This window comes from Castanea sativa, chromosome 8 (assembly GCF_040712315.1).
Source record: "Castanea sativa cultivar Marrone di Chiusa Pesio chromosome 8, ASM4071231v1".
Lineage (NCBI taxonomy): Eukaryota > Viridiplantae > Streptophyta > Magnoliopsida > Fagales > Fagaceae > Castanea > Castanea sativa.
Window position 1 is genome coordinate 56,119,138 of NC_134020.1, and position 70,118 is coordinate 56,189,255.

At 36.4% G+C, this 70,118-nt stretch overlaps 6 protein-coding genes and 2 pseudogenes across 7 annotated transcripts; 5 read left to right on the plus strand and 3 right to left on the minus strand.

The window, feature by feature from the left end:
- Window positions 1-2,740: 2,740 nt before the first annotated feature.
- On the minus strand, window positions 2,741-6,447 carry LOC142606585 (uncharacterized; annotated as a pseudogene).
- A 1,370-nt stretch (window positions 6,448-7,817) lies between these two features.
- On the minus strand, window positions 7,818-15,923 carry LOC142606782 (phytochrome-associated serine/threonine-protein phosphatase). The gene is made up of 10 exons (XM_075778122.1): window positions 15,568-15,923; window positions 14,235-14,381; window positions 14,062-14,129; window positions 13,006-13,063; window positions 11,403-11,513; window positions 11,186-11,236; window positions 10,390-10,533; window positions 10,216-10,311; window positions 10,032-10,103; window positions 7,818-8,373 (listed from the first exon to the last, which is right to left on the minus strand). Exons 1-10 carry the CDS (start codon window positions 15,646-15,648, stop codon window positions 8,290-8,292), a joined length of 912 nt encoding a protein of 303 aa, XP_075634237.1. The 5' UTR covers window positions 15,649-15,923; the 3' UTR covers window positions 7,818-8,289.
- A 1,643-nt stretch (window positions 15,924-17,566) lies between these two features.
- Window positions 17,567-21,363, plus strand: LOC142607159 (G-patch domain-containing protein C1486.03). Its single transcript, XM_075778585.1, has 4 exons — window positions 17,567-17,870; window positions 17,960-18,013; window positions 19,485-19,607; window positions 20,956-21,363. Exons 1-4 carry the CDS (start codon window positions 17,790-17,792, stop codon window positions 21,085-21,087), a joined length of 390 nt encoding a protein of 129 aa, XP_075634700.1. The 5' UTR covers window positions 17,567-17,789; the 3' UTR covers window positions 21,088-21,363.
- An 867-nt stretch (window positions 21,364-22,230) lies between these two features.
- On the plus strand, window positions 22,231-25,399 carry LOC142606783 (mitochondrial intermembrane space import and assembly protein 40 homolog). Its single transcript, XM_075778123.1, has 4 exons — window positions 22,231-22,571; window positions 23,890-23,921; window positions 23,999-24,124; window positions 24,853-25,399. Exons 1-4 carry the CDS (start codon window positions 22,421-22,423, stop codon window positions 25,021-25,023), a joined length of 480 nt encoding a protein of 159 aa, XP_075634238.1. The 5' UTR covers window positions 22,231-22,420; the 3' UTR covers window positions 25,024-25,399.
- Window positions 25,400-29,868: 4,469 nt separating this feature from the next.
- On the plus strand, window positions 29,869-33,335 carry LOC142605714 (uncharacterized). The gene is made up of 4 exons (XM_075777149.1): window positions 29,869-30,689; window positions 31,647-31,744; window positions 32,612-32,673; window positions 32,844-33,335. Exons 1-4 carry the CDS (start codon window positions 29,960-29,962, stop codon window positions 32,965-32,967), a joined length of 1,014 nt encoding a protein of 337 aa, XP_075633264.1. The 5' UTR covers window positions 29,869-29,959; the 3' UTR covers window positions 32,968-33,335.
- Window positions 33,336-37,619: 4,284 nt separating this feature from the next.
- On the minus strand, window positions 37,620-43,803 carry LOC142606586 (uncharacterized; annotated as a pseudogene).
- A 4,170-nt stretch (window positions 43,804-47,973) lies between these two features.
- Window positions 47,974-58,630, plus strand: LOC142607921 (WD repeat-containing protein 26 homolog). Of its 2 annotated transcripts, none has more exons than XM_075779588.1 (5): window positions 47,974-48,161; window positions 49,145-49,970; window positions 51,335-51,436; window positions 56,281-56,910; window positions 57,973-58,630. In XM_075779588.1, the coding sequence occupies exons 2-5, from the start codon at window positions 49,173-49,175 to the stop codon at window positions 58,189-58,191; spliced, it is 1,749 nt and encodes a 582-aa protein (XP_075635703.1). In that variant the 5' UTR covers window positions 47,974-48,161; window positions 49,145-49,172; the 3' UTR covers window positions 58,192-58,630. The 2 variants fall into 2 exon arrangements, with proteins under 2 accessions (XP_075635703.1, XP_075635704.1); XM_075779589.1 differs by having other exon boundaries at window positions 49,186-49,970; window positions 57,973-58,511.
- A 3,274-nt stretch (window positions 58,631-61,904) lies between these two features.
- On the plus strand, window positions 61,905-65,730 carry LOC142606828 (pyruvate kinase, cytosolic isozyme). The gene is made up of 4 exons (XM_075778180.1): window positions 61,905-62,145; window positions 62,254-62,533; window positions 63,616-64,077; window positions 64,639-65,730. Exons 2-4 carry the CDS (start codon window positions 62,276-62,278, stop codon window positions 65,449-65,451), a joined length of 1,533 nt encoding a protein of 510 aa, XP_075634295.1. The 5' UTR covers window positions 61,905-62,145; window positions 62,254-62,275; the 3' UTR covers window positions 65,452-65,730.
- The last annotated feature ends 4,388 nt before the right edge of the window (window positions 65,731-70,118 follow it).

Here is a 70,118-nt window from a genome sequence, read left to right on the forward strand (position 1 = left end):
CTCTCCCCTGTTTGGTAATGTCAGGATGTCAGTCCTTTTTATTATATATTTTAGCTAGAGCGATTGATGTCATTGAATGGATTTTTGTTTCCTGTATGTGCATGACTATTTGAGTACAATGTGTGCGACGATGCATTATAACTTTCAAGATTTTGGATATTAATGCATTTATTTTAAAAAATACTTCCACTTTTTTGGTGTATCGGTTTAAGGCCAATGTATGTGATCTTCTATAGTTTTTATGATGCATGCATTAGTTTAATGTTGATTTTTTCTTTTTCTTTTTTGTCTATACCTAATTTGTAGAATGATTTGGATGGTGAAATTGTTACCAACAAGGGTCGTTTTGATCATTTAACAATTATAAGGACCGAGTCTTTCTATGAATTGATAAAGGCAAGTACAACACTTGAAAAAAACACCGAATGTATTGATGAGACTAATCATAGTGAAGCTCAAGCCGAAGTTAGAAAAGTTTCTAAGAAGTTGAAGGCTTTAAACAATGTGCGTGACGGTGTGTTATTACTTTCAAGAGTTTAGAGGTTAATGCATTGATTTAAAATTATTTCGACTTTTTTGGTGTATCAGTTTAAGGCCTATATATGTATGTGATCTTCTATGATTTTTATGATGCATGCATTAGTTAATGTTGATTTTTTCTTTTTCTTTTTCCTTTTTGTCTATACCTAATTTGTAGAATGATTTGGATAGTGAAATTGTTACCAACAAGGGTCGTTTTGATCATTTAACAATTACAAGGACCGAGTCTTTCTATGAATCGATAAAGGCGAGTACAACCCTTGAAAAAAACACCGAATGTATTGATGAGGCTAATTGTAGGGAAGCTCAAGCCGAAGTTAGAAAAGTTTCTAAGAAGTTGAAGGCTTTAAACAATGTGTGTGACTGTGCGTTATTACTTTCAAGAGTTTAGAGATTAATGCATTGATTTAAAATTATTTCAACTTTTTCGGTGTATCAGTTTAAGGCCTATATATGCATGTGATCTTCTATGATTTTTATGATGCATGCATTAGTTAATGTTGATTTTTTTTCTTCTTTGTCAATACCTAATTTACAGAATGATTCAAATGGTGAAACTGTTACAAACAAGGGTTGTTTTGATCATTTAACAAGAACAAAGACCAACTCTCACTATGATTTGATGGAGCCAATTCTAAGATTTGAAAAAAACACTAAATGTATTGATGAGACTAATCATAGTGAAGCTCAAGCCGAAGTTAGAAAGGTTTCTAAGAAGTTGAAAGCTTTAAACTTTCGAGCATCATTACTCAAAATTGGCACATGGGAGGTAATATTCATAATCTGAATAGCAATAATAAATATTATGATGATGAAGAAAAACAAATCATAATTAATTTTGATTAAAAATGTGCAGGAAGTTGCTGAACAGGTAGAAGGGTTGATTGTAAGGTGTTACTTTGCAAAGGAACAACTGGTTTGGGGAATTTCTTGAAAGCAATCTTTGAAGAAAAAAATTGAAATAAAGTGGTCTGATATTTTAGCAATTAGAGCTAAAATTATGGAAGATGGGACTGGAGTTCTAGAAATTGAGGTTAGTTTCTCATTCTTGATTTCATAATTTTTAATGAAATATAGGGTTAGTGAATTGTGATATTTTCCTGAGTCTCAATTGTTTGAAACTGATGAATTTTTTTCTGCTTAATAGGCCCCCTTCATTCTATGAAGAGAATACTCCGATTCCAAGAAAGCATACTATATGGAATATTAATTCAGACTTCACTGGTGGTCAAGCACTTAATTATAGGTTTGTATTTTTTTTTTTTTTTGAAACTTCTCTATTGACATTAGATATCTCATGTAGTGCAGTTCACTTTTCACAATTTTAATGGTTTTAAATATTTCATCATGAGTAATGAATTTTGTTGTTCATGTACTATATATTCTCAGGAGGCACTATCTTGAGTTTCCTCCAAGAGTCCTTGAAAAATACCACAAAAAGCTCCTAGAAAGCAACGAGTTGTTAAAGCTGAGCCAAAACCCTTTCCCAAGTCTAAGTTCTCCCTACTTCAACTGCAATTTTTCGGGTGCAACTATGCCACAAGTTCATGAAGCATATCAACCAGCAAAAAGGAAACGTGCAAGTAGCAGTAGTGCAAACCACATGTACAATGGAGAACAGGGGATGGATATGGATAATCATGATTACTTTAGTTCAAGTTCCATGCATTCGCAGTCTAGGAGTTGGCAACCTCCTCACCAAGTTTCTCATGGGAATTTGACGATGCATCGACCCTAGGAAGGCGGGAATAACTCATTGTAGAAAGCTTGACACACAGTCTACTCATGGCCTATAGCTTGTGTTAACTAGTGCTAGGTCAATAGTTTACATTTGAGATTACCATAGGCATTATCAAATTTAATTATAAACCTATTCATGGGAATTATTTCTCTCCCTCAATGACTCTTGCCTTTATTCTTTTTTTTTTTAAATAAAAATTTGATATGTTATATTTTATTTTGTTTCATATGTTTCCATTACTAGAAGTTCTATCAATTTTCTTTTGGGAACAAAGTATTTGATTATGAGGATCTTTCTATTATTGCACGGTTTCTTATTTAAAATTATCAATTTTTTTGGCGAGTCATATTATAGTTATGAGAATTTAATCAGTCACTGCTCTGCGATTTCATTAAGAAAAGAATATATGATTGTTTAGATTTCATTAAGAAAAGAATATATGATTGTTTAGATCGCAAATCAATCAACACCATGATTTTTAGCACTTTTAGATTCAAAGCCATGCCACTGAGCTATAGCTGAGGCGGCAAATGGGGGATGAAGAATTTCTAGCAGCTGTAAGCCATTAGAAATTGGACCGAATGGACCATATAAGAATGAATGGATCGAAGTGAACAGAATAGAACCAATGTGGACTGAATGGAGCCAATGTGGACTGAATGGACCGAATTGGTTTCTTAAGAGATTTTTTTTGAGTGATCCCACATCATAGGCACTAGTGACTCAAATTCTGTTTCAGATTTTATTGATTCACTGTGTCTTTGTACCCAATGTTGGTATTTTGTATCTTTTAGGAGTATTTAATGTGCACTCCCAGCGTGCATAAAAATTTCCATTCTTCTCAATTAAAATTTATTACTTACCAAAAAAAAAAAAAAACAGCCCAAACCATTTGATCCAACTACTTCTTTTTTTTATTATTACTTGAACTCTGCAAACTTGTGATACAAGCTATTTTCCTAAACAACGGAAAATAAAATCAAACCCTCTTAAATTTCAGTCTAGATCAATCTAAACTTCAAATGTATAAACAAAAACAACTTGGGGGCAGGGGGTGGGGGTGGGGGTGGGGAAGTGTGGGTGGGAATATACAGAGACTTCAACGCTCTCAAATCAGAATTGTGTGTGCACTTGTCGAAAAATATATATTGTGTATGTCCCAGTCTTCAAGATTCTTCAATCCCATAAAGTCAGAAAATTCATGTGATTGTTCTAGCTAGTTTTGAACAGGAAGTATATTTTGACATTTTTGGAAATTACAGAGCAGGATTTGTTATTAAAAGAGATAGGAAATTGAAATGTATTGATTAATATTGTATTTGTAACTGGCATTGTGAGCTTGGCTTCCTTGGTTAACTCCACATTTTCTTGATCTCTTTCCACAAATATTGAAACACTACTTTAAAAAACCCATCAGCAAAGTCTGTGTATCCTCATTTAATAAGCTTTTTCAAGTATAATTTCACTGATTTAATATATGTTTGTTCTGCCATCCCGTGCATTTGAGGATTCTTGGATTAATAAAATGAGCAAGCATGTACATCATGAAGTCAAATCACACACACACACACACACAGAAGTATTCAAATTTGCAATTCAATGTTAGCATGTTCCAACTTAATTTATAATTGCAACACAGGAAAATGAACGCCCGCACGCACATGCACACACACGCACACATATATCCATAGACAAATCATACTCATAGAAAAGATCAGAAAAAACAAATATGACAACTATTTTGAGCATGCAAATCAGAAGTCAATGCAGAACACTAATTTGGTTATATAACTAACTGTTTTGATCTTCTTCAAGACAGAAATGCCTGTCTACATATCATAATCATACCCTGAGTGAGGAGTCTTCATTGAGCTATAGTCAAGTTGTAAAATGCTGGAAGTGAACTGCGACCCTGATGGTTCAACTGTATGACGACCTTGAAGGCTCTTAAGCGGTTCTTCAGCATCTGGAAGGCCATAAATAGTTACTTTTGGTAGGCCCTTCTCGCGCTCATATACAACGATATGATCGTTAAAGAGTTGTATATCCTGAATTTTTACACTGGACGAAATTCAAATTTAATAAGCTTTTATTTAGACCATGGAACCTCATGCCCTCCAAGAGTGTTGAGGGAACAGTAGCTACAAACGATATATTACATTCCATGCAAAATTTTCTAAAATGGATACAGTGATACACAACAAATAAGTTCACAAAATGATAAATTTGCACAAACATCTGTGCAAGCTGTTGCATCATGGTGTGTTACGATTGGATTATTACCTTTCCCTGTGTGGAAGAAGAAGTGTAGTTTCAGATGTATTATCCAGAGTACAAGCTATAACTTCAGAATTAAAAAACTCATGAGTCCTCTTCTTGATAAAAAAATGATTACCACGATGGCTGACTGAGGTGTCAATGCCATCTACACGAGGTGTGAGAACTTGAAGTCCATCTTCAGGCTTTGAAACATCAAGATAAAAGTTGAAGCTTGTATTTTTACTTTCAGAAGCAACAGAAAAACTTCTTGCTCTCGGAAGCTTGAAGATCAAGAGAAAAGGTATCATCTTTTTGGTGATAAAGACAGGTATCACTTGATTGCTCCTCTCCCAATTTATGTAACTATGCCTGTGAGCAATAGAAACAGACCAATACCCATAACAAAGGAACAAAGACCAAGAATGAGTGTGTGATTTCCAAATTCTGAGCTATAGTTATCTAATTCAAGACATATTGTTAATTTGGGGGGGGGTTTTTTTTTTGAATAATTGGTAAGTCACGCACAACACCTCCAGTGGGTACTTATCATAGTCTTATATACTTGTAATAGAAGAAATTAAGAAGTAGAAGTAGAACCTTGTGAGGGCGGAGAGTTTGATCCATGGTGATGTAAACAAAGGCCCCATCACCAATAGTAGCCCAATCAAGAGAGGCAGTGACGCCAACAAGAGGTTTATCCACAAGAGCTCCAGTGTGAGCATCAATGACATAAATAGTATAAATCTCATCTCCTTTAGTATCCTCAGCATAAGCCACCAACTTGTGATTGGGACTAAGCTTAAACGCAGCAATGCTATAAAAAAGGTGAGATTAATAAGCCTTAACATTCTCGTCCAAGATTAATATGTTCGTTGTGAGGAGCATCGGGCATGGTGTCGTGCACAGAAGGTGGGGCGTCCGGATTGGGTACAGCACGCTTACAGTATTGAACATACTGCTTGCCCTCAAGAGTCTTATGGTAGTAATAGTAAGCCCCTCTGCGTACAGGCGCAGACACATCGTCCTCTTTGATCCGCCCTCTTATTTCGGCATACAGATCATCTTCAAACTTTTTGGTATCTATAATATATAATATATAATGAGAATGAGTGTAATTTGATATTAGCAGAGAGAGTAATAGTACTAACTAGTAGGAGAGGATGAAGGAAAGTGAAGTAGTACTGTACCGAACATGATGGAATGGGTGTAATGGTTCTCTTGTTTGAGGTTGGAGAGAAGCTCAGGATTGGAGCGAGAGTCATCGCGTTGCCTATAGTAGTTGTCGACCCTCACGTCCCCGAACATTTCCATCAAGTGACTCACTTTCTTCGCCATGGGAGGGTTGCCATTTCCCGTCGTCATCTTCCACCCTGACCTGATGAGATCCAACTCAGATAAGAACAGAACAGAACGTGGCTCTCCTCTCCTTGCACTCAACGCTCAGGAGCTTACAGTTACAGACATCATAGTCATAGACGAAGTACAGTGTCCACGGTTGACAAAGTGAAGGTATTTCCATAATTGTACACCCAACATATCTAAAAATGAATGTGCCGGCTTCTAATTATTATTATTATTATTATTTTCTAATATAAAGTATAAACTATATTGAAAGGAAATTCATTGTTTACTGGCAATAATAAAATGCAACCATCGTAGACTTTCTCATATATTCGAGAGAGAGCACTCGCAATCAAGAGTGAGTGATCAAATAACATAGACTTACTTCACATATAGTTTGGTTGGTATTTCAAGAGCACAAAATCAATTTTGAAGATGCACATCATCAACTGATGAAACAGGGACCTCCATGAGACTGAGATTAAACTAGACTCTAATGTCTTTGTAGCATCACATCTTCAGCTAGTAGCTATTACTTTGATCACAGCAAAATAAGATCTTCAACAAATTGGTTCCCTCCATCGACTAACTCTCTTGTATGTTGGTATATTAGCTTCCAATCTATTTATCTACCAAAAACCTAGCACTGGACCCTTTGTCGATAACCCATTTATGCCCATTCTAATTGCCCCCACCTCGATTGGGGGACAACAGAGAGTAGTAGGGTCCATTGAAATCTTTAGAAATTATAGTTTTTACCCAAATATCCTATCTTTCATCAGTCTCTATTCCAACTTGGCTAACAGCATATTCCAAGTACCATATATGATTTGTGTAGAATATCTAACCAATGCAACCCCAAAAAAAAAAAATAATAATAATAATAAAATAACCTTCGGTATTACATATGATATATCTCATAAATCATCTTTCAACTTTTTCCAAGAATCAAGTTTTATTAATATTCTATGGGCAAGCGGAGAGATTCTAGATTTGGCGAAACCAATGCCTGGATTAATGTACTGCACTGGACCCCTATTATTTATTTTGGAACTAAACTTATACTTCCAGTTCTAGACAATGAGAATAATAATAATAATAAAAAACAAAACATTTCAGTAGTTATAGCTCAATCTAACATTCTCTAGCGGAAGATGCCTTTATGATCACGCCCAAAGGGGTAAGTCACACATGGTCACCCCCCCTTTTTATTCAGCAAAAAAAAATAGTAATAATAAAAAAAAAAAAAACAAAGGACAAGACTTAAGTACAATACTCAAGTATTATTTCTTAAGTTCCTCTCTTAAAATTTTACCACGTGACTTTTTTCTCATTGGATGAAAATATATTATTTAAGTTAAATAGTCGCATGACAAAATCTTTAAAAAAAAACTAAAGAACAACACATAAAATACTGTACATAAATTTTGTCTAAGCAAAAATACGGAAAATGCCTTAAACCGAAAATGACAGGCATGCCCCCCAGGGCGGGGTACACTATAATCTTCTAATCATTGTACTATGTAACGCCTATAAAATTCATGATCGGGTCCTTCCAACAAATTTTACAATTCAGTTAGGTCTTCATGTGAAACACATACCTTCATTGAAATTTCATTACGATAGCCATTTCTTTGAAGTGCAAGAAAGCAGTTTAGCAGGTTTCTCCAATCTTTCCCGATCCTAGGACAGATTTTAAGTTTCAAAAACATTTTAGATCAAATATAGTAAGGGTTACATTATAAAACCAGAGAGAAATTAGATTTTAGATCTTTGGCATCCATCCCAATCATAACTGTGATATAGTTTACACATGGGCCTAGTCTTGAACTAAACATCAGTCTCACCCTTCTCCCAAATATTATAGGGAAGGGAGTCATTTCATTTGAGAGAGAGAGAGAGAGAGAGAGAGAGAGAACCACAACAAAATAACATATGATGACAATTCCCATTTCATAGATGCATCAGGTGTAATAAATTTCTTTACCCCCTTTACTCTTGCATGTTTTTCTCCTGATACTTCCTGCCCCACATTGGAACCAACTTATCTAGGAAACAGGTTATGCACAAAAACCAGTCTGGAAGTCCAAATGCGTGCTAAAATACATGGCATAAAAATAAGATGCTAGTTAAAATTACCTAAGCAACAATAACAGCCTAATACATAGCACAAGCATCCAAGAGCAGGCTGGACCAGAAACTTCCTGGAATGAGGACATTAACTGATAAATAATGGATGGAGTTACAATTAGCAACCTAATACACAGCTCACAAATATTAAAGCAACTTGGCCAGATGCAAACATCAACATATTCAGGGCTTCCTCAGTATGGCACTCTCAAGTCTCAACATCAAATCACAATTCTTCAATTGGTTTACACGTAATGCAGGCAAATAACTCTCTGTGATCATAAGAAATATGGGACTCCTGTCCTTGGCCCTCTCATCTGGTTGTTCTCCTCTGTTTCAGTGAAAAACTTGACTTCTCTCTCCTGTTTCAAATGGCAGAAATGAGCATCCACCAACATGGTTTAACATAATAACGAATCCTCACAATAAGTTCAAATCTAGGAAATTCCTGTTTAGAATGGCACAAGCTGACAAACACTAGATTCAGCTTTTAGTTATTCCCTAAAAATTCCATTCCTTAAAAATAATTTTTTTCTTCCTTTTTTAAGATGCAATGCTTGGAAACAGCTCATGCCAATGTAAGCAGGAGCCCAAGTCATGACCCTAACGATGAGAGTACTTAGTCAAATTGCAATAGATTTTCATGCATGGTCAATATAAAAATGATCATAAAATCTTAAAATGTATTATCAGAATTACTAATCAAGAACAGCAGTGACAAACATCAACCTCCAACCGCTCCACCAACAAAGTATTACAGAATAATATTTGCTAAATAACAAATAATTGTCTTCCGAGAAACATTTTTCCATATTTTTCAGTGAAATAAAATTTGGTCCAAAACAGTGACTTTTTTTTAAAAACTAGTAACAGTAAAAGAATATTGTTGGCAACTACTATTGACTCCCTCCATCCCTATTTCTTGGTCCTCTATTCTATTTTGGGACATCCAAAATATAATCATTTTTGAAAAGTCAATGGATACACTTTTATAAACATTCCTAAAGTGCCCTTAAAAAGGAGAATATAGTAAATGATATCCCTAAAAAGTTAAAATTTTTCTAAACAAGACAAGAAAAAGGAATAGGGTAGTATTTTATTTTATACACATAAAAAAATGTATTTACAGACACATTGTCCAGAATGAATATACTATACATGAGTAAATGAAACCAAAGGAAGACAAATATATGGAACCTAAGATGCAAACTAAGTCGATACATGATCCAATATGATGAACCATCAAAATAATAACCATCATTTTGGCTGGCTATCAAGTCCACAAATATCAAACAAAAAGAGAGAGAAACTGCAAGAGAACAACAAAACTTAAGACGTAAAGAAATCCCCAATTTGACGTTGCCTTCACTCCTACCCCAACCTGAAATCTTCACTTCTACCAACTGTACTGCTGCTATAACCTCATTCTCCCCCCCACCCCCCCCCCCCCTCCCAAAAATATTTTTTGATAAATGAGTTCATAATGCCCCTTCTCAAAATATGACTAATGTTAAGAGGCTTCTCTTTCTCAGAAAACTGCTAAATTCGTTCATGATTATTTTGGACAATCCTGGGGAAGGAGACAGGCAACCATGGATGCCAATGTTAGGAACTGCAGCAACAACGGGCCAAAGATCAATACCAACAATAAGGGCAGTCAATAATATCGCCTATGTATCTTCTCCAATCTTGTAAAAGTCAGTGTCTACGCCACACAAAAAAAATGGTGTCCTCTCTCTCCCGTCCTCCCTCCCCTTAATTCAGCCATGAAAAATGGTCAATCATGGATGCAGTGTCTTTTTCCCCCTCCTCTCTTTGTAATGGTAACATTTGAATCAAACACCTATTGCATCACCACCCCACACCCAGGGCTAAAGAAAATAATAAACTATGCCTAACACAATGACAGAAGGATTCCATATACCATAGTATAAGATATATCATGCAAGTCTGAATCTGAACATTCAACTTTATCATGAACACATAACATAAGGAATAAAGTCAGTTCATAATATCTCACCATATTCTCATTGAAGCTCAATATAGAAGCCACATTCCCACAACGATAACAGTAATTTGGTGCAGACCACACCTGCAAATTTCCAGAAACAATCTACTCAATCAACCTTTTTTTTTTATAGGTAAGACTCAATCAACCTACAAATAATTAAGCAGCAAAACTAAAATAAAAAGTAGAGTCTCACAGTTACTAAGCCTTTATCTTGAAACATGTACTTAAGGCCTTCTTGTACAAGTTGGTGTGCTCGACAAACCAGATCCAGATTGTTTATGTGATTGAACTGCTCAAGAGCAAATATTCTTAAGTTGGAGAACAAACTATCCTGTTAAAGTTGAGTCTTGAGAGCATGTCATATTACCTCTGAAGTGACCCTGGACCCAAAGAGCCAACCTGCTCCACGTGGACTGACTGCCCATGTTTCAATATCTTCGGGATCACTCCACATGAGATCACAAAATGGCCCCTCATGTGGAATTTCACAATTTCGTTCTATTAACCTTATCTGCAAAAGGAAGTAGTTTGAATAATATTCAATCCATACAACTGCACAATTCCTGCATCCTAAGCAATCCAAATATATGAACCACAAAAGTAACAGAATTTTTATCCATCTTCATGCATGCACCAAAGAAGGAGAAAGAAAAACCATCAGGTGCAGAATTTCAGCGATCATACTTATTTCATATGTCTATAGAGAAACAGAGCAACAGGACTTCCTTAAAATGGTTTTTTGTTAATATAGGTAAATAGTGGGGAGGGGGGGAGGAGGGGTTTGAACCACAAACATCAAGCACCACAAAGGGTGCAGTACCACTAGACTATCACTTGAAGCCCTCCACCAAAGGAAAAAGTTAACCTTGAAATTGATTTGAAAGAAAATTCCTCCATCCGACTACATGGTGATTCATAGAACCATCCACGTGACTTGTTTAAATAATAAATAGAAAACACAACTACTTCAACTGATTATTAGTAAAACTATTCAGGAAAATGAGATTGATACCTTTGATTGATTTTCACAGAAATCATTCAGTACATAAAATATGTAATATAGCATATATTAGCCCATGCATTACTTGCGACATAAAATGAATATTAATATTGATATTTTTAAATATAATTCAGATGACCAACAGCTAAAGAGAGGAAAAAACCTGATCAATTGTTCGAATGTCAGGAGAAAGACCACCATGGACACAAAGCACCTGGACAACAAAAGCAAACAAACACGTTAAATTCCAAAAGTGGAGATGCAATTATAAAAGTTGTTAAGTGATTTAACATTGTATATCAATTACATTAGATGTAACCTAAATACAGATAGAGAGACAAACAGAGAAAAAGAAGAGAGAGAGAGAGAGAGAGATTTACAGTTCCATCAATAATTGCTGAGAGCGTTAGATAGTCAAAAACATCTGTACAATACCGCCATGCATTAGCATTTCCATACTTCCTCTGGCACTCATCATAAAAACCATATACCTAGCAAAGTCAGAAATTCAACATCAACATAAATCAGAACCACAATCCTTTCTTCTTTTTTAACAAGCATATCATACCAAAAATCTGACTTGTGGCAAATGCAAGATGCCCTTCTTGTAACAATGAGATCTTCAGAAGGGAATTCAAGAACATTTTAAATATAGCTACTTTTGATAGCTTAAGCTTTACAAAACTCAATCATAACAAAATTTTAAAAACTTTGTTGAATACAAGTACTTTATTTTATTTGATAAGTAGTGAATCCAAGTGTTTTATTAACAAATATCCGCTACTTAATATACTTAGTGAATCCAATTATTTTATTAACAAATACTCACCACTTAATTTTTTTTATTAATTCCAAATAACCGCTAGTGAATTGAATCTCTCAACTACAAGTATTTCACATTTCCTGTTGTGATTGCCACTGATTTTTTTTTAAGTAATTGTCACTATGAATATATTACAAACTACAATATTTAGAACAAAACTAGAAATTTCTATTCAAGATATCAATATTGATTACCAACCAAAAACATTTCCCTGAAAGCCAAACCAATCTTGTTGACAAAACTGAAAAGGTAAAAATTGCATATTGTATTAATCTCTTATGTATCAAATTGGTTCACACCACACATATAACAATAATAAATATAAAGGTTTCATTGTTCAAAGTGTTCACCATCGTGAACATGATGCTCAATTCTTTTCAATAAAAGTCTTATTACTTATCAAAAAAATAAATAAATATAAAGATATCAATGAGATGGTGAGGGATTCTGCATTTAGTTTTATAGTCTTTTGTACACAATGTAAAATTATATCAATATATGAAAGAAATATACAAAGGGTACAAAATCAGTATATCAGCAATATACCCTAAGTATCACCGACAAGTTTTACAATCTTATTATTTTCCCTAAAAGAAATATACAATAAAAGGAAAGAAACCATCAATCTATTTAGTTTGTATGCCATCTGAATTCCAACCAAAACAAGAAATAGATAGCTTTTAATTTATAATCCTATAAAACTCTAATCACCAAAATCTTATACTATGACGGCAAATATAAAAAATTTACTTGCCACAAACCTTAAAACCAATCAAATGCATTCCAAAATCACTTTTGTTTATATAGGTAAATAGGGGGAGGAGACTGGTGGGGTTCAAACTTCAAACCCCAGTGCCCAGGCACCACAAGAGGTGCTAGAATCACTGGGATACTCCTCGAACCCCCAAAATAACATCAAACTGAGGGAGGAAGGAATAAAAATAAATGTAATGATACATGACTAAGTTAGCAAAAATACAATCACCTTATTGTTTTCCTCTATCCCCAATTTAGAGGAGCATCTTTGCCTAATGCAAAAATGCCATTTCAATACAGAACTATGCAGATCACTCTGAAGAGTCTAAAAATAATTGACTTTTGACACACTTCAGCAACTCAAATGACACAACTGACAATTAAAATATGACAGAAGAGCACACCTGGGTTAATTGCCTGCTTTCATGGTTTCCACGCAAAAGGGTAATATTTGCTGGGTATCTATGAGCAAACAGAACCGCACCAAAAAGAACAACGGCAAAATTAGCTTTTTTAGAAATGGATAAACATCTGATAACAAATGAGGTCAAACAGAAAGGTATTAAAAGCAAATGCACACACACCATTCATAATATTACCAGGTTTGAACCTTTAGGGAGCCCAGACATAAATCAATGTGAGATTTCACAACCAAAAAAGGTCACCATTACATAGATATGTGCAACCAACAAAAGAATAACACTCTCAAATTTAGTGCTGATCCTTAAGGCCCAACTATACTACAATCTGTCAGGAGAAGTTTACCACAACACCAAATAAAGTTAAAGATATAAAAAAAATAAACACCTAATGAGTAAAATGTGTATATATATATATATAGAACAACCATCATCCAAATATTCTGCATGAGTACTTACTGTCTTCCTGCCATATTGGCAAAAAAAATCTACAATTTATCAAAAACCAAATTTAGTACTTCCTATCTCTCTTATGCCTGGACAGCACAACAATCAATAGGTGCATTGATCCATTAAACATAAATCATTGTGCTAAACATGTACTTAACAAACTAGATTTCAATAAGGGTGATTATCTGAAAGTTGTAATATTTTATATTTCATTTGAAAAAAGAAGATACACATGTGTGCATACATCCTACTCATAGTAACCTTTTTTGGTTAATTAACTAGACTTCAAACTTCTTTCTTCGAGGGACAGGGGGGGCGGGGGACAAGAACTTCAAAGTCCTTTTCTTCTCACTGGCATATGATTTAGTATTTGGCCAATTTACTACCAGCCAAAACTGAAATCAATTGTACACCATATATTCTAGTTTTGTTGGGAGGGCCAACAGAGAGGGTAACTGCCCTCATGAAGTACAAAAGAACAAGACTAAGGGAAGTGATATGACTAAAGAATATAGTTTACATATAATATAACAGTGTAAAGGGGGGGAAATAAGGTCACTGACAAACTCAAGCATGCCTATAGAAACATACCTAGCTTTAAGAAGCAAAAGAATAGTGAAAACTTCAAGACTATTGTAACCTCGATCAACAAAATCCCCCTGCCAAGAATTCAGAAACATTAAGCACCCCATCATACTAGCAAATGATATCAGATGGTGCAATAACATGTCAGAACATTTTCTAACAAATGGTGTAAATCATACCATAAATATATAATTTGTTTCTGGTACATGACCTCCTGTCTGGAAAAGTTTCATTAGATCATGAAACTGACCATGAATATCACCACAAACAGTGACCGGGCTATTGACGGGCTGCACATTGGACTCCTCAATAAGGATCTCTTTTACCTGTGATAATTACATAATAGCAAATAAGAAAACACCAACTATAAACCACTTTCAAGAAGGAGGAAAAAAAAGGGTAACATCTAAAATAATTTGTGAAAGAATGCATGTCTTCACTAAATAGAATATTTATGGCCAAATAACTTCGTTTTATAAAAAGCATTGACAACTACAATGTCATTAAATAGAATATTTATGGCCAAATAATCATACACAATTGAAAGAATCTTGTTGCTTGACATTCACTAGATAGATTTCAAGTAGAATATCATTCCACAAAAGAAGCAACAACAATTGTGCATTAGTCTCAAATTTTGGGGTCAACTATGAATCATAAACAGAGAAATCAGAGTCAACTACTACATATATTCTTTTCCACCATCCTGTCCTATTCAAATTCATACTATTCTAAAGATCTTGACAATAAAAATCAACATAAACTGTCACTGATGAAGCAAGCTGCTTGCTTACAGGGATGTCTTCTTGCACATTTTAGTAGGGAAAGCAATAGATTTGCTTAATAGGAGGAATTCCTTGCTACCCACCTCGTTTACCATGGAGTGAGTCTATCATTATTTTGGACCAATACGTGTCAACTTGCACAAGACAGCATTCAAGAAATCAACGATGTGGGAATCAACAGTTTCATTATAAAACCAAAAAAACAACACAAAGATTGAGATATATTTCATATTTTTCACATCTATAACATAAGATGCAGCCACATCTTGTACATTAGCAGGAAGGGTGTCAAGCATTCAAGGGTCATAGTTAGAACCTTGGATTCACATTCTAGCTGCTACCTATCATAAAGATAGAGCTCTGGAATGCCAATGAACTCTCACTCAAATCCCTAGAAAGAGGGTGAGGTCGTGGGTTCAAGATGCATTGGATTCCTATGTAATTTACGAATACAAAATTAAGAAAAAGAAGACAGAATAGCGCATGGGTGATATTGCCTACTGTTTACAAAGTACAAATGATTGAGTAGATTCCATAAACAAACGATGTTGGATGCTTCACACAATTTGATTTGCAATATTACATATACTTTAAGGCCAAAGTGAAGTAACATAAACCCTAATAATACGAAAATACAAACAAAATATATATACGTATAAGGAAAGAGAGATCGATACAAATAGTAAAATAAAACCCTAGAATTGGGAAAAATGGAGGAAATACGGACGTATTCGCAGAGGAGTTGAAGCTCATCTTCGAGGAGATGCTGACCCTCTTTCACCTTCGAGATCCACTGGTCCAAATCCATCTCCGATTATCTTCTTCTTCTTCTTCTTCGTCTTCTTCTTCTTCGTCTGTCTCTCTCTATATCTCTCTTGGGATGGGGATGGGGATGGGAGGTGGGTTTAGGTTTGTTGGAGCAGAGCAAAGCGAGACGAGAAGAGGGGCGTGAAGAAGAGCCCAAAGATGAAAGAACCAAAATTCAAAGCCACGCCCACGGCCTACAACTACAACTACAACTACAACTACAAACAGATCTGCCTATATTTTGGGCTTTCCCTTTTTTATTTCTTCCCAAACAAATACTTGCTTTTTCTTCTTCTACTTTTTTTTTTTTTTACAAGTAATTCAAAACAATCAAAAATATGAGTTTCCTACTTTATTATAATATTTATAAAAAAAAAATGGATTTACATATTAGGACATTTGTGTAAAGTTTGCCGTTTGGTAAGGTAAAAAAAATTGCTTTCCCCTTTGCAACCAATTAACCCTTTTTTTTTTACCAAAAGAAAAAAAAAAGATTTTTTAATCTTGTCAAATTAAACCCTAAACTTCATTAACCATTAAAATTTAAACATTTTTGTTAATTAACAACATTAACCGATCAACCTATTGGACAAGAAGGGTAGAAAAAAAATCCAAAGCTTTTTAAACTCTAACCCCATAAATGATAAAACCACTCTTTTGTATTCTTGTCGAATTAAACCCTAAAATTTATCAACCATGATAATCTAAATATTTTTCCCTATGATTGTAAAAAATAAAACACAAAATAATAATAATAATAATAATAATTTGTCCTATTTGGTGTGCATGTTCAATGAAGATTAAATCTTTTCTTTTTTATCTTGCTAAACAAAAGCAATTAACCATTTTTTTCAAACAAACAAAGCAACCGCTAGCATCAAAAATAAAATTACTTTATTAAAGTTACTTTGTAAATGCTATGTCCACTAAGTTTAACTTTATTTAATTCGATCATTCTGTTAATATCTGTCAAAATATTGTAGTTTAGTATCTATAAAACAACGTAGGTTTGATTTTTTTAAATACAAAAATTTAATAAAAAATATTAGAAAGGGAAAATAATAAAATAGAAATCCAAAAACACATGGATTCAACCGATCTTGAATAACAATGTGTAGAAAATCTAAGAACTTTCCTAATAACCAAACATAACAAAAAGGAAACAAAATGACTCATTTCACTACTTTTCTAATAAAGAGGGAAAATGAAAAAGGGTTTTTGAAGAACAATCAAAACCATCAAAAGTTTGGATCTTTGAAACTCTTTCGACATTTTGGACCTATTCACCTCCCTAATACACAACAATCAAAACCTATCCACTCTCCCTCCCTCACTCTCATTAGGCAATGTTGCAACTCCACCAAAAAGCAAGCGTGAACGACATTAACTTGCCACCACTTTCACACACTTGTAAAACCCTTCGATTTAACTAGTCTTGTTCACGAAGGAATCCACCATGGTCAACCCACCCACCTTCACCCCTTTTCAAATTGAGAAAATCATATGAATTTTTATTTATTTTTATGTATTAATTGTGGTTGTTGTTGTAAGAACCCCAACCGTTTTAATGATTTATAACAATGTGGATTAGGTAAGAGGGATTAGAAAGCTAGGAAAGGAAGTCGACATTTCCCTATCACTCACACTCACTCATGGGAATTTAGATCTTATGGCTTTGGTTGGATTTGCGTATTGAAAGTTTGATGATAAGATATATTTTTTTTTATAATAAATTTGTAATTAAAGAAAGTAAATAAAATATGAGGACTAAATTGAATAAAATAAAAAAGGTAGAAAATTAAATTAAATGAAATTGAAGTCACATGATGATGATGATGGAAATTGAATTTGAGAGAAAGTGAATGTACAATTTATAAATAATAAAGCATAAATATGTAGGAGCACATTTTAATTAAATTAGTTGGGTGTCCGTGTCCGTTCCCAAAAAGCCAGAAACAGACATTGTGGGTGTTGGGTCCTCAGAGAAAACGAGAGGAGACGAGAAGACAACGTCGGTGACTTGATTTCCTCCTTCCTATAATATTACAAGGCAAAGGCCAAAGCCTTTTGTTTTGAGAAATCAATCCAACCCTTATACTGATACTGATATCTTGCTGAAAAGAGGAAGGCGTAGCCATAGCCATGGGAGATGAGGTGTCGTCTTCCTCTTCTTCAAATAATTGTTCAGCCGTAGCCATAGACTCCTCAAACATTGGTTTTCAGGTTCGTCTCTCTCCCTCTCTCATTATCGTCCCTTTCCCTGTTAATTACTTCTTTTGATTTTTTTAAAATTTGTTCTTTCTTTCTTTCAGCTTTTGAAAAAGCACGGTTGGAAAGAAGGTACCGGTCTTGGTGCTTCCCAGCAGGTTCCTTTTCTTTTCCTATCAAATTCCCAATCTTTTTATTTATTTGCACATTCATTCATTCCTTCCTTTCTTTCTTTTTATTCTTTAATAATCTAATGACTATTATATATAATTGTTTCTCTTGGCAGTTCTTGAAATCTTTTGCCATAAACTAGGATTTCAATATGTTTATTAATAATATGTTTTTAGATGCTAAATTGCTAATCCAACTTATACCAATTTGGTTTATTGCACTGTATACACATTTAGATTTGTAAACTTTATTCTGGACCATGAAAGAAGATCCTTTCCTACTCCCCCAAACCCAAAACACTCAGCCCTCTTTGTGATTTAAGTAAGACCAAATTGATTTCATTGAATTTTGGCAGATTTTAGGTTGCTAGAAGCAACAGCATTGGCTGCAGTTTAGTTGTAGGGAACTGGGGTTGCGTGTGCTAGGGTTTTGCTGCAGGAGATATCAAGAAAATCAGTTGGTTTAAGGTTTAATTATGGCGTAAATTTAGGGGCTGGTTCGGGGTTCAAAATAAGCAAGAAAAAGGCAAACTTCAAGCTGGTGAGGAATTACGGATAATAGTAAAATTGGAATATCTGGTTTTGTGGACTGGAAAGCTAATATAAGGTAGGTTGTGATATGGTTTTTAAGCAAGGGATCATTGGGTTTTAAAGCTGAGAAGTAAATGTTTGATTGCAGACTCTAAAAGGTTGCTTTGTTGGAGGACTTAGGTTGAATATAAGATACAGCAAACACTGCACTTGTTTTTGGAACTAAAAACCCAGTCTGCAGTAGGTCTAGAGTCAATTAGAAAAGAATTGACTAATTTATAAGGCAGGTCATGGGTTCAATACTTCTGGGTGTGCATGTAACTCACAAATGAAGAAAAAAAATTCACCTGTAGTTTCCCAATTCCAGTCAAGAAATACTTAATACGCTTGTGGGAGTGGGTTATAATGTTTTTTTAGTATTTATTATTTACTACTGGTGTTAAAGGGTTATTTAACGCTGATGACAGTTGCACAAGGTGTTAATGACCGGACATGCTGCAAGCTAGGGATCACCAGGGAGTTCTTTCCATAGGTCATGAAGAGAAACCTTATATTGTATTCTTGTTGACATGTTAGTTGCTCGGCTTAGAGATGTTGAAGGTTCCTTATGATTTTTGGCTGCTATGAAATGATAACAAGTATGACTTTGCTTATATAATAACTACACATTCAGTGCTGGTCTTCTTTCCTATATTTTAAATTGTTGGTGGGGTAAATTACTTCATATATCGGGTTGGTGATCCCAAAGCCATGTGGAACACAGTAATATGTAAACTCTGGAACTGTCATTTTGTTTATTTCTCTTTCAACACCCTTTTGTTTAGCTGGTGTGCACTTTCTTTTTAATGTTTCAGTGCCGAGCCTGCTTACCATAATGGCAAGTTATATGGTCGCAAAATCTAATTATTATGTTTTATCGTATAAACAGGGTAGGTTGGAGCCTGTACAAACATATTTGAAGAATAATAAACGAGGCCTTGGAGCAGATAAAGTAAAGAAGACTACCAAGAAGCCTCATCACACTGCTGCATCTAATGAGAAAAATGATCAGGTGAGTTGCTTTATTTGAATAATCTAAAATTCTATTTCTTTCCTTCTTCTTTTTCATCATCATCTTTTTCTTTTCTTTTTTTGGGAGAAGGGGGAGGGGGGGGGGTGGGGGGTTGTTTTGCAGGACAAGCAAACCCCCATAGAACACTCATATAGATGTAGTAATTAAATGAACGCAATACCTAAATTTTATAAGAAGTTCTAAGAATGGAGGGAAGGGTAGCTGAGGATTTTTGTTGTCCTTGGATTTATTTGTCAACCATGGAAGAATAATGGTAGCAAAATAAACAATAAATTATTGAATTTTTCAGAAAGTGAAAATAAAAAAATAGATTTTTGATTTTTCATGGTATAATTTGTCATGGTGCTGATACAGTTGCTAGTTGAATCAATAATGAAGATTTACATAGAGGAGAGATTTTACAAAGAATGGAAGGCAGAAAACACTACATTTGGTTTTCTCACATTTCTCAATTTTTTAATTTCATTCCTAGAGTTTCAAAATTAGCCATTTGGTCCTTAAATTATGTAAAACGATCCAATTTCTTCCTTAAAATGTGTAATTTTTCACTTTTTGAACTTGAATTTGCTGAAATATTGTCTATATTCCATTTTTGGCTAATGAGAAAATGTGAGGAAATACAGTGATATAAAAAGGAAAAAAAAAAAAAGTTTAATATACTTAAAATATATTTTCTTTGTTTTTAGCTGTTTTTGATAGAGTCAATGCCACATGGCAATAGTGAGCCATCATGGTGGCCACATGGCACTTTAACTTCACTTGAGCTGCTCAGATATAATTTTTAGGCCACCAAGACTTTTATTTTGTATATATTTTTGTAATTGTTTTAAGTTATGGAGTGCTCATCATTGCCAAGAGCTTGGTAGATCCACCAGCATTACCTAGTGTTTCCAACGAAAACATCTAGGATTCAAATCCCCCACCTCCAACTATTGGCATATGAAGTAATCTATTTTAATAATAAATTTTTACTACTTATAAAAAAGACTTTCCATATATTTTATTTATTGTAAATTTGTCCAATCGGATAATAAATAAATGTCTCAATCAGCATATGGATCATTTTGCATTATTTAAGGACCAAACTGTTCCTTATGAAAATATAGGGATGGAATTAGAAAATTTTGTAAATTGTAAGGACCACTTGTGGTGTTTGCCCAAGAATGAATGTTAGGTTATTGTAAGGCCTCTTTGGATTCATCAACTAGTGAACTGTACAGCTTCCAACTTCTTGACCTCACTCAATACATGTTTATTCTGATTGTCTCAAACTATCATATTTTCTAAAATCTTCTGTCTAACAATCCTTTTATCATTGTGAATCCAGGATCATTTGCCTTCCAAGAAATGCAAGACACTATCAAAAAGGATAAGGAAGATGCAGGAGTTGGAAAAACAATTGCAAGAGAAGGAATTTGAGCGGGCTTTTTATAGGGAGTTTTGGCCAGATAACGTTTGACTAAGAATATGTCATTGCTTTTCACTTATGATTTGGAGTTTGTACAGGACAGGAATTTGTATTGTAAGTCAGTCTGTAAGTTATAGTTCATTTGGAAAGAGTAGTGTTGCAAAGAATTAGTATGTTGTTACACATCATGCTTGGTTGCCAATTAATTTTTGGTTAAACTTTGGAAGCCATTTTTTGTTTTATGATGTTGATTCCTTGATTGTGCTTAAGGGGATCTCCACTGCAAATTCCCGCACGTAATGCGATCCCAGATGGGCAGTTAACTTATTCAGTGTGTAGAGTGAATGAAAACCCCCCATTAAGCTCTGCATATGACAATAACAATTGCTTGCTGTTGGAAAATGGTTGTGGATATGAAAAGAGGGAGAATTTTTTTAATTTATTTTTCTTCTTGTTGGGCAATGTATTGGAGTTCCTGATTGAATTCGATTCATGCTGGCTATTAGTATTGACTGTTGTAAACAAAATTCAGGTTAGTTACAGTTGTAAACTTTTCTTCCTTGATTGATTGATTTATTTAACATGCAAAAATTGAGTTGAAGGTGAGGTGAGATAAAGCTTATTGTGTAGCACTGGTAACCTTAAAATCAAGATATAGAGTGGTTAGATTCCTTAGAGCATATATTGTAACTAACACCGTTCATCCAAAAAAAATTGTACCTACACCAATAGGATGAGATAAGTGTAGAGTGTAGTAGTTACCTAAAAATAAAATTATGTTATGTTTGTTTCAATGGAAAACTTTGTATGATGGTAGATTTTTATGTTTTTCAGCATTTCATAACATCAGGAAAAATAAGTCAAAAGAATATTATTTTTGGTTAACTGAAAAAATGTGGCTTATTTTTAGAAATTATTTTCTACTTAATTATTTTGGAAAATAAACTCTATATCTTAAGAAATTGTTTTTTTTTAACTTATTTAAGGTTGTTACTAAATATAAAAAAATGAGATTGTTTTATAGAAAATACATTTTAAAAAATGACTAATTTTCTTGAAAATATTAATATTATCGCAAAAACAATCAACAAGCAAACAGAATTAGGTCGCTTTCACTTCTCCTCCTCCTCCTCCCCAAGAGCTTTATAATAAATAAATAGGAGTAACATTAAAGGGTGGGGTGGGGTGGGGTGGGGTGGGGGAGGGAAAAGAAACAGAAAAGTAATATCTAGTTGGGCTGCTTTTCATGATGGCCCAGTGGCTCTTTCAATTGTTTAATGGTGTGTGTTGAACTTGAAGCTGAAGCAGCCTGCTTGAATAACAACAAAAAATTTCATATTTTTGGTTCTGTGCGATAGAAGGCAGGAATCGGAATAGGAATAGGATGGGTCAAGTGCAGAGCGAGGCGGCGGCGGGAGCGGCAGCAGTAGATAGAGAAGGAGAGCAGTTATCCCCTGCAGTAACGCCACAATCGGATTCTCACGCTGCTGCTGCTGCTGCTACTTCCTCCATAAACTTGGACTCCCTTATTGCTGGTACCTCTTAATCTATTTCCCCAACACCCCTCTGCCTTTTCCTCTTTCTATATCTATATCTATATCTATAGCACATAACTCTGTCTTTGTACGCCTTTTTTCTCATTTCATATTTCACGGGAATCCAATTATGGGTTTCATTTTCATGCCTTTCTTTTAATTGTTTTCGTCTTTTTTTTTTTTAATTTTTTAATTTTTAATTTTAAGGAGTTGCCTGTAGATCTTTTATAGCAGTATTTTAAATGTTGTGGAGGTGAACAAGGGTTGTCATTAGTTGCCTTTTTTTTTTTAATTTATTTATTTATGGTATATAATGTGTGGGTGCTCAGTATTTTCACCTCGGACTAAGGGTTGGCCTTGTAGAAATAACTATAGTACACTACTCCTTCGCTTCAAAGCTTATAAGGCAGAAAGTGGGGAAGTTCTCTTTGATGTGGGACACAAAGGTGTCAAGCCAGCATGACTACAAGTACACAAAGCTTCCTTTTATTGTGGGTACTCAGGATTTTTACCTCGGACCAAGGGCTGGCCTGAGTACCCACACAATGTTACGTGTGTTTTAATTTAGGTATCAGCATACCCCTATAATTAATCAACTGTAAGACTCATTATCATTAATCCAACCCCCCAAAAAGTTAATTAGGATTTTGAGATGCCATTGTTTATTCTATTGTTAGTATTTTCTTCTTTTATTTGTTACCAAAATGAAGTAGCTGCGCCTGTGTAGTGTCAGCGTCTGTATGAAATCATGTCAAGTCGGTGCTTCTCTCTTCTAAACATGTGCAGAAAAGGATCAGCCAACCCAATTTTCTACTGATATATGTATAACACGTACAATCCTACCTTGTCATTTGACATGTAGCATGGAAGACTTAAATTGGGGCTCTTCAGAATTCAGACTAGGAAACAAAAAATGACCAGAGGCATTTATGAAAGTAGAAGAGAACAAGAAAACAGTAAACTAAGAATATTACAAACTTTAATTTATATTTTCAAGACACTTATTTTGTTTCAGAAAGCCAAGGTTTGCATTATGTTACAACTTTTGGTGGTATTTTATTTAAAAGACTAAAGCACACAATTTTTTGGTTATGCTGAGTCCCAGAATACTCCGATATAATTAAGTCACATTAATTTTAATAAACATATATAAACTCTCTCCCCCCCCCCCCCCACAAAAAAAATCCAAAAGAATTTGTACCACATACTACATATGTTATTGAAATGCTGGTGTCTTCATCCTTGTATACCTTGTTGGATAATTATATTTAGAAATTGGTGCAATTTCTGACTATCCTGTCTTGTTTTGCATTTACAGAAGCTGCTGCATATGGCAATGATGAGAATGAGGTTGGTTCATTTTAAAGATTTGAACTTACTCCTCCATTTAAAAAGTGAATAATTAAATTGGAATTTCCATTTTTCAGTCTCTTGAGGCAAAGGCTCAGAAAGCTTTAGAATGCCCTTGCATAGCTGACTTACGAAATGGTCAATGCGGATTTCAATTTTCAGAGGCATTCCTTTGCTTCCTCAAGAGTACGGCTGAGGAAAAGGTAGTTTTGACCTAACACGTGTTTGTCTCTACTTTGTGTTAATGTCGGATCTCTTACATGCAAATAATTATTCTTGTATACCATTTCCATATTTTTACTCCCTATACTTTATGACATAAAATTTAGTATGGCACTTTAAATGTTATAAGGAAAAGTTTGGGGTGGGGGAAGGAAAATAGCACCTGAAAAAATGTATTACATCAAAATTGAATCTGTCAAAATAGAACATACTAGTTCTTTTAGGTAAGAAATACTGCAGTTCTGAAAAGCTGGCAGTAAATCATACATCTTTAGAGCCTGTTTCTTTTTGGTTACTTCAATGATCATATGGCTACTGTGGAGACAGGAGAACACATTAGGATTTAGGAGTGTTTTCTTAATTTTTTTAAATACTAATTAAGATGTTGATTGAATTTTCAAGTCTCTCGTCTTCCCAGCTACCAAATGGCACATTGTTGGATTTGAGGGCTCATATATTTGTAGTTTGTTGGCATTTCTGCTTATTTACATAACTTGATGCTGTCAATCTGCTTTTACAAGGTTGATGGCCAGGAAATTTTTAAACTGGATGCTTGGGAAGTTAAGTACCATCGAGTCTTCCATCACCAGAGCATGGTGTTTGTAGGATCAGACTGAATTTGATAGCATTCTATCAAGATTTTATTATTTGTAAAAGAATCTCTTAACTTTTGAATGCAGCTAACCTGTTATGTTTTTCTTCTTTGAAGGGCTCAGACTGTGTGCACCCATTCGTGGCTTTGCAGAAATGTATTAAAGCTTACCCCGATGCCTTCTCCAAGGACATTCTAGAAGAGGATGAAGTCAAGAAAGAGGAAAAGCCAACGGAAGAGTACAAAATCAGGCCTCCTCTATGGGCCAAGAAGAAGTCCAAAGCCTGAGCTCATACTCTTTGTGAATAAAAGTAACTTTTGTTGTTACAAGCAAAACAATGATTTATACTGACATGGATAAAAAGATGCCCGACATTGTACCGTATATTTGTGATTTCACATCAGAATGCGAATTTTTCTCAATGGAGATCCACTGAAGCATACCCGTAAGGACCAGATGATGAGGAAGATATGGCTGGGGATAAATGCAGTACTATTATGCATTTGTACTGGATTAAATGACAAAAATGATGGTATGATGAGAAATGACCAGGGCATGTGAACTGTAACTCTGATTTGTAATATCAAAATTTAACTATAATTCTTTAGCGTGACATTCCTTAGGTTTAAATTGTTCACAATTTAATAAGTTTTTATTTTTATCGTTCTTTACCCGTAAAAATAAAGTAGAAGATTTGACATATTACTTTCAATTGCAACCTATCCTCTTGTGGTTTGGTTCTAAGATCTATCACAATTTAGTTCCACAAAATTTTTCATTTGCTAAATTTTGATTTGTTACTGCTTATATAAAAAATTAAATTATAAAGGGGTCTTTGGATTGAACCCTGCTAAAATTGAAATGTACTTTTCAAAATGTTAGAACCTTGTGAAAAATAAACAAGAAAAGAAAATCACATTTTTGGGAGGGGGAAGAGAGAAGAAAAGACATTATCGATACTACTATTTAGAGCTTTCTCCATTTAGACTTTAAAGTTTAGATATCCCAAACTAACCTTATACATAAATTCTACTCAAATAAGAATTTAATAGAATTTAAATTCACAAAAAAAAAAAAAAGTCATGGCTGCCATAGCAATATAAAATAAAAACCTTAAAATGCTAAATAAAATCATTGGACTCTAATATAGGGTTGCGTAGCAACTTGGCATTTGAAGGAATTGTCCAACTAGTGCGAGAGTATCAACTACAATAATGATCTTTCACAGAATGTACAAAAATTAAGATTAGCGATGAGATATTTCTTGGCAAGCTTTCATTCCACTCATAATCGTCTACTCCAATCAGATTCCATTCCCCAATTGGGGGGGACATTGAGGGGTACAGAGTGAGTGAGATCCTTGCTAAGAATAGGCATTTTTAGAGAAAAATGGTCAGAAACATCTGGGACATAAATAGGCTTATCATCATCTTCTTCACCTACAATTAATCCAACACACATTAAAGTCAAGAAGCGTTAGTTAGTTAGTGAGATTATATTATATACACAAAAATACAATGGAGAAAACAAATATTCAAAGAGGGGCAACCAAATAATGAGCTAAGTTGGAAGTTAATCTTAGAGGCCATACCAAAACATTGTCTAACCCAATTGAAGGTAAAGCTTTTTCCCTGGGCAGGAAAAAAAAAAAGGGTCAGACTTCATTATTAAATAATGGCGGTGCAATCTTAAAAAGAATTGTGCAAAGCAAATGTATTCAAACATAACATGACAGTAGGGAATAATATCACACAAATGTAATTGAGGACCATTATTATTAAATGGAAACAAAGAAGTCAATAAATTAATGAATGCCTCAAAGTGAATCAAAACCACACAAGAATGTCCAATGCAGGAATCAAGAAGAACCGGGCAATAGGTAAACTGAAGAATACAGTGAGTATCAAGCTTTGGTGGCAGCTTCAGTTGGCCAAATTCATCATCGACCTTTTTTAAGATCAAGACCACTACTTCTAATTATAAGTTTTTTCTTCAGAATGTAACTGGTGATCCAGTCAGGATAAAAGAGATTAAGCTGGCTAATCCGTTAACTGCAGAAAAAATAAAAACGGTTACATATGTGTAGAGTATTTGATCATCTAACTTTGAAACCATAAAAAACCTAATACCAACAAGGATGGATTTACAACAAATCCGATTGAAAATCTGAGTAAAAAGGATATTAAACAAATCAACGCCTAGCAACCGAAAATACACTGATCAAACAAAGCCAACAAATTATGAAACTCTAATCGTACTTTCCCTGAGAGAGAGAGATTACCAGCTGCTAAGGGTTTCTAAACGTAAAAGAGCACTGACATTGAGATAGGAAAACCTGAATATATATTTATTGGCTTTTGTTAACGGGTGCTATATAGCACCCGTTAAGTTTTACTTAGTGAGCATGTTATTATAAAGAGAAGTGCTACGTCCATAATATTTTTATAATAATTTTACAACAAATCATAGGTGGTTAGTTGTTATAGGTTCAAATTTGAATTTAATACTAAGATTACTTTTTTGTCCCAACAGTAACAACCAGTAACAACTTGCCACTTAAGAGGGTATTTAAGTAAAATATTGCAAAATTTTACGTTTTCAATGCTGTCTGACGCACATCATTCAGTCCAACTCAACTTATTACAACAGTCTAACCCATGTGAATTGGGTAGGACAATTTTTTTTAAAATTATTATTGCGTTTGGTTCTCTTAACTTGTGGTAGACCCAAGACTTTCTTTTGTACTTCTTTTTTATTTATCAATATACGTCGATCGCTTTTCTGTCTAAAAAAAAATTAAAAAATGGGTTGCAGCACAATAGACAAGACAAAAAGGAGAGCTAGGGAAATGACAAGTAATTAAATAAATTAGGGTTTTAGGCCCAGTTACAAAAATCAACACATCTTTTGTGTGTGTATGTATTGTATATATATTATCAAAGTCAAAATTTTATTTTCATGTTTTATTATTTATATAAAGCATGTCAATATTTTCATATTTATCATATTAAATATCTGTTAATATTTTTATATAATTTTAATAGTTACATCTTATTACTATATATAATATGTGTGAATGCATAGGCAAATCTTATACATAGGCGAAGGGAAGGGGGGAGAGGACCAAGACTTCCTTGACTTTTTAAAAAAGATAAAATTTGACAATAAACTTGCTTGTAGCTAAAATAACAACTTCACTTAATATCTTTTTATTATATATGAAATTTATAAAATCCATAATTGGATTACATGTTCTTCTTATATTCTCCATTTTTTGCAAATTTTCAAAAAATTAAAGATCAATAGCTATTTCAATTTCATCAATAGAATATTTAAATTTTAAGTTGTTATAGTATGAAATTATGCATAAAAATAAATTTATGGATCAAATAATAAATCACATCTAATTGGCACAAAATTTGATATGTGTGTTACGAACATAAATACCTTGCAATCCAACAATTAGATTTCAAAATATGTATCAATGTTAATTTTTTTAGCGATAGTTATAGTCTTAAGTTATAATCAAGTTTGTAGCCAAATTAACATTCCCATTTCAAAAATATGTTGTTCAAACTTTTGGACAAACCATTCTACTTCTTGTTTATGAGATATTTTGGAAATCCTATGGACTAATAATAGACCAATAGTGTGATGTATGGAAATTAGAACCCATAAGAGCACTCACATCAGTGAGTCTAAAATATTTTTTTTAAAAAAGTGGTCATATATATACATTTTGGCCCAAAAAGCACTCATACCAGTGGGTGTAAAGATGTGTAAATATACCATCTTGTTATATCAATTGTACATATATCCATAGTTACTGTTCATTTGTAAATGATTTTTTAATTCTTTTTTTTTTCTCACTTCGTTATTGACCCATTCTACTCACCTTCTTCCTCAATTTTCTCTTCCCCTTCGTCCTCCTCTTCCCTTTTGTCTTCTTCCTCTCTTTGTACAAAATTGCTGCCCTAACCCAAGAATAAAAGCACCGCCTAGCCCAACCTCAACCACCGGTCAAGGCAATATCACCCAAATACAAAAACTCCAAAACTTTGGTAAGAGATTTCTAGCAATGTTGTTATTGTTTTGTGGAAATATGTGTGAGTGAAAAAGTGTGAAAATACGTATAATGTTGTTTAAACACTGAAAACTGTTATTTAAACAATCATATCAAACACCCCCTAAAATTAACAATAACTCATTATTGAGCCAGGCAAAACCCAGATGAAATAAAACCCAAAATTAATCAAAACCTAGATGAAATCAAATGAGGACCATGGCGGTGTGACATCAAGTGGGAAGGGATTGGAGGTGTCGGTAGTACTTTGCTGCAATGGGGGCTTGCTTGGGTTGTTGGTAGCGTTGTGATGCTGGTGGCGGTACGGTTGTGTCAAGTTTGAGATGCTGTTGTCTTCCTTGTAAACTCGTGTTTGAATTGGTTGGATTTGTGGTTTTGAGTTGGGTATGATTTGTGTTATTTTGCTGGGTAGTTTATAGAAGAAGAAGAGATGATGATGATGATGATGATGTGGATTTGGTTTGGGTGTGATTGGAGTTAGTTTTTTTGTAAAATTTTACCTTTTTGTAAAATGTAGGTAAAATTTCCAAAATGATCAGCCAATTTTTATAAGATTGTAAATTTTACCTATTTGTAAAATGTAAATACTGAAATAAATTAATTGCATTAAATATAAATTGTTTTTATTTTTGAGAAACAAGTATATAAACAGGTTTTTTTTTTTGAGGGAAAAGTATAGAAATAGGTTGGTAAATTAAATCATCATTTGTTCCTGAAATAAAATAATAAATATTAAAGAACGAACCATTTACATTCTTAATCAAGTAATATTAATTTTCAATAATAGATAAAAATTCAATAAAAAAAACTATTAAGCTTAAATACAAAAACTTAATATGTATAATATGCAATTGTATTCCTTCTTAATTGAAATGTGTTGGCGTGCATGGGATTCAGGGATTAGAAGTGAAAAAGTTTTGGAGAAAAAAAAGAAATGCATTAGAAAATCAAGTTGATTATTATTTTCCAAATTTTATCCTAAAATAAAGTAATTGTAGTAGGGAAATAAAAAATAAATAAATAAAGAAAGGAAAAGAAAAAAAAGTCCGCCCAAAAATGGAAGGGGAAGCACATTTTATTTGAGAATCGAATCGAATCGAGTCGAAGAAAGCCCTCTCTTTAGAAATTAGAAATTGATAATGGCTTTGGCTACTGCTGCTGCTACTGCTACTGCTTCTACTTGTAGTTGTTCTTCTCAATTGCTTCCCCGCCCTAAGTTTTCAACGTTGCCTTTTCCAATTCCATTTGCTAATCGAAGTCGTTATCGTCGTTTGTCAATTTCCTTTGCTGCTGCTGCTGCGGCGAAGAAAGATTCCGATGATATCCAGTCCCAAAACAACAACAAGAAGAAGAAACAAGTAGAAGTAGAAGTAGAAGAGGAAGAGGAAGTGGAAGAGGAGCTGCCTTGGCTTCAAGAGAAGGCCCTGGATGTGGTCGAGTTCACTGGGTCCGTGACTCAGGCCATTCCCGGTCCCAGAGTCGGCACCAGCTCTTTGCCTTGGATTCTCGCTCTCCCTTTAGCCTATGCGGGTCTCACCTTCGTCATCGCCTTCGTTAAGACTGTCAAAAAGTTGTCTTCTCCCAGAGAAAAGCGCAGGAAATTGGTCAATAAAAACGCTCTCCTCTGCAAATCCATAGATCAACAACTGCACTCTTTAACGCCTGATGCCCTCAAGGCACTCGAGAAAAAGACAGGTTTTGGGATGGACCAAATATTGCGAAAGTACATTCGCTATGCTTTGAATGAGAAACCCTTCAACCCTGACTTGGTTGCTCATTTGATTCACCTCCGCAAAGCTTCTATGTTGGATGATTCCCAGGTTGCTTCCATTTTAAATGACATTTCTGCGAGGATTGTGCGCGATAAGGGTACCTACATTTTCATTTTCTAGATTCAAGTTCTTGTGATTATTTATTGCTTGCAAAAAGTAATGCTTTTTTATTCTTGAGACATCTGAAACTGCAATTTACTACCATATGAATATGATTGCCATTATAACATCTTTAAAGGGGAAAACCATACCCTTTCTATATAGAGTTTCACACTGCTTTTGCATATAATCTAGCTGCTGCAATACTTGCTTGTTCTCTTATTTGGACCAATTATGTCTTCTTCTGTTTTCAGTTCCTTATTCTAGTTAGTTTCCCTTCTGTATATGTGCTAACTTTTACATGTACACAAATGTGCGTACGCATATTAATCACTAATTTTGTAGGAAACTGCTGTAGTTATTTATGCAAATTATGGTCAATTGATCAATCCTGAACCTCTTCCTTTGGGGCATAAGGATTGTTAAGGTCACACTGTAACATTATTTTTTTATATTAGTAACTTACACATGCACAGAATGAGTCTTGAACCTATGGCCTTACCTTCACATTGGCTCCTTGTAACTTTATTGCTAGTAGGCGGCATCATAGGTAGTAGACCCTGTATTGTGTTTTGATTGGGACTCTTTTTCTCTCGGGGCCCTGAAATCTAGGATTTGTTATTCTAGTTAAAGCTATTCACAACCTAATACAAGACATGCTTTGCAAAACTAGCTACTTGGAAGCAAACCAAGGGGAGCAGACCTTTGTTGTAATGAAAGCTTATGCTCTTTTCTCTTCCATTTTATTCTTGATTTCTTCTTCTCTTTTCTCACCCTTTACTAGTGATGGGATGTCTACATTGCCGACTTTCTCATCCCCTTGTGCACTTGATATAATTGAATTTGCCAACTTAACCTTTTGAAGGAACATTTGAAAAATGAGAATTTAGTTAGAGAAATACCTCACAGTTGATGCTATGCTATTGGATACTTATGGCTTGTCTTTGATTTTCAGGCCCAGTTGTCATGGATATGTCAGGTTATTCTGAAAAGGGTTTCAAAAGAAAACTAGCTGTTCAGGCCCTTTTTGGAAAGGTTTTCTATCTGTCTGAGGTAAGTGGCTTAGCAGTCATTGCATTGACTTTTTAACAACACTACATTGCTTGCTGTTATTAATGCATGTATCTAGCTCTTGTTAGTATAGTACCGTTTTTTACCCTTTTATGTTAATTTTTCAATGTAGTTTACGTCTGTGACTGGTTGAAAAACTGCCTCAAGAAAGGGGAAAACAAAATTTTTTCTTGGAATTCTTTTGGCCCTTGTTCCTCTTTGAAATTTCAAACAAATTTGCAAGAGTTAAACCTGCCTGACCCAAGCATATCAAGTAAAGGTTTATACCTTCAAATGGTTGAGTAGGTCAGTAGATGTTAAGGTTTATGGCTTTAAAAGCATGGATAATCAGCTTTACTGTATTATTGGGTCCCTCAAAACATTCTTGAATAGAAATGGTTTTTGATTTCTGAGTGAGGAAGACATGTATATGTCAGATTTGGCACTGGGCTCCATGATCCTGAATTTTTATTCCTAATGAAGCATAGTACATATCTGACATTCATGTAAGAATTCCCAGTATATTGTTGTTCACTTAACTTGCATATGATTGTGCTGGCTAGTCCATCCTTTGTTGGAAGAACATTAAAATCAGCAACAGATCTTAATATCTTTAATACGAATTTCTAAATTCTGACATTTAGCTTGTGTTCTTTTGGGGGTGAAAGGTGATAGGTCGTTCAAACCAATTTGCATGTAACAATTCCCAGTATATTGTTGTGCACTAAACTTGCATGTGTTCTGGTTAGTTAAAATTTTGGTCAAACAAGTAGTTTCAAATTGACTTGATTACTTTGAACTTAATTTGTGGCTTGCTCTGGATTTAATGCATTGAAATTGATCATACTTTTGTTTGACTTTCTGGGCCAGCTGCCGGAGTTCTGTTCAAGAGATAGCTCCTTGGTTGTCAAGGAAATTTTTGGGGTTACAGAGTATGCCTCGATCCTTAATTTTGGACTTTTTGGTTCCCATACAGAAACAAAGGAGTTAAAATTGCTACAAATTGTCATTTTGACACATTTGTCTCTGCAGTTTTCTTTCTGTGATACTTTAAAATCATTGTTAGCGGTGCTCACTCATTTTTTGTTTTTTCCTCCCTCAGTGATGATGCAGACAAACTTAGGATGCACACTCTCTCTGAAGCTGGGGATATGGATTCGCTTGAGCAGATGGTTGATGGTTCAGATTCAGAAGGTTCTATTGAGGAATCACCTTCTGCTCCTTGATTCACACGTGCAAATTTGAAGATTCTAGTGAGGAATCACCTCCTGCTCCTTGATTTACATGTGCAAATTCACTTACTATTTAGCGCAGCATGCTTTTAAGAAAGGTTATGGGGGGCTTTTTCACTTATTGGGATGGCGTTATTGAAACTTGGTTACAGGTTTGAGCTATGTTTTAAACAAGTTTTGTAAACTTGAAAATTTTGATGAGATGCATTCAGATTCTATCATAGGTCACTTTTAAGGAGTGTGTATGATTTCAATTTTGGTTGGGAATTTTCAATGCCTGAAAATCAGTGAGGATCCATTGACATGCCGAATATTTTGGCTTCAAAAGATAAAGGTGAATTGCAATTTATTATTTTTATTCATTAGGACTGGCTTTTGTTATTGTGAGTCTTGTGCAGATATTCTTTGTTCAAATGACAAGATGCTTGGAGGTATAACGTAAGTGTGATTAAAACCAACAGCTTTTGGCTGGTTTGTGATTTAAAATCCTTTGGTTGGAGTTGGAGGTTAGAGTACTACTTTTTCAGATGGGCTTGCTTCACCTACAAGTCTCATTCACTCATCTCTTTCTTCATTGACTTGGCAAAAGATATTAAAATCCTATGATTGGATCAATTAGAGCTTTGTGGTATTGAATATTGATCGGTTGATCAGCTTGCTTGATGGTGTGTGCAAGTAGTGTATGTATATTCATAATGTGTTGAAATTAGGCATGCCCTTTATTTTATTGGGTTGGGTCCTGGTTAGAATATCTCAATCCAAATCATCATCCCATATAATCATATATGGATGTGAACGAAGTGTGAAGATTCAAGATGCATCATATGGAACTTGATTGAGTCTTGAGGGTGCACAGAAATAAGAAAGAAAGTGAATAGCTTCACTTTATTTTCAAAAATAAAAAATAAAATTTGGATTTTTAGTAAAATTTTAGAGTTTGTTTGGTAACGTTGTTCTAGTAATGTTGTTTTTATTTTTATTTTTTGAAAATACGTGTAGGTAAAAAAATATATGGTAATACGTATAATGTTGTTTAAAAATTAAAAAATATTGTCTAAAATGCCATACCAAACGGTCCTGGAGTTTGAAAATATGAGAAAGAGTCAAAAGTAATATCTAAAAGCAGGTACAGAAAACTCCAGTATATGGTTAAACTAAACACAGACTAAAACAATGTGATTAACTAGCACATTAACTTTTGAATTCACAAAACTTCTGATGATAGCATTGATGCATGTCAGAAGACTAAACATAAAAGGCTTCCAGACTCTTTCTGGATGATGAAGATAAAACTGATTACAGATCTTGCAAGGTCACAGAAAAATCCTACAGAAATGGAAACAAAAGAATTGAAAAAAGGGTCCGGTTAATACTTTTAGAAACATTATCTATTCTTAAAAATATTTTCTCGAGAATTGAAAAAACTGTCAATATTTTTTCATTTCTTAAAAAAAATATTTCCAAAAATAATTAATTATTGTGTGCTCTTAGGGCACACATTAGCAAAATCCTTGAAAAAAATATATATTTAGGGAGAGAGAGAGTTTACCTCTTGTAAGGACCTAAAAACTCGTAAACCCACTAAGTATCCCACTGCTGGTTCCCTGACCAAAGGTCCGAATACAATATATTTGATAGAGAGGGTCCAACAACAAAAAGTCCCCCTTCCATATCTTCCAGTTCCTATTTATATCATTCGTTTCTATTATCTCAGCCTTACACCTTGCCATCTATCAAGCTTTCCCCCCCGACACCTGTCTGTCGGTAACAGAACAAAGCTCTAACTCTGCGTTCCACACTGTTCAGGTCATATCTACATTACTGCAACGGACAAAGTTGGTATTTTCTAATTAATGCGGCCAGAAAGGTTGGTGCCAGACATTTAATGCAATCTTCTAGGTTATCCTGTCACATGCAGATATTTGCAATATGTCCCTTATGTCACCAGTGCCCATACCACCTCATCTTCGGGTATTATCAGGTAAAATTTCCTTATTCCTTTATTTCCTCTTGCTTGCTACGTGTCGGCCTTCCCTTCCTCGGGTCCTCAGGTTCCTGGGTCCTCGGCACCTCACAACAGCCCCTTTAACACTTGAGTTATTAACCATAAATTAATAACCAAGTTTTAACTTCGCATACACGCTTCTTACCTGTCCCTTTGTTTTCACACGTACCGACGTCTTTTCACTGCCCCATGACCCGCGTCTGGCGCCTCGTATCCCATGATGGAGCATTTATGGAGTCTGGCGTTTCTTTTCCCACGCACGTTCTACGGCTGGATGGGTAATGTACGGCTCAGATTTCGCTCTCAGTTATGAGCGGGAAAGTTACCGCCCTTATTTTTACCTCATTACTTCTACTTTCTCACCCCTATAAAAGCAAACCTTCAAGCTGGATGACGTTCATTTTAGCATTTTGAAGTATTAAAAGAAGAGTGAGCTCCCGAGGACCAATTTTAAGCGATCTTCAGAGGTGTGTTCATTTTCCTTTTGCTTCTTTCTACTTGCTTGCTTTTCTCCTTTTGTCACGGGAATTAATGGGTAGGTACGCTAAGCTAGTTAACACAGACGAGGCAAAGGCTGCCTTTAAAAACCGATATAGGATCCCCGATGACGTAGACATCATGTATTGTGAGGAAGAAGAGATTCCACTCGTATCTCGCCCACTTGAATCCGTTTTGATTCCCATGATTGCGTTTATCGAGGGGGGCATGGAAATTCCAATGGGTAGAGTAACCAGGGATTTTTTAATAAACTATAGGCTTACTCCCTCACAGTGTTCCCCAAATGTCCTTAGAATTTTAGGATGCGTAGACGCCCTTAACCGAAGGATGGGGACCAATTTGACATGGCAAGATGTAAATTGGGTGTACAACTGCCAAAAAGGGGATAGGACTAAATATTATATGAAATGTAGATTCCCCTCAGTTAGGCTGATCTCTTGCTTACCCGATTCAAGTAAAGGGATGGATGAAGATTACCTTGTCATCTCGGGCAATTGGCATGACGGCTTACACTGCCCTACCCGAGAAGGGATGCTAGGTAGGGTTCCCGAGGACTGACCTAGTACTTAGGAATGACCAAATTCCTTTTATGTGTTTTGTGTTGCTTAACTTATTCATTCTAACAATTTCATTCCTTATTGCAGACGATTTTCATACAGCTCCGAACTTGTCTGCTGTGAACCGTGTTGATCTAAACAGGATTCTTCGGTCAGAAATATTTGTACATCGGGACGGACAACTCCGAGCAGCCCACATCATCCTCGGATACACACCATCCACCAAACGTTTCCAAAGCCCGAAGAACGTAATCAGAGCAAGGGATCTACGATTAGCTCAGATTGACGTTGCGGCCCCTGGATTCCTACTGCCTGCCCCTCCGCCTGCAGGAACCCAAGACGCACAGCTTCCTGCCTCACTTGCCGCCCAACTAATTTATCCCTCGGAGCAAACTGCCGACCCTGTCGCCGAGGAAAGAGCTGCCACTCCCGAGCCAACTCAACCTAAGGTGACAGAGAAGGATTTTGAAGTGTTCTACCGCTCAGACGCTCCTTCTAGTTCCAACCCCTCAACTAGCGTAATGGGTTTTCAAGAGAAAGAGCCCGACCTGTTGGCCTTACTGCAGGCACACGCAGGCGATTCTACACCGGCGGTCACGGTCCCTCCACGTCCAACTACCCCGGCTGTGACTCGTGCACCTTCCTCGGAGGTTGCAGAAAAAAAACGAAAAAGAGGCCCAAGTAACAAAAACGTAATAGAAATCGAAGAAGGGGAGAGTCTCGACCCTTCTTCTAAAGATACCAGGGTTGAAAAAACCCTTTCCAAAAAATCTGCTCCCACTGGTTCGTCGAAGGACCCCAGTAGTGAGTCTACCAGGAAGGCGTCGGCCTGGCGACCCAACTTCACCCTCAGCTCCGGTAACCCTGTTTTGGATGACGCCAACCTGAAGAACCCGAAGAAGGGAAGCTCGAGCCAGGTGGCCGAGTGTTTAGAGAAGGCTCTATGCCTTCCCGAAGACATGGCTGAGTTGCGGTCCTTCCGCAAGAGGGAAGTTTTCCTGTCCTTGAAACAGGACTTAGCCAAGGTATTTCCTAAGTCTTTGCACATTCCATTTATGAGTTTAACTCTTTGTTATGACTAACTCTATTAATTCGAATGTATCATAGGCGGTCTAGGCTTCTTTTATGGCTGAAGAGTGGGTAGACCATTCACTGGACCTTGCCCGAAAAGCTGAGCACAATGCCGAGGCGGCAGTGAAGGCACAAAAAGAAGCCGAGTTAAATTTAAAAGAGACCCTCACTCGCCTATCCGAGGTAGAAAAAGCTCATAAGAATGCTGAGGCTGCCGTGCAAAGTTATGAGTCGCAAGCAAATCTTGCTCTTGAGGCCCAAAAACAGGCTTAAAACAAGCTCGCCCTCACTGTTGTCGAGCTTAAACAAGTGCAAGGATTGCTAGCCACCAAGGAGCAGGAGCAGGCCGCTGCTGAGCAAGCGTCGTACGATGCTGGGATGAAGAAGGCCTCTGACAGCTTAACTGCCCAACTTAAAGGGGTTGCTAGAGCGTTCTGCTCGGAGGTATGGGGTCGTGCCCTAGACGTTGCCGGGGTAGCTGCTGACGCTGACCTTCGAACTCCTGACAACGTTTACTATCCTCCGGCATTGCGCCTAGCTCCTGCTCCCCCCATGCCAACAAGTGATCCAGCAGCGCCCATCCCTGCTCCTGACCCCTCTGATGCACCAACAACAAAAAACCCCTCTCCCACAGCCCAGCTCGTGGAAGAAGTAATTGAGGGTGATTTGGCTGAAGAGCCAACAAAAAAGAAGAAAAAAGATAAAGAATTAGAGAAAAGAAAAGACAAGCAGCCTGTTGCTTAGTCATTTTATTGTTGTTGTCTTCTTCTCTTTTTTCTTTTCTTTTCTTTTCACGGGTGTAAGGGGCTATATAATTGCTCCATTTTTGTAACGAATATTTTCTAAGAAACTAATATTAGCCTTTCTCTTTTTGTTTTTTATGCAACTCTTATTACCATGTGTTGCCGTTCTACTGTCACTTTGTTCGCATTCAGATAGAAGCTTACACGAATTAAAAATCATAATATCACTTCAACGTTGTTCATTATTATACTTATGATTTTAAGAAACACAAAAGGCTTAACCTGGGCACCATAACTTCACTACTTAACCTTTTATGACGTTTGAGAGACGAGGCATGAAACAAGATTAACTTTACACACTTAAGGTTTGTTTATACTAATGCTGCTGTTTGAGATACATTAGCCTTTATCTTGTTAGATTTATGATTCTTGAGTTATGGTCCGAGGAACCAGATAAGAACCAACATCAGTTTAACACTTATATTTTTACAAGTGGTTAACTTCTCTTAGACTTGTGGCCCGAGGAGCCGAACAAGAATTAAGGTCAGTTTAACACTTGTGTTTTTGCAAGTGATTACTTTCTCTTAGACTTGTGGCCCGAGGATCCGAACAAGAGCTAATGTCAGTTTAACACTTGTATGTTTGCAAGTGATTAATTTCTCTTAGACTTATGGCCCGAGGAGCCGAACAAGAGCTAAGGTCAGTTTAACACTTGTATTTCTACAAGTGATTAATTTCTCTTAGACTTGTGGCCCGAGGAGCCGAACAAGAGCTAAGGTCAGTTTAACACTTGTATTTCTGCAAGTGATTAATTTCTCTTAGACTTGTGGCCCAAGGAGCCGAACAAGAGCTAAGGTCAGTTTAACACCTGCATTTCTGCAAGTGATTAATTTCTCTTAGACTTGTGGCCCGAGGAGCCGAACAAGAGCTAAGGTCAGTTTAACACTTGTATGTTGATTAATGCAAGATTAATACGAATGGAAACCAAGCAACCACATCTTTAGTACAAAAGGAAGTTCTTTTCTTAATAATAATAACGTCGTAAGTTATTTACATTCTAAGGGCGAGGAATCACCCTCCCATCCAGATCTTCTAAACGATAAGCCCCTATACCTGCTAATGAGGTAATTTTATACGGCCCCTCCCAATTAGGTCCCAACTTTCCCCAAGCAGGATTTCTTGCTACCCCAACTACTTTTCTCAGTACCAAATCACCTGGTACCAAGGGCCTGGACCTAACTCCCTTGTCGTATGTCTGTTTGAGCTTCTGCTGATAGCTGCCCATCTTCACACTGGCTATTTCTCTTCTTTCCTCAATAGTATTCAAACAATCATACATCCTATCATGATTGCTCGCTTCGTCATACTGGTCGGACTTCAGGGTGGGAAAACCCGATTCTAATGGTATTATAGCTTCCATTCCATACGTCATTGAAAAGGGAGTCTCGCCTGTCAATCTTCGGGGTGTAGTGCGATAAGCCCATAATACATGAGGTAATTCCTCTACCCAGCATCCTTTAGCGTCATCCAATCATTTCTTCAACCCCGCCAAGATAACTTTGTTCGTTGCTTCAGCCTGACCATTTCCTTGGGGATAAGCCGGTGTTGAATATCCATTTCTTATTCCCATTCCTGCACAATACCGTCGGTAAGCTTTGCTATCAAATTGAAGCCCGTTGTCAGAAATCAAGGTGTGAGGGACTCCGAAGCGAGTTATGATATTTTTCCAGATGAATTTCCTCGCATCCACATCCCTAATGTTGGCTAATGGCTCGGCTTCCACCCATTTCGTGAAGTAGTCCGTGCCGACAATGAGCCATCTCCTATTACCTACTGCCCGAGGAAAAGGTCCGACGATATCTAAACCCCACTTAGCGAAGGGCCATGGGCTGGACAACGGATTTAAGTTACCTCCTGGTTGATGTATGTTTGGCGCAAATCTTTGACATTGATCACATTTCTTGGCATACTCTTGAGAGGTTCTCTGCATGCTCGGCCACCAATACCCTTGGGTCATGGCTCTATGAGCTAATGATCTCCTCAGTATGGGGCTCCCACACACACCTTCATGCAATTCTTCCAGCAAAGGTTCCACAGCTTTAGGATGTACGCAGGAGCATACGGCCCCGCATAGGAACGCCTATGAGCTTCGCTCCTCGACAAATAACGGGGAGCACTTCTTCGTACCTTCTCGGCCATTGTTCCATCTTCAGGCAGTACACCTTGCTGCAAGAAAGCTATGATTGGGTCCATCCAACTTGGGCCCACATGAATATTGTGAACCCGTACCGTCGAGCTGCTTGTCAAGCTTGAGGTCAATAAATCCTCCACCATGACCATACGTGGCAATTTTGAGCCCAGTGACGTGGCTAACATGGCTAATGAATCAGCATGAGCGTTCTGTCCCCTTGGGACTTGTTGTACTTGGAAGCTCTCAAACAAACTTAACACCCCTTTGACTCTTTTGAGATAGCTCTTCATTCGCTCATCTTTTGCCTCAAACACTCCGTTAACTTGCCCTACCACTAGCCTGGAATCACAATATAATTTTACTATCCTTCCTCCCAAGTGTCTAGCCATTTGGGCGCCTACCAAGAGAGCTTCATATTCAGCCTCATTATTTGTGGTTAAGAATCCCAGTCTTAATGATTTTTCAATGACTAACTTTTCGGGAGAAATTAACACGACCCCAACCCCGGCTCCCTTTCGATTTGACGCCCCATCCGTATAGACTTCCCAAGGAGTGACATGTTCCAGTGCAATGGTCGTCACTGTCACCATGGTATCCTCTTGGTTAATCTGACCTTCCGTGAACTCGGCCACGAAATCGGCAAGGATTTGCCCTTTAATCGCAGTCCGAGGCATATATTTGACATCATAAGCTCCAAGCTTGGTTCCCCATTTAGCTACACGCCCCGTGTAGTCCGACTTCCTCATAATAGCCTGCAAGGGCAACTGGGTGAGTATTACTACGGTGTAAGCTTGAAAATAATAGGGCAATTTCCTTGTTGCATGCACCACGGCTAGAAAGCGCTTTTTCTAAAAGTAGGTATCGCTGTTCTACTTCCTGTAAGGACTTGCTGACGTAGTATATTGGTTTTTGGACCCCACCATCATTTCGTATCAAGACAAGACTTACAGCATGATCTGTGACGGCTAGATAAGCATATAACACCTCTTCCTTTTTTGGTCTCGATAATATTGGTGGTTTAGCCAAGTATTGCTTTAAATCCTCAAAAGCCAAATTACATTCATTAGTCCACCGGAAATCTTTCCACTTATGCAAAAGACGATAAAAGGGGCGGTACCTATCTGCGGACCGGGATATGAACCTATTCAAAGCTGCAACCATACCGGCTAGCTTCTGCACTTCTTTTGGATTCCGAGGAGGATGCAAACCCAAGATAGCCTTGATTTGATCGGGATTAACTTCAATCCCCCGATGAGTTATCATGTACCCCAGAAACTTTCCCGAGCCCACTCCAAAAGAACACTTCGATGCATTCAAGCGTAACTTATGCTTTCTTAAAACTGAGAAGGTCTCATGCAAATCCTTCAAATGGTCTTCCGTCTTTTTACTTTTAATTACCATGTCATCGATGTAAGCTTCCATATTACGCCCCAGCTGCGCATCAAACATTCTGGTCACCATTCGTTGGTAAATGGATCCTGCATTCTTTAGACCAAAGGGCATCACTCGGTAGTGGTAGTTGCCATTAGGGGCGCGAAAAGCCGTCTTCTCCTGATCATTCAATGACAAAGGGATCTGATGATACCCTTGGAATGCGTCCAATAAGCTCATTCGGGGGTGCCCCACAGTTGCATCCACCAATTGATCGATTCTGGGTATAGGGAAGGGGTCCTTGGGACATGCCTTATTCAAATATGTAAAATCGATACAGACTCTCCATTTACCATTTTTCTTTTTTACCACGACAGTATTGGCCAGCCATTCAGGATAAAAAATCTCCTTGATCGCCCCAGCTTGCTTTAGCTTACTAACCTCCTCTTTAACTGCCTCCGCATGTTCTTGAGATGTACGCCGAGGAGGCTGCTTTCGGGGCGTAGCATGGGGATTAACATTCAAATGGTGGCAAATAACTTCTGGATTAATTCCTGGTACGTCATAGGTCGTCCATGCAAAAACATCAATGTTATCCTGTAAAAATTGAACCAGCTCCTCCCTTTCCGGTTTCAACAACTTTAATCCTACTTGAAAATATTTTTCTTCATCTTCCCTTATAAACACCTTGTCTATCTGCTCAGCAGTGCCTCCATTCTCAGCTTCACCGACTTCCCGAGCAATCTCCTTTAATTGCTATGAGGTCTCAAAAACCTCCCCCGCCACTGAACCTTGACCTGTTCGAATAGTGGCAGACGTTAGACATTGCCTAGCTACCATTTGGCTGCCACGTAGTACTCCCACACTTCCTCGTATAGGGTATTTCACCATTACGTGTAAAGTAGATGAAACAGCCTCCATTGCATGAAGCCAAGGCCTGGCTAAAATGGCCGTGTACGGGGAGTATGCCATGACAACTATGAAGTTCACCTGCACTTCGGAACCCTCCACCTGTACAGGTAACTTAATCATTCCTCGTGGGATTACCTGCTTCCCATCAAAGCCGACTAACGGATGATCATATTTTTCCAAATCTTCATCTCTCAACTTCAAACCAATAAAAATATCAGGATACATGATTTCTGCACCACTTCCATCATCCACCAAGACTCGCCTTACATCATATCCCCCGATACGAACCGTTACCACCAAGGCGTCATCGTGGGGTTGATATGTGCCCTCTTTGTCCTTATCGGAAAACCCCAATACCGGCGTCGCCGAGAACTTCATTCTTTTATCGGCTTGATTACTTTCCTCCATGACCTCATTCCCACAGCTGTTTTGAACAGTCATGACCCGAGAAAGTGTCCCAAATTCTCCTCTCGGCTGCGCCAAGATGACGTTAATAGTGCCTAGCGATGGCTGAGGGGCCTGACCCCAATATTTCTGAGTGCTTTGCTGTCCCCCTTTCCCGTCCGGTTTAACCAATAAATGATTAATCTTTCCGGCCTTAATCAGTTGATTCAGATGATCGCGCAATGTCCGGCAATCCTCCGTGGTGTGTCCCTTATCCTGATGGTAATGGCAGTGGAGGTTTTGATTTCTCATTTATGCATCTCCTCTCATTTTGTTGGGTGGCCTAAAATATGGTTCATGCCGAATTTTCTCCAGTATGTGATGCACGGGCTCCTTAAATAATGAATTAATTAGAGGAGTCTCGGCGGTCCTCGGGTGGCTTGGAAAGTCTCGTTTAGGCCGAATACCTTGAAACCCCCCTACCTGAAGATCCTTCCTCTCTAGATACCCTTTCATTTTTCCTTTTCTTTGCACCTGATCTTCTTCTACCCGTTTATACTTATCTATCCGGTCCATGAGCTGACGCATATCTATCGCGGCCTTAATTGTCAAGGACTTCCTTAACCCATGCTCCGTGGGAAGGCCCACCTTGAAAGTTCTCACGGCTACATTCTCCACATCCCCATCAATTTCATTATACATTTCCCAATATCGGTCGGAATAGGTTTTGAGTGTTTCGCCTTCGCTCATAGACATAGACAGTAGAGCATCCAAGGGTTTTGGAATCCTAGTACAAGTTATGAACCTCGCTCCAAATGCCCTAGTCAATTCCTCAAAAGACCTCAGAGAACCTTCTGCCAAAGCATCAAACCACCTCATGGCCACAGGCCCCAAACTGGAGGGAAAAACTCTGCACATCAGTGCCTCATTATTCGAATAAATGGCCATCTTCTGACTAAAATGACTAACGTGCTCTACAGGGTCAGTCCTCCCATTATACATAGTAAAGATGGGTTGAGAAAACCTACGAGGTAGCTTTGCCCTATTTATCCTGGTCACAAAAGGGGATTTGGCGATTTGCCTCAAGGCTTTACCCATTGCATCACTCCCATCATCGTGATATATCCCATCAATATCAGGCATCCTTATCTCCTTCTGCTGCTTTGCCCTAACGCCCGAAGATACACTGACACGGGTCACACTTCGAGTAGGCTCAAATACTGGGGGATCATTTCCTCCAAGGTTTGCTTCCGCACTGTCACTGGAAGAGCTAGCATGACCCTTACGTCTCCGCTTTCTACTATCCACTCGCTTGCGTAAGTAAGCTATCTCAGTTTACATCTGTTGCAATACATCATCGCGAGACATATGCCCCTCAGTTGGTGATCGTTGCTCAGCCCCCTGACCGACATCATGTGCTTCCACCACCCCTGAGGTATGTCCCTTCCCTTTGTCGCGCTAAAGACTTACAGTTACGTCCCTGCTTCGTGAACTTACTGATTCCTCCCCTTCTAGGTACGCCTCAACCATATATTTCTATATCACGTTGTTGTTCCCACAGACGGCGCCAATTGTAAGGACCTAAAAACTCGTAAACCCACTAAGTATCCCACTGCTGGTTCCCTGACCAAAGGTTCGAATACAATATATTTGGTAGAGAGGGTCCAACAACAAAAAATCCCCCTTCCATATCTTCCAGCTCCTATTTATATCATTCGTTCCTATTATCTCAGCCTTACACCTTGCCATCTATCAAGCTTTCCCCCCCGACACCTGTCTGTCGGTAACAGAACAAAGCTCTAACTCTGCGTTCCACACTGTTCAGGTCATATCTACATTACTGCAACGGACAAAGTTGGTATTTTCTAATTAATGCGGCCAGAAAGGTTGGTGTCAGACATTTAATGCGATCTTCTAGGTTATCCTGCCACATGCAGATATTTGCAATATGTCCCTTATGTCACCAGTGCCCATACCACCTCATATTCGGGTATTATCAGGTAAAATTTCCTTATTCCTTTATTTCCTCTTGCTTGCTACGTGTCGGCCTTCCCTTCCTCGGGTCCTCAGGTTCCTGGGTCCTCGGCACCTCACACCTCTCATAATTGAATTGAACTTATATCTAGTTGTGACAAATTCTACCTCATGTATAGCAGGAAATTAATAACAATTGGACTAATTAAACATCCAATTCTTTATGTCAATGAGCAGTGATGGCTCCAAGAAATTTTTTCAGGATGTTCCTCAACATGCATAAATTACACAATTTAATAAAAAGAAAATTTTGTATATTGACAACAATAACAATAAAAAAAACATGCAAATACATAATATACAATTGCCTTCTACGTGGTTTTCTTACCAAATATTTGTCCATAATTCTAGCAAAAGAATAAACAATAAAATATAAGTTCATTTGAAATATTAATAAAATTATTAATTATTATTGTTTAGTTGTTTCATTAATTTGTTTGTCTTTTATAAATTATAATTTATTATAAACTTGCTTGAGAATTTGCTTGAGTCAGCACCAAAAGAGAACCTCTAATGGTCCTCACTTAGAGTTGACTAGAGTTAGCGAGGAAGCACAAGACACCTCATTTAGTGTGCCCTACCAATGTTGTAACCATGTCATAATGGCATTGTATAGATTGTTTTATGTTATAATTTTTTAGAAATTGTCCGTGTCACCATGTCTTACCCGTACCTGTGTCTGTGCTTGTGCTTCTTAGCACCAAACCAATGAGAGAATTTCAAGAGAAATTTTATTCATAATCAGAATAATCCTTCTCCATAACCGTATGAGTACATTATTGTGCTTATCTAGACTACCAAACCTACGGGAAAACCTTAATTCTAATTGACTTAAGAAACTTAATTCTAAATAACTCGAGAAATCCCAATTTGGTAAAAGTACCCTAGACTTTAGAAATTTAAATAACAATACTAATAAACCTAATTGAACTACTAAGATATACAATAAAAATGCAATTACTAACTTCCAAAATTAAAATATATCTTTTTTTCTATTTCCACATCTTTCTTCCTTAGAAGAAACTTGACCTCGAGTTTGAAAGTGTTGAAGGATCAAAATTTTAAACACGTAACACTTACTTCACTTTAGGAATCACCTTTGGGAGCTAGGTTTATGAGAACTAGTTTGTTCAAGTGACATCAGTGGCTAGAGTTTGTGTTGGCTAAGTTTATGAGAACTAGGTTTGATGGTGGTGGTTTGAATTTAAGTTGAAAGCTTGGCTGTAATGGCTTTTTGATGGGTAGAAAGAAACAAAAATTTAAGAACCGAAAATGAAGGATAAATAGCCTAGGAGTCAACAGCTAGCGCGCTTAGAGTCAACATCAAGCAAAAGAAAACCTATAGGAGTCAGTAGACCATTGGGACAATTTCAAGAGAAATTTTGTTCATTAGCAAAATAATCCATCTCCATAGGAAGACCTTATTGTGCTTATGTAGACTAATATACCCTAATTCTAACTTACACAGAAAAACCCTAATTCTAAATGACTTCGAGAATCCCATTTATTGAAATACAAAAATACTCTACTCAAATTAAATGACAATACCAAAAAAACTTAATTAAACTACCACGACCTAAAATAAAATACAATTGACCAATCACCTCACCGTTGGAGGTGAGATGGTAACTCCTCATGCACAAACTACATGGAGGTTCATGGCAAAGGGATCTTGTGTATATATATATCTGTGGTTTACTCCCTAGGGGTTCAAAGAGCCATGCCTTGGCTAGGCTCCATGTCATCCAAAAAAATAAGGTCAATAACATTAATATATATATATATATCTTACCATCTCAAAATAGATATCTCTTTGCATTTTCCCAATTAGTAAATCTAAAATGTGAGGATAGAACCGTCAAATGTGAGAAAAAAATTAAGAAACCAATAAATTCAATAAAAGTGCTGTTAGAACTGATGATAAAACTATATAATGTGAGGATGAAACTGTCAAATGTAAGAAAAAAAAATGAATTACCAAATTTGACAAAAGAACAGTCACATGTGATTTTTGAACTACATAATATGAATATGAAATTGTCAAATATAATGTTTTGATAATCTGATATAGTAAGTTGCCTAGTAATAGGTACCGTACATTTTTTTTTTTGGATACCATAAAATTACCCTAAGTTAAAGTAGAGGAACAAGTTTTTGAAGTGTATAACTATAAAGCGTATAATAATTAGTTTATTAAAATAGCAAATCCTTTACATCACACGGAGGATAAGGAAAAATCAACAGATTCCGCAGCCATGTAATGCATCATCGAAATTCCAGTCTAGTATGTTTGTAGCTGTGGGGTTGAGTTTTAATTAATACTAGTAGTAACCAGCACGGCAAGATATCACATACTCACACACACGCGTGACACGCCCTCTGTGTTTGTCCTTTTTGATTTGCAAAATACTCAAGAGACAATCACGCACTGTTTCACACACAGAGTGGCATTTTAGTCATCATCACATGGGAGTTGTGTTGGGAAAAATCTTTACCGAGGTGGTCTCAAAAAAAAAAAAAAAAAAAAAAGTTTCACTTAGGCATTCACAACTACAAATTTTATTTTATTTTATTTTACCATATCAAAAAATTACTTTATCAATTATACCATATTATTTTATAATATTTTTAACATCTCAATTTTTATTTTACAATATAACACATTAAAATAATATTTCTACACAATAAAATAATATATTCTAATAGTTGAAAGCAATTCAAAGAGTGAGAGTTGAGAAGTCTATCATAGAGGAGAGAGAATAAAATAGATTAAAAAAATAAATACAATAGTCTAGAGTGCCATCATAAAAAAAGGATGATGTAGCAGTATTGGAAAATTTTTTACCATTTTTTATTTTAAAAATTTTGGATGTGGGAGATTTTTAAAATACAAATACTAAATAAAGGCAACATATAACATTTAGTATTTTGGATGCGTATGTTCTTACCCATGAGACCCACGTCAATAAGACCAAATTAGTCTTATGAGATCGTTTTAGGAGATACTTTTCTCAGTGTGTTGGCATTCAAAGCCCCATCCCCTCCCTTCCCTTCAGTCACTCTCTGCCAAAACTCAAAAGCAAAAAATACTATTAAAATTAAAAGATACTGCTTCACTTATTGGATTTTATTTTTATTATTATAGTATAAGTAAATAATGTAACATTTCATCCATATCTACTACTCTCTCTCTCTCTCTCTCTCTCTCTCTCTCTATATATATATATATGTCACTCTTCTCTGTGCATGACTTTCGGTGGTGCTTTTGGCCTTCCAACCTTCTTTTAATTTGTGTGCAACTACTACCTCTTCCTTCTCTTTCTCCGTACGCCATTCTATTTTCACTTTACATTTCTTTCCTCTTCTTCTTCTTCTTCTTGGAGGAATCTCTAATTGTTATCCATCACAATTTTGTTTTCTAGGTGAGAAATCTTCCACCTTTTTTTTATTTTTTTACTTCTACTGTTAATCTTCATTGTTACTGGATGTGTTTGATTTGATTCTTGCTGCACTTGTTTCAATTGTTAACAACTCTTCTATGTACTTATGTTCTGTTCTCTTAGCATTATATCTTTTTATGTCCATTGAATTTGCATATAGTGTATTTCGGTTTCTTCATAATCATTTTTTTTTTCATTCATGCCAGAAAAGCTGGGACCAAAATCATCTTCTTTTTTTAAAGTTACTTGTGAAAATTATTCACTCCCTCTTGGTTGGATTAGGAAGCTGGAGGGTTGGTGGTGCTTTTCAATTTGATCATGGGAATTTTTACTTACTTATATCTACAGCTCTTTTTTTGATTAATATACTCACACCATAACAAAATACTTTTATGTTATATAATAATACTAGGTGATTGCATTTCCTATTTCTAAGACTGCCTTTTACTTGCCATTTCATTTTATCTTTTTCTAAAAATAAAAAAAAAATTATTCATCATGATGATGGAAATGGTAGAATTTTTCATTTATAAATTTTCTAGTTTAGCTGGATAAGCCTTTAATTTCGTCAAAGTTGAGCCTTTCAATTTTGTGAAAGAAGTCGTTGTGTTGAAATAATGACAGTTGGCTCCTTGAGGTAGTCTCTGCAAGGATTTTTTGGCTTTGTGCTTCTGATTGCATTCAGTTGTGACCTGTGAAAGATGAATATTGCTTCTGATCTTGTTGCTTTCTTCTTATTATTGTTATTCTCAATATTTTTTACCCTTTTGGAAGATATTTGTTATTAACCATATACATATTCAACCAAATCATTGCATTCGTTTTCCTTCATCTGTTTGCATTTTATTAAACCTTCTCCATCACTTTCTTTTTAAAAGATAGATTTCATTCCGGAAGTTTTTAGAATAAATTTTTTCTGAGTAAGATGCTTCTCCTATTGAAGTCCATTCCTTTATGACTTGTAGAATATATATGGGCTAAGTTGAGTATTTCATGGGAGGTATAGGCGACAATGAACCCCCGTTGAAACGTCCAAAAGTTCCCTTGGGAGATTCAAATAGCTTCTCAGGAGACTCATTTCTTACACAGTCTGTCGCTTGCTCTTTGGGAGATATGATGGCTAGGCCTCTACCCTCCCAAGGGGATGAAGAAACGTTTTTTTCAAAAGGAGTCATCAAAAGATCCGAATTCATCAAAATTATAACTAGAGCATTATATTCGCTTGGATATGATAAGAGTGGGGCCCTTTTAGAGGAAGAATCAGGAATACCATTGCGCGCTTCAGTGGTTAATTTGCTTATGCAGCAAGTGAGGGATGGAAAATGGAATGAATCTGTGGCCACACTGCATACAATTGGGGGTTTAGATGAAACAACTGTAAAATCAGCATCTTTCCTGATGTTGGAGCAGAAGTTCCTTGAACTTGTGAGAATTGATGAAGTGACTGATGCTTTAGATACTCTTAGGAATGAAATTGTCCCTCTTTGTGTCAATGTGAGCCGAGTTCATGAGCTTACTGCCTGCATTGTCTCTCCTTCATGGAGTGCAATTCTTGGGCTTTCCAGCCATGATACTGATGTTGCAAGGTCACGGTCAAAGATTTTGGAGAAACTACAGAAGCTACTCCCTGCGGCAGTCATGATACCTGAAAAAAGGTTAGAACATCTAGTTGAGCAAGCTCTTGATGTGCAACGAGATGCTTGTGTGTTTCACAACACCCTGGATGGTGATTTGTCTTTGTATTTGGATCATCATTGTGGGAGAAGGCAGATTCCTTCTCAAACGTTACAGGTTAGAGTGCCATTGAATATGTGGATCTTTGCTTCTTTGAGTGTATGTGTGTATTTTTTACTCCCTTGGATGTTTCATTGGCCAACAAACAATATAACTCTTACGCATTATTTGTTGAGCATATTAAAGATAATGCAGTTGTTGATTTGTTGAGATGGTTTATTTATCAAAAGTGGCAGGACACATGAATGAAGAATGAACTTTTGATTTGTTTTCCCCAACTATATCATGTGGCATCTCTAGAATAAAAACTGTTCTTTCCTGTATTCAGAATTGCTGGCATTTTTTAATTTTTAAAATGTTAGTATGTTGGTTGGAGAAGGGTAGCTTTTTAATGACTTCTGTGTTGCATTAGTGTGGAGCTAACTGCTATTACTGTAGTTTTTCATGTCTGACAAAATGTCATGACAGAGGAGCCTATAACATCCACTGAGGCATGTTGGGATTTTGACACCACCTTAGCCCAGCAACGTGGCATGAGATATTGGAAAATGAAGTTTTAGTTGACTTTGTCGGCATCGTTACTTCTATAATCTTCTTCTTCTTCTTCTTCTTCTTCTTCTTCTTATTTATTTATTTTTTTTTTTTAAATTTTTTATGAGAGTAAATAATGTAATGATTTTGAATTTTAGTAGTGAAGGTCCATTGGTTTTCATTTTAAGTGCCCAAATATTTTTGAAGTAACTGGAACATGTTTGGGAGTCAGATGAAATTACACAAGTATAATTTATTGCTATTTTGCAAATTTTTGTCTAAAAAATTGAATAATTTGATATTATTTAGTAAGCAATGACATTCTTTATTTCTTTTTTCTTTTTTAATGAAACCTTAAATGTCAGCCGCAGTCTCTCAAGAAGGTTGCTGTAAATAAAGGTCCTTAGTTTTTTTGAGAGACCTTCAACATACTTACAGCAACCTGTTTGAGACTGAATGTCCTTCGTTTTTAGTTGTGCTCATATTTGGAATACTGAATACTGAACATCCTTGATTTTAATTGTTTTCAAATTTTCTTCAGCATACTAATATAATTATCATTTTCTGTTTTGGATACTGTTATCTTGATAAAATCATATTATCCCCTTATCTTGCATGTTTGTGTCAATTTTAATTTCCTTTGTTAGGTTGTTAATCATAATCCCATTGTAAATCATCACTACCTGGGCATTGCCATTGCAGCCATCATCACTGTGATTGTTACACTTATCAGTATCGACTTATATTACTTGTTGAATTTAAGCTGCCTATGCAATCTATTTGTGATTTTGTCTTGTGTACCTGAAATGGACTGCAAATTTGCTGTTATGAGTTCTTCACCAATTACTTGGGTGAGTCAATTTGAAAATTTTACTTGTTGAATTTAACAGGTACTGCAAGCACATACGGATGAAGTTTGGTTTTTGGAATTTTCACATAATGGGAAATATCTTGCGTCATCATCAAAAGATCAATCAGCAATTATATGGGAGGTAACTTTATGATTTTCTTAATAAATATTGGCTTTTAACCATTGCCACAGAATAAAATAACCTTTTTTTATAATTAAATAACTAAACCGGTCAATCTCTCAGGCTCTCTCTCCCTCTCTAATTTGTTGTTAGTTGCATCAAGTATCAGCATTCAGGCCTATCTCTTTGAATTGGTTAGGGATGATCTTACTAGATTGGTTCACGATTAAGTCCTTTGCTATATGCTTTTTGCAAATGATAAAATTTTAGTGGATGAAACTATACCTAGAATTAATGTCAAGTTAGAAATTTGGAGATGTCTTTTAGCTAAGTAGGACTAAAACAAAGTACATGGAATGTAAGTTTAATAAAAGTAGAAACAAAGATGAAGTGATTGTAAGACTTGATGATCAAGAGATACTAAAGAGTATGTGCTTTTGATATATTAGATCAATCGTTCATAAAGATGGAGAGATTATGATGAATTATAGGTTAAGAGCATGGTAGATGAATGGAAAAGCACGTTAGGAGTATTGTATGATTGTAAAATATACCAATTAATTTAAAAATAAAATTTTAGAAGACTGACGACCAATTCTGCTTTATGGTACTGAATTTTGGGTTATTAAGAATCTAACTTGCTTATAACATGTGTGTAATTGAAATAAAAATGTTAAAAATGGATAAGTGGAAATACAAGATAGGATTTGAAATAAATAAATTCACAAGACGGGTGACCCCTAATGATTGAAAGATAAGATAGGGTCACTTGAGATGGTTTGGTAAGGTAAAGAGGAGATCGATTAATGCAGTGAGGAAAAGAGAGTTGATTTAAGTTGAAGGACAAAAAAAAGTAGGAAATACTTAAAGTAAAACTTGTAGAGGTACTAACAAAGAACTTGTCAATTAGGAATGTGACAGAGTATGGTTTGGATAGGATAGCATGATAGGGAAATTATACTTTACCCCCTCTAAACTATACCCACTTTTACATTTACACCCTAAACTATGAGAATGCACACTTACCCCCTTAAACTATTCACACTTTACATCCCACTGTTAAGTTAGCTGTTAACTTGGATAAAAATTACACGTGCAAGTCACATGACTTTTTCACAAGTGGCATCCAATTAAAAGACTGAATTGTCCCCATCATTAATCTCTTAAAATGGAATAGGTCCCTCACGTGTTCTCTAGAATTCACTCCCTTCCATCCTTGTGTCTTCTTCCTCAATTCCTTTGCACAAGAGTCTAAAATGGCTGATATAAGAAATGGTCTGGTCAAGTAAAATGCTTCTAAAGGTAGCCTGACAATCTACCATGCACACCAATCCACAAATAAAAGAAGCTCCATCAAGAAGCTTATAACGTGCAATTATAGTGTGCAAAAAGTCCAAGATCAAACTAAAGAAACCATGAACACTTCTCATTAATACAATCAACTGAAATATTACCCAAGAGCACAGGCATTAATATGATGAGTGTAGCTAGGGGGATTCACTATTATATTTTCTTAGTCTTCAAAGAAGATTGAGCAAAATACAAACATAAATAACTATAACTACTATGATAACTACTACAGCGGCAAACTTGCCTTTGTTTCCTGCTTCTTCTCCCAAGAATTGCAAGCCAGTAAGCAGTCACTGCAAAAGCCTCATCAGTTTTTACAGTAACACTAGGCATGTCATCATCAGTTATTGGATTTAACGTGATTTCTGTATTGCTCTCTTCACCTCCTCTGGATGAAAGAATGTACCCAGTCATCCCATCATTATCATTCCAATCATGAAGCAATGGTATATACCAAATGAATCCTATAGAACAAAATGATTCTCTAAGTATACTAACCAAGCTGTGCTGTGCAATACATCATTGCAATGATATCATATAGAGAACTCAAATTTGCAAGTGTGAGTGGGGTAGGAGGAACCGAGGAAGAACACGTGAGGACTGAAGGGAGTGAATTCTAGAGAACCCGTGAGGGACCTGTGCTGTTTTAAAGATTAAAGATGGGGGCAATTTGGTCTTTTAATTGGATGCCACTTATACAAAAGTCACATGACTTGCACGTGAGTGTAAATTTCCGTACAAGTTAAACAGCTAACTAAATGGTAGGGTACAAAGTGTGAAGGGGGTAATAATTAGGGGTAAGTGTGCATTCTCATAGTTTAGGGGATAAAGTGTAATTTTCCCTAGAATGACGGAACAAAATATGTGTCTGATTTTGAGTTCATTGATATTCTTTCACCTCTTATTGGCTGGGATACCATGCAGCACTGATCTGGTGTGTGGATTCTGCCTCTGTATGCATTATGGTGAATGAAATGCTCTTTTTTCCTGAGTGATTTCCTATGAATCATGGCCCGGACACGGATATGGGCACAGGCATAGATACGAGTATGACATGGTGACACCACAATTTTTGAAAAATTAGGACACGGATACGGCAACGATACGTATATTAATTAGTTATTAAATTTATTTTTATTTTTAAATATTGTTAAGCATTTATTTTTTTTATTCATATAATGTTAAACATATATCAATTTAAGAGTAATAAAGGATAATAAAATAAATTCATGACTAATATATGATGTTTAGAAATTAGAATACAAAACAAGAATACGATCTAAAAGAGTTGTTAAATTACCAATTCTCTGAAAAGTTTAAGTTTTTAGGAAATGGTGAATTTAGTCTCTTAATCATAATTCTAAGACTCCCCCTCACGTGTGGGCTCAAACTCCCTTTTAACACGTGAGACCCATTTTTAATGGGAGGTAGAGTGAAGATAGAGATCGAACTCAGGATCTCCTACTCTAATACTATGTCAAATTACCGATTTTCTCAAAAACTTAAACTATTAGAAAATGGTGAATTTAGTCACTCAACTATAATTTTAATAAGTGTAAATAAAAGATAACTAGATAAGTGTGGGGTAAGATTGTTTAAAATATGCTCTTGGGCCTTGGGCCGGGTTCGGGGTATTAGTTTTTTCCGAGTAGAGCCTTAAAGCCCACGAGTGGGTTATTGGTAAAAAGGTTAGAGTTGTTGGTAAAACGGTTAGAGGGACTTGTTCGAGGAGGGACATCTCCTCGGCTAGGTCAGGTAAAGTTTGGGAGATATACTAAGATGTTCAGAAGGAGATTCTAGTAGGTCTGGAGTATGATGATGTGTTCTACAAGGGAGCAGAAAGGAAAAATGGATAGGAAATATCTTGAAAAAAGCTGCTATCACCGCATTAAAGGCTCTACACCTACCTCTCTGGCCGCATTAATGGGGAAATGACCTCTGAACGGTAGTGACTAGCTTTACAGCTATTGTTTGAAGACTTCAAGAGGGTGGCGGATGGGACAAGTATCTAATTGGGTAATTTGTGCTACACGTGGAAGATGAAGGGAAGAAGAAGAGTGATATAAAAGAACGAAAAGGGCATTAGAGCGGGGGATCAAACAAAAAAGAGAGAAAGAAAGGACTGTACACGTCACCTTCAATTTTAATCGATTGTTTGAAGAAGGAAAGGCAATACAAGTCATTCCAGGCTTACGTTCGAGGAGAATTTCTGTTATTTTTATCTATTGATTGTGTAGATAGAGGCAATCTAGCCCACCTATCTGTTTTCCAATATCCATAAAACCTAGGTTTCAAGCTCACACTCTACAAATTTGATTGTATAAGGCTTTTTGGGCCTGAACCCATTACGCAGTTGGGTTCGGGTACAAATTGTGCACTTACAATAAGTGTTCAAGATTAAAACCAAAAAGAAATAAGAAATTAGTGTCCTCTTGTGTCCTGCAATACATGGCTGGGACATGGGTGCAAAAGTTTCCAACACCAGTCCCGTGTCTGACACGGGTACAACACCCCAAGTGATGTGTCCTTGCTTTCTAGGTGATTTCTTTATTGTTACTTATGTAAGAAAATAAAAATGAAAACAAGATTGATTGGAATTTGCTCTAACCTGGCAATGCATTGCATGAAAGCTTGGAATTCAACATAGAAATTAACGAAATAGAATCAGGTCCATGTATAACTTGCTTTCTGAGATGATTACAGTACTCTTTCCACAGTTCCACTGCCCTTCAGTTCAGTCACTGCTAGAAAACAATGAATTTATTCATATTCCATTGGAATGTGAATGTCATATCACCTTCTCAAATGAGGCACTGTTTTGGAGGCATTCCCAGTATAACCTCCTTGATGTTTTGCAACAGCCACTCTGTGGCTTTCTTACCATGAACATCGATCTCATGAATCCTTCAACTTGTTCGTAGATTTGAAGTGTGAAAACTGAGCCCTCTCTTCTAGGATGAGTTGAAAGGCCTTTTATTCAATATAGAAATTGCACACCCCACCCATGGAAGATTGCTAAACTATGAAATCTCTGGCTAATTCAGGGTAGCCGTATAACTTTGATGGATATATCTGTAACTTGTATCTGGAGAGGTAAAAATAAATGTAATTTATATATTGATCTGCAATTTTGCAGCAGGAGGTTCTTTAAAGTGATTGGTATAAGTGCTTGATGATAAGTGGAACCTAAGTTTTAAATCTTAGGGAAGTACATAACATAATAGAGCCTCTAATGCGATAAAGGACTAGCTTAAGTAGATTTCCTTGGAGGACAGTTATTTGGATCAAACATAATTAGCCAAGGATGGCTGGAATATTCTAATTAGGCTCAACTTTTCCCCCCTTTCCTTTTTGTTGAGGCATCAGACTGTCAGACATGGCTTGTTGCACTGTTTATTGTAGTAATCTACTCGTTTCTGTTTCTTTAATGTCATCATCCCCATTATATATCAAATATCAAATATATTATTTCAAAGTATTCTCTCTTAAATGATTGAGAAAATTTACTCTTTTAGGTTAAAGAGGATGGCCGTGTTTCATTGAAGCATGTACTAACTGGTCACCAAAAGCCGGTGTTGATGGTTTCATGGGGCCCGGGTGATCATCAGCTGCTCACATGTGGACTGGAGGAGGTCATCAGACGCTGGGATGTCGCTACAGGGGAATGTCTCCATATTTATGAGAAAAATGGTGTTGCCCTGGTTTCCTGTGGATGGTTTCCCGATGGTAGGGGGATATTCTCTGGTATGACTGACAAAAGTATCTGCCTGTGGGATTTGGATGGAAGAGAGCTGGAATGTTGGAAGGGGCAGCATACACTCAGGATATCAGACATGGCTGTGACTGATGATGGAAAGAGGATCATAAGCATTTGCAGGGAAAAAGCAATACTGTTGCTTGACAGGGAGGCAAAATTTAACAGACTGATTGAAGAGGAGGAAGTAATCACTTCATTCTCTTTGTCAAAGGACAACAGATTGCTACTGGTCAATCTTACAAACCAAGAAATTCATCTTTGGAGCATAGAGGGTGATCTGAAGGTCGTGGCCAAATACAAAGGTCACAAGCGTGCCCGATTTGTCATTAGATCTTGTTTTGGTGGATTTGAGCAAGCCTTTGTTGCAAGTGGGAGCGAGGATTCCCAGGTAATCTTCATTGAAGCCGAGTTATTTGATGAGAATAAGGATCTTCTAGTAATAACTATAAACAAAATTTATAATTTTTCTACCTTTCATCTTATAATTTTATGTGCAAATTGTGATCTGTTGGTTTGTGCAACCTGACTCATTTTTAATTCAACTAGACTGTTAAGAAGTTACAGTTCTCTAGAAGAGGTATATCCAAGGATGGTGTGTGAGTGTTATGAAGTTGTATGTGTTATTTATGACACGTCCAGTAGTCTTTGGGTTGAATGACATCTCCTGCCCTATCAAACAAGGATTGGACACTTATATCATAGATTAAATCCTATTTGAGTGCATTAGTTGTGTAAAAGGAGCTCCCCCGCCCTGCTGCCCGCGGGGGGGGGGGGGGGAGAGAGAGAGAGAGAGAGAAGAAATGCTAGACAGCTACACCTCTAAAAATGTAAACTAGGGATCCTTCCAATCATTTCATCATTTCTTTTATTGTTTTATCTTTTGCTTAATTAGGAGTCCCTTTAGAAACATCTCATCATGATATCATTGTCGTTGTCATTAATTGTATGAGAATTTGTGACCCATGATCATAAAAGTTATGTTCTTATGGTAGACTCCCTGACAAATTTTCATCAATTCATATACTACAGAAGTAATTGGAAATGCATCAAGCAATCTTAAACCAGCCAAATTTTAAGCATACCTCCATTTTGTTATTGGCTTTGAAAATTAGAGCCTCATATACATGATGACCATGATTAAAATCTTGCTGGCTATACTTCAAATGGGACAATTGATCCACAGTTGTCAGTTAAGAATTGACAGTTTTGATTTGGGTGTATGATAGACCACAATAGTTTGTACTGAACTCTGTCTGATATTGTAGACGTGTATGAAAGAACTTGGAAGTGCGTGCTTATTCCTTTTCATTCACTCCACGTATAAGATGGCTTACCCCCCCCCCCCCCCCCCCCTCTCTCTCTCTCCTCCCTCCAAAAAAATAGGATAAAAAAGGAAAGAAAGAAGGCGGTACTTCGAGTTTAATTTGAGGTCCGCCATTTTTCATTGCAGGTCTATATATGGCTAAGAGGTTCTGGGGAGCTCCTACTGGCACTGCCTGGGCATTCTGGAGCTGTTAATTGTGTGAGCTGGAATCCTACAAATCTTCACATGTTGGCTTCAGCGAGTGATGACTGTACCATTCGAATATGGGGTTTAGATCAGCTCAGTCTGAGAGACAGAATCTCACAGAGCAATGACACCACTCACTACTCTAATGGACGAACTTGAATGATTTCCTATACATAAAATATTCATTGCCATTTATTGTATTTTTACAATCTTAAATTCTTGTAGAGGGTGGAATAACAATAAACATTAACATAACAACAAAAGGATTACAAGAATCAGCTACCAGAGTAACTGGTGCCCAACCAAGTCACCTCTAAAGGCTAATTGTATTTGGCTAAAGTTAGAAGCCAAAACCCATTGCCGTAGCTTGTGAGTTGCTGTATTTGCACTTTTCCTTGCATTCGTTAAGCTATGACAGCTTATTTCCGTAGTTGACCACATTGACTAAAGGCTCAATAAGATACAATTTTATTTTTCAAAAGCTTATATCAAGCTCATATCAAGCTTATTAGTTATTACCAAGCTCATTAACTAGCCTAAACTCGACTTGTGTTTTTATTGATTTATTGAGACATTGTTCATGAACATATGTTTTTTTTGCATTAGCTTAGCTCGTTTATAAACAAAAAACATGAATGCACTTCTTATCAAGCCAAGTTTGAATTGTTTATAAATGATTTGGTTCATTTACACTCTTAAAATTTGACCATTTAGTCATCCTCTTGTTAGCTTGCTCAATCTTTCTACATGTCATGCATAGTTACCTAGGATAGCTTATGGTCTAATGTAAAGGGGTAATAGTACCACCAAATTTACATTTGAGTTAGACTAATTAATATTTTTAGTATAGGGAACAATAAACCATCCTTGAACAAAAAATCCCTTGAGAGAATCAAATAGCATCCTTGGAGACTCACCTCTTACATAGTTTGTAGTTGTCTCTTTGGGAGACTTGATGACTAGGCCTTTAGGAGTTGTTAAAAGTCTTTTCTTGTCAAATAAAGGATATGAGGTTTGATTTACATCTGCATTGAAAACTGGTGTCTTAATTTGATGATAAAAAACAATCATCAAAAGTAGACGTTATAGATTAATAATTTATCATATATATATAAAAGAGGAGTCATCAAAATATTATAATTAATCCAAATTTTTAGGGCATTATATTTGGATAATATCATAATGGTGAGTGAACCGTGAAATGCTTCTGTTTTTTAGGTAATTTATTAATTTTTATTTTTGTAAGGGAGTGAAAATGAATAAAAGATTGATAAAAAATTTGCTCTACCCTCATAATGCATTGCAAGAAAGCTTGGAGTTCAACATAAAAGTTAACGAAATGAAGTTGCACTTGAAGTGAGATCTAAACTCATTGAAATAGTTGGCCATGCTTGACTTCTTATCATGTGAGCCTGAACTGGATCACTTGAACCTATACAACATGCATTCTTGGGTTATTTTTGGACTTCATTTGATATTATGAACATGATGTTGGGTTAGGTTAGACATGGGCTCTTTATCAAGTAAAAAAACTTCATATACAAAAAAAAGTTTAGCCATGGGCTGAGGCATTGTATAATATAATATAAAATAACGATATTTTGGAATTAAATATATGGTTCAGCGACCTTTTTTTATTTTTCCTCAGGACTCGTGGGAGTGGCACGACATTATTGGACAATTCATATCATGTCAACACTATTTTGGTTTTTTTTTTTTGAGAAAATGTCAGCACTATTTTATAAAGTAAGAGAAATGGGTGTTGCACCAAGTTTATTTAAAAGCCCACAGAAACCCCCCAAGTTTCCATCCAACCACACGTATAGCCTAAATTCCCCAAGCCCTTTGGGCTAGGCTCATGGCCCACAATCCTCTTTACTTGAATCCACGAGCGCTATAGATTGTGGGCAGAAAAGAGAGGGAAATGGGTTTGAGTGTACTATAGTAATAGTATTGGGAGATGTCTATGTAAATACAATGTGAGAGAATTTTGGGTGTGCAACTCACAATTCAGTTAATGGGTAAGCCCATTAACTGTTCCCATTAACTGGGCACAAGATCTATTTATTATTGTGGGTATATAGATATCCTACCATTGGAAGCTCCCCAAAGCGAAGGCTCGTACCTACGGTGCAATTAACTCGTCCTCTGGAGCAAGCTTGTTCTTGGTTTTTCTCTCTTACTTACTCTAATTTTATGGTTCCTCACCCTCAAGTGTCTAATCCCTTCTCCTTCATTTTTCTACTATTTATAGGCTTCCTAAGTGGGTTAGGAATGATCATTTTCAATGATTTTTCATGTGGAGGGGCCCTTTTAGGATTATTCCTAACATAAAGGGGCTCCACTTTGGAAAATAGATGAATTAATTTTGGGACCTGCAACAGACGCCAAATGCTACTTGGTGGCGACCTCCCCCAAGACATTACTAAGGTATCTTGGAGCAGGGTCCCGAGCTACATCTAACCTTAAAAATGAATCAACCTACAATTATCTCAGTTGAACATCATGGACTGGGCCTGATGAAGGACTTTTATTCAACCCATAGCCCATGGGTTCCCAACGATGGCAGATAACCGTACATTGGGGTTGGATCAAAATTAGACATTTAAAAATATATATATATATATATTCACTGATGTAAATGCTCTTATTATTTACAATTAAGTGAATTTTGGTGTGTTGATGTAGATGATCAGATTCGATGTTATTATGAAACTCCTTTTAGATACTTTAGAAGTAAAAAGTGTGAAACAATTGGCATTGGGCAGTGTCACTTGATCACAACACATGCTGATTGATGGTTATTTTCAGCAATTGTGAAGCTCCTTAATTAGCCAATCTTCTGAGTTGGCTAATGAATAAAAGTAGTATCATATAATTTTATTTTTATTTTTCTGGAAACGAAAAAAATCCAAAAACACCTACTACACTTGACAGGAAATGAGGAATGGTTTGAAAAAGTCCGGCACGTGTGCATTAGTTTAAGAAAATAAGGCGTGTAGTATTTACACAAAACGCCAAACAAAGGATGTACGTGTATGCGTTAGTTTAAGAAAATAAGGCGTGGCTGGCAAAGTGGCAACTCAAGAAAATTGATATATTTTGCTAACGACACGTGTTTTGTTTTTTTTTGTTTTTTGGTAAAGGCTAATATTGTAAAATCAGTATTAGGCAGCGTATTTTTCGTGGTTAAATGAAAATCACTCAATTCAATTTTAAAAAGGAATGAAAATCACCTTTTTTTTTGTGTGTGTGTCTTTTTTTGCATGATTCTGATTTATAATATAATATAATTGATTTAATAAATAAAAAATTGTTATAGTGATTAAAAATGATCCAATAGTGAATAGATAAAAAGAGTAGAAACTGTGGGAGGAGATTGTTTTTTTTTTTTAGATGGACCTGTGGGTGGAGATTGTTGGAAGTAGGAAAAGGGCATGAGGCATGGGATTGGGAAGCAAGAAAGAAAGAAAAGATAATTTGGTTTTTGAAATTTTCCTTTCCCGTGGGATAAGATATTTATCAAGTATGGACTGTGGACATTGGACATTAGACATGATATCAAATGTGAAAGTAAAAACAAGTGAAGTGAGAGTGAGGAGAGGGGGCCGCACACAGAGAAGAAGACGCAAAACATGCGACTGAGACTGGTTGATTGATTGAGTACCAAGCTTCGACTATACCCTTACCAACCCACGCATGAACGCACGCTTTTGCCAACCCCTTTTTTTCTTTAATTCCAAAAGCGCTATTTATTTATTTGAGCGAGATTAGGAGAAGAGTAATATTCCCTATATTATTCCATTTATGAGCGGAGCCACATGACATCATCACTAGACTAGACTAGACTAGGTTTTCTCCATCTTCCAAATGTTCAAAAGTTTGCCCACAGTTTAACACAACAACGACAACAACACAAACGCCAATACAACTTATTGAAATAATAAAAAGGTGAAGAAAAAATAATAGTAACTAGTTTAGAGGGAAAGAGAGAGACATCTGGTAGAAAGAAAGGAAAGCAATTAGGTGGGCGAGTGGAGGGAGGAGCTGCCTAAAGTAAGAAGAGGAAAGTAAACACGCACCGCACGAGCTGAGCTGAGCTGCGCTGAGCAGGTAAGTAAATAAACCTCTGTTTCTGTTTGTTCAGTTTCTCAGTTTCTCCCAAACCAATTTGTAAAAGTGTTTTGCGATCTGATCTGGTCTGATCTGATCTGAAATCAGAGAGAGAGAGAGAGGGAGAGAAATGGCGAACATAGACATAGAGGGGATATTGAAGGAGCTCCCAAACGATGGTCGTATCCCAAAGACGAAGATCGTCTGCACTTTAGGTCCCGCATCTCGTAGTGTTCCCATGCTGGAAAAGCTTCTCAGGGCTGGCATGAACGTCGCTCGCTTCAACTTCTCCCATGGCACTCACGAGTACCATCAGGAGACTCTCAACAATCTCAGGATTGCCATGCACAACACTCAGATTCTCTCCGCCGTCATGCTCGATACCAAGGTTCCTTCTCCTCTACTTAACTCTCTAATTCCTGCCCAACACATACCTAAACCAATATATTACACATGCATCTGAATGTTCAATCTAAGGAATTTTATTAAATTATTTCTCTTCTGCTCACTATATTGGATACAATTCTCTCCAATTGCCAATTTCTTGGTGCTTTCAACAAATGCTTACCCCGCTTAAAAAATTATTCTATCAAAACAAAAATATACACTTCTCCAATTCTGCTTATATAGTGCTTAACTTGCCTATGCCTTGAGGGATGTGATGTTTTGGTTAATTTCTTGGTACCAATGGACATAATATGTACATGCAGCGGGTCTTCGACTCATTAAATCTACAGCTCATTGCCATTGGAAGTCCCACACTCCCCATACACAATATGTGAATCGAATGGATAGGAATTAGGAAGAAGATTTTATGAACTCAATAGATGATAGTTATTGTTCTAATCATTCCTCTGTTTTTTTTTTCCCAATGAATTCTAGCTCAAATGAGACTTCTTCTTCCCATAACAATGGAATGGAAGGAGATGTTATGTATTGGGTTCAAACCCAATGAGCAGAGGAAGGACTACGAAGAGACCAAGGCCCCCCAAAACTGAAAGTTGGCTTAAAATTTGGGCACTGGCATGCTGACTAGCTCCACCTAGTGCTTTGTTTGTTTTTTTTTTTGGGGGGGGGGGGGGTGTCTGTGTGCGTTCAAGACGAATTCTCAATGGAGCATCATTATTGATTAGATATTATATCTTATCAATGAAGAAAAGAAGAAGGAAACTTACGTTAGTTATGCTTACCTTGTCTGACTCATTTTCCTGTTGATTCTAGAATTGAATGCACAATACTCATTTTCTGACAATTTTCATATTGTTCCATTTTCTGTGTTGAATTTTATTTGTGATATAGCGAGGCATACAAGACATAATTTTGTTTTCAATAGCTACTCATCTGGTGATGCTACTTCTAAACATGGATTACTTATCACACATTTACAAATTGAATATGCTTGAAGTCCTGGTCACTAATTTGAATTATAAAATAACTGACCTGCCTGTATTTGTATTCTACTTTATGCAGGGACCTGAGATTCGAACTGGTTTTCTCAAGGATTCAAAGCCTATTCAGCTTAAAGAAGGTCAGGAGATTACCATCACTACTGATTACAGCATCAAGGGGGATGAAGAGACGATATCCATGAGCTACAAAAAGCTGGCTGTGGACTTAAAGCCTGGAAATACCATCTTGTGTGCTGATGGCACCATTACCCTCACTGTATTGTCTTGTGATCGAGATGCTGGGACTGTGAGATGCCGCTGTGAGAACACTGCCGTGCTGGGTGAGAGGAAAAATGTCAATCTTCCTGGTATTGTGGTGGATCTTCCTACACTGACAGAGAAAGATAAAGAAGATATTTTGGAATGGGGGGTTCCTAATAAAATTGATATGATTGCTCTTTCATTTGTGCGCAAGGGCTCAGATCTTGTTAATGTACGTAAGGTTCTTGGGCCACATGCAAAGAATATTCAACTCATGTCGAAGGTATGTTTCTTCTTTTCAATATCAAGTTTCCTGACATTCGGATTCTCACAATAAAAAAAAAGGGGTTTCCTGACTTTCATATGGTAAGATATTAATGTTAAATGGTGCCATTTAACAAAAGAAATTCAAGTTATATATGGTTAATTTGCAAAATCTGCGATCTTGAACTCTACAAGGCCCATGCACGAGTTGCTGCTAGGGTTTTAAAATGAATAAAGTTGTTCATGAAAAGCTTGAGTTCAATTCATTACTATACTCCTTGAGCTCGTTCTTTAATTAAATGAACCAAGCTTAAGCTCAAGTTTGAAGCTTGATGAGGTAACAAAACATGTTTGAAAAAAGTCAAGTATGGCTCAATATGTTTGTGAATATTAAAGATAATTCGTTCCTTAATTAATCTGAGCAACTTTAATGAAAAAATTGTCAAAGAAAATGCATTTTTCCTTGTTGCTGTATCATTCTATTTCTCTCTCCCCTCTAAATGTTGATCAAGCAATGATTGTTTGGTTGTTGTGGAGTGTTGGTCAAATGATGATTGTTTAATTACTGTGGTTTTCTCAGGTTGAGAATCAGGAGGGAGTAATCAATTTTGATGAGATCTTGCGTGAGACTGACTCATTCATGGTTGCCCGTGGTGATCTTGGAATGGAGATTCCAGTTGAGAAAATCTTCCTGGCACAGAAAATGATGATATATAAGTGTAATCTTGTGGGCAAACCTGTGGTCACTGCTACTCAGATGCTTGAATCCATGATCAAGTCTCCCCGGCCAACCCGCGCTGAAGCCACTGATGTAGCAAATGCTGTCCTTGATGGCACTGACTGTGTGATGCTTAGTGGTGAGAGTGCAGCTGGGGCCTATCCAGAAATTGCTGTGAAGATAATGGCTCGAATTTGTATAGAGGCAGAATCATCCCTCGACTATGGGGCTATCTTTAAGGAGATGATTAGGTCAACCCCACTTCCAATGAGCCCGTTGGAGAGCCTTGCATCATCTGCTGTCCGGACTGCGAACAAGGCCAAAGCAAAACTGATTGTTGTGTTGACACGTGGAGGAACCACGGCCAAGTTGGTTGCCAAGTACAGGCCAGCTGTTCCAATCCTGTCAGTAGTTGTTCCAGTTTTGACGACAGACTCGTTTGATTGGACTTGCAGTGATGAGACACCAGCAAGGCATAGCCTAATATACCGGGGTTTGATTCCTCTGCTGGCTGAGGGATCTGCTAAGGCCACTGATGCAGAATCAACTGAGGTGATTTTGGAAGCTGCACTGAAGTCAGCAACACAGAAGGGCCTGTGCAAGCCTGGTGATGCAGTAGTGGCACTTCATCGTATTGGAGTTGCCTCAGTCATTAAGATCTGCGTTGTGAAGTGATAATTGATAGGGTATGCAGGAGACAATGCTTGGCATCTAAAGGTGGTAATGTTTGGATTTTATCTGTTTTATGTTTATGCTATTTAATCTTCACAGTACTAAAAATATTCAGCTATATTTCATCTTTTTGGAGCTATGCTGGATTTCTTGTTTTTCCAGTTAGCTAATGTTATGAAATATTTTACAATGCCCTGGTAGAAATAAGGGGCAGGACATCCCTTTTAATATCTCTGGTTGTGGTAGTTCCCATCAGATATTTGCACTGCATTACTTTTGTAATCCCTTGTGTTTTGTCTCCATGTTTTTTTCTTTGGCTTTGATTTTTGTTGTCTGTCTGCTTTGATAGGGTGTCCTATCCTATACATTAATTTGTGACACGATCTATGTTTTTAAAATTTGAATTGAAGTTATCTTTTGAAAAGATATGATAAATATGATTGATTTGAACCTAATCATCAATTAGTTTTTGGTGAGGAATATGATTGAGATTGAGTTGTTTCAAGATTCCAGACTCCCTATGTGAAGAATTAATTATTATGGTGAGGAATTTCTGGTGGGGTCAGAAGGGTGAGGAAAGGAAGATTGCGTGGATTAGTTGGGAGAAGTTGTGCATTCCTAAAAGTCAAGGTGGTATGGGTTTTAAGCTTCTTAAGGAGTTCAATCTAGCCTTGTTAGCTAAACACTGGTGGAAACTTTAGACGAAACCAAGTTCTTTAGCCTATCGTGCTCTCAAATTTCTCTAGCTTATCGTGTTCTCAAAGCTAAATATTTTTCGGAGTGTGATTTTGTGGATGCTTCTTTGGGGAGAAGACCTTATTTTTGGCAGAGTATCATGTCAGCTCAACATTTTGTTAGGAGGGGTTTTAGATGGAGGGTGGGAAATGGTGAAAAGATTAGGATTTGGGCTGATAAATGGCTTCCCACCCCATCGACTTTTAAAGTCACTTCTCCCATGAACCCGCTGGAGGAACGTGCCTGGGTATGTGAGTTGATTAATTGTGATTGTGGGGAGTGGAAGGCCAAGGTGGTTAAGTCTGTTTATTCCACATGAGGCTGAAACTATTTTGGGTATTCCTATTAGTTCAGCTCTTTTGGAGGGTTCTATGATTTGGAATGCCACACCAAATGGCAAGTTCTCAGCGAGGAGTACATATGAATTGGCTATGAACTTGTGTGAGCAATCTGAAAGAGGCTGTATCTCTAATGATGGGTTGATAAAAAAAATTTAGAGGAAGATTTGGAGCTTACAAGTTCCTAATAAGGTTAAGCATTTTGCTAGGGGGGCCTGTAAAAATATCCTCCCTTATCTTTTTAATCTTAAGAAGAGAGGTGTTTTGGTGAATGATAGGTGTGAGCAATGTGGTGAGGAGGGGGAGTCTTCGGGTCATCTGTTTTGGAGATGTAGTTTTGCTGCTGAAGTGTGGGAGTTATCTTCTATTTTTAAGCTCGGCATAGAGTTTAGTTCTAGACCTTTATTGACTTGCTTTGTTCCTCTGGGATAGCCAACAATGCAATGATGATTCTCTCTCTCTCTTTGCTATTTCTATTGCTTGGGCTATGTGGACAAGAAGGAATGAGAGAAGAAATGGCAAAAAAAATTTATCGAGTCATTTGCTAGTGCAGTGGGGTGGGCAGTATATTGCTGAATTTCGGTTTGCAAATGAGCAGTTTTCTCATGTTAATGAGACTTGTTCTCTTCCACCTACTGCTCCTTTATTCAAAGTTAATGTGGATGGCTATTTTCTCCTCTCAACGGACCCGTGGTGTGGGTGTCGTGATAAGGGATGAGATGGGCTTGGTGGTTGGTGCTCTTATTTTTAGTGAGACAAAACAACAGGCAATAAAAGCATGTTGGACCAAAATGTAATAGTGTATGGTAAAGTTAACAGGAGGGCCAACCAAAGATTATTAAGAAATGCCAAAGAACAATAAAGGTTACTGGGAGAACTAGTAAGCCACACAAAATAAATCAAATAAATACTACAACATATTAAAAATATTCCTTTACAGATTACATGACTTATGGGGATTGAGCATATCAAGGAAACCTTAGTAATGGATATCAAAATGAAACAAATGATTTTACTTAATTATTTAATCAAGGAAATAAATAAGCAGATAATATCATGGTTCATCAAATAAATCAAGATTAAAATTTGAAAAAGATACTCTAAATAGTTTCTTGGAACTAAAAAATGAATGAATCATCAACAGCAAACGTAGAAAGCAAATATCAAAAGATGGACATAAAGGGGAAAGAAAATTAATTACCCTATTGATGTTATTATAATTAGAGTAAGTCTAGTGCCAACAATTTTTACTAATTTTGCCACAACTTTCCTATATGGCTGGTAAAAATAAAATGATAGGTCCATGATTCTACCACTCACGAGTTGCCATGTGGCAAAGTTGTGGAATTAGTTGTGATACCGGACTTACTTTTATAATTAACATAATCACTAAAGTATAACATTATACTCTAGGTTTTGTGTAACATATTATTTATATGGGTATGATGTATTATTATTTCTATTGGATAATAATGCTTACTAATATTGAGGGTGAGGGTGAGGGTGAGGGTGGGAAGATGCATCAAATTAGGCAACATCGATTCAATTTGCATATGAATTAATGAATGTAAAATAGAAGTTGTGTAATAGTAATCTAAAATTGTCCAGGGTAAGAATATTATACAAGATAAAACTTAGGTACAATATTTTAGGTGTTGTTCCTTAAATTTTTCTCTTAACGCTCTGTTTGTTTCAACAATGATGTTTTCTAAAAAACGAGTCATTTTATAAGAAATATTTTTTATAAAACTATCTCATTTTTCCAATGTTTGGTAGCAACTTTAAATGAGTTGAAAAACAAACTCTTAACTTCCCTTATTTACTTTGCTGTGAGATTGAGTTGTTTTTCAAAAAAATTTAATGGAAAACAATCTCTAAAAATAAGTCATACTTTTTATGTTGACCAAATATAGTTTTTCTTTGACTCATCTTTTTTTATGCTACCAAATACTGGAAAATAAGAACTATCTTTACACAAGGTTTTCCACTGAAACACAAGGTTTTCAACCATGTGGCTACTTGACTAAAAAATGCATTTTCATCCCATGAAAAAAAATTTACATGACTAAATTTTAAGAGAGAACTTAAGGAACAACACCTACCTAAGTTTTGCCCTATTATAAATATGGAATAATTAGATATATTACAATAATGAATATATATATATATATATATATATATATATATATATATATTAAATTAGTGAACATAATGTTAATTTGAAATGGAAGGTTATTCTAAAAAAAAGAAAGAAAAAGAAATGGAAGGTGATAGTTCTCTACAATTGAAGACTTGAAGTTCAAATTTTTTTTTTTTTTAATTTTTAGAGAAAGAATTGAAGTTGAAATCTTGTCTTACTTTTTCGGGGTAATTCATACATGATCCTGGAGTAATGCTCCCTCTTCTTACATGAGGGATGAGTCCTATGGGCATGGGGCCCACCCCTTATGTGAGAGAAGGGAGCATTGCTCCTAGAGCACCTAAATTTTTTCCCTTTCTCAGTATGTACATAACACCACTAAGGCATGAGAGAATGCATAAACAGTTGAATCTAGACTCTACACGTGGAACAGCTGTGAGATAAAGGGAGAGCAGTTGATGGCTAAAAGACTTTGTCTTGGTCAATGCCAAAGGTGTGACTGCCTTGAGAAGGAAGTGAGATTTACACTTGACACAATATTCAAATATTACCAAAAAGGGACATAGTGACTTTCAAAGTTGAAGGCTATGAGGACATCCCTTATTGGTTGAATGCATGGTGAGTTACCTTGGAGACACGTGTACCAATCACAGTATTCCTGATGTCCCTCTTAATGACCAAGACTTGTCTCCCAAATAGTGGCAAGGCTACCTACCTACGTGTACCGGTGCTATGTTAGCGTCTCCCTTAGTCAATAGATAACTTCACAGTTGTAAAAAGATCTTGAGAGAGAGAGATTATAATAACTTGACACCTGTCCTTGTATTCAACCATGTTCCTTAGAGTATAAAAGGAACATGTAGCTGAACTTCTAGGGCAACAACCCAATTAGATATCTTAGAGATGAAAGTGGAGAGTTGGTAGGAAGTAAAAAACAACTCTATTATAAACTAACCATTTTTTGATACATAATAGAAGCTAAGCTGAGCAAGAATGTTGTGTTCTTACTCAAATCTTGGTTTTTTTTATCCCTTCTTTAAGATTTTTCACGTACATCTTGTATTGCTTTGATAGTTAGCTTCAACTTCATCTCTAAATGTGCGTCTTTTTTATGTCTTACCATCACTTTTTTTTTTTTTGGTTCAAAGTTATGTCAAAGTTGAGTCCAAATCTTCTGTCCCACTTTTCACTCTATACTTCACCAATAAAAACTTGTCACGTGTTCACCTAATTAATTAAATACTACTATTAATTAATAACAGTAGCATTAATAAGTCAATAATGATAGTATTTAATTAATTAGGTGAACACGTGACAAGTTTTTATTGGTAGAGTATAGAGTGGAGCAGGAAAAGTGAGACAGAAGATTTAAACTCGTCAAAATTTACATTTTATTGAGCTTTCTCATATAAATGTACTGTTAAATAACTTATTATCTTTCTTAAATAAGTTCAAGT

Excerpts from the sequence above, each read along its gene's own strand:
- LOC142606828 (XM_075778180.1), top strand. The coding sequence starts at position 62,276 with ATGGCGAACATAGACATAGAGGGGATATTGAAGGAGCTCCCAAACGAT. Across the intron at positions 62,534-63,615 it reads CCGTCATGCTCGATACCAAG|GGACCTGAGATTCGAACTGG; the intron begins GTTCCTTCTCCT and ends TACTTTATGCAG. Across the intron at positions 64,078-64,638 it reads ATATTCAACTCATGTCGAAG|GTTGAGAATCAGGAGGGAGT; the intron begins GTATGTTTCTTC and ends TGGTTTTCTCAG.
- LOC142607921 (XM_075779588.1), top strand. The coding sequence starts at position 49,173 with ATGGGAGGTATAGGCGACAATGAACCCCCGTTGAAACGTCCAAAAGTT. Across the intron at positions 49,971-51,334 it reads TTCCTTCTCAAACGTTACAG|GTACTGCAAGCACATACGGA; the intron begins GTTAGAGTGCCA and ends TGAATTTAACAG. Across the intron at positions 51,437-56,280 it reads AATCAGCAATTATATGGGAG|GTTAAAGAGGATGGCCGTGT; the intron begins GTAACTTTATGA and ends TTACTCTTTTAG.
- LOC142607159 (XM_075778585.1), top strand. The coding sequence starts at position 17,790 with ATGGGAGATGAGGTGTCGTCTTCCTCTTCTTCAAATAATTGTTCAGCC. Across the intron at positions 17,871-17,959 it reads CCTCAAACATTGGTTTTCAG|CTTTTGAAAAAGCACGGTTG; the intron begins GTTCGTCTCTCT and ends TCTTTCTTTCAG. Across the intron at positions 18,014-19,484 it reads GTCTTGGTGCTTCCCAGCAG|GGTAGGTTGGAGCCTGTACA; the intron begins GTTCCTTTTCTT and ends TCGTATAAACAG.
- LOC142606783 (XM_075778123.1), top strand. The coding sequence starts at position 22,421 with ATGGGTCAAGTGCAGAGCGAGGCGGCGGCGGGAGCGGCAGCAGTAGAT. Across the intron at positions 22,572-23,889 it reads CTTGGACTCCCTTATTGCTG|AAGCTGCTGCATATGGCAAT; the intron begins GTACCTCTTAAT and ends TTGCATTTACAG. Across the intron at positions 23,922-23,998 it reads ATGGCAATGATGAGAATGAG|TCTCTTGAGGCAAAGGCTCA; the intron begins GTTGGTTCATTT and ends TCCATTTTTCAG.
- LOC142606782 (XM_075778122.1), bottom strand. The coding sequence starts at position 15,648 with ATGGATTTGGACCAGTGGATCTCGAAGGTGAAAGAGGGTCAGCATCTC. Across the intron at positions 11,237-11,402 it reads CAGCAATTATTGATGGAACT|GTGCTTTGTGTCCATGGTGG; the intron begins GTAAATCTCTCT and ends TTTGTTGTCCAG. Across the intron at positions 10,312-10,389 it reads GGTCCAGGGTCACTTCAGAG|TTCAATCACATAAACAATCT; the intron begins GTAATATGACAT and ends GCTCTTGAGCAG.
- LOC142605714 (XM_075777149.1), top strand. The coding sequence starts at position 29,960 with ATGGCTTTGGCTACTGCTGCTGCTACTGCTACTGCTTCTACTTGTAGT. Across the intron at positions 31,745-32,611 it reads AGGTTTTCTATCTGTCTGAG|CTGCCGGAGTTCTGTTCAAG; the intron begins GTAAGTGGCTTA and ends TTTCTGGGCCAG. Across the intron at positions 32,674-32,843 it reads GAAATTTTTGGGGTTACAGA|TGATGATGCAGACAAACTTA; the intron begins GTATGCCTCGAT and ends TTCCTCCCTCAG.